Raw genomic sequence first — 71633 nt, 5'->3', positions numbered from 1 at the left:
AGCATTAAGAGATGGGGACACCAGACTAGATAAAGTGAGCAAAGGTGGGAGCCCAGAAGCAGGACTAAGACTCCAGAAGTTGAGATATTGCTGAGAAGGAATAGGGACTTCAGAAACAGAAATGGGGGCATGGGCACAAGGATCCTACAGGGAGGAAAGGCTGAAGAGAGAAGACTGGATGCCCTGGGGTCAAGGTGGCAGCTACCTTTCTGGCAGCAAGGATCCCTTCCCAAACCACTTATACCCCTTCCCCCTAGAGTCCCTTTTCCATTTACCCCCCATTATCTCAATCTTCCTAGTTTTTCCTCAGTACCTTCCCTGAAGGGCTCTGGTTTCTAGGCCAGCTTCCTCGCAGTTGCCCACCCTCAGAGCAGAAGGTTGGGGAGGAGGGTCTGCTCCTGCGCCTGTGCCATCTGCCTCACCTGCTCCCTGGGAATCCTGGAGGCCGCAGGTTAGTTCTTTGCTGTGTCAGGTCCTGGGCAGCCTAGAGCTTCCTGGGTAGAGCCAGTCCCTGTTGGCTCAGAACAGCTCACAGGAAAGTGTGTCCTGGTGAACTGGGAAGCAATGACAGCCCACCCTAGGCTACTCTGGTGGACCTTCAGAGTCCCCAGGGTCTGACACATACGAGGTGCTCTGCCCGTGGATGGCAGATGGCTCTGGCTCAGGATCTCATGCATGTGGCTTCTGGCTTCCTCCGCAGAGTGGAAACAATAAATGTCCCTTTCATGAAGCCTGCGGTGCTGGAAGCCAAGCGTAGGCTCCAGCTACACTGTGGTCATTAAAGATACCCAGGCTGCTTCTCCTCTCCAGAGCTCTTTTGGGATCTATCAGGAAATGCCCAGGGCATTTCAGGTGTGCCCCCAAGTCCAACTCTTACAGATTCTATTTTAAAAGAAGCAAGGCATCCACTTTCCCTCTCTGGGCCTCGGCTTCTCCATCTGCAAATGGGGATAATGAAAGAATCTCTATCTGAAAATTGGAAGATGATAAATAAAGAGTGGCCAAAATGAAGAACAACCTCAGCAGTAACGTGACTGTTATTTGGGAGGTACTTGGTGCTTGCTATCTTCGAGATAGGGTTTCTCTGTAGCTTTGGAGCCTGTCCTGGAACTAGCTCTTGTAGAACGGTCTGGCCTCAAACTCACAGAGATCTGCCTGTCTCTGCCTCCCGAGTGCTGGGTGTGCCACCACCGCCTGGCTGTGCTTGCTATCTTAAGCACTTGACATGACTTATCTCAATTGATCCTCACCCCCAGCACGCCAAAGTAACCAATGGCTGTGCCAAGGCACAAGACAGTGTTTTTCTGAAATACTCCATATATGGAAAATTTCAGTAACTGTGTTATGCCATAACAGCAGAAACAAATGCTGGCAAGATGGCTCAACTAGTAAGGGGGCTTGCAGCCAAGCCTGGCAACCTGAGTTTGACCCCTGGGGCCCACATGGTCTAAGGACAAAACTGACTTCCTCAGGTTGTCCTCTGAAACACACTGTACACAAATGCACAGAATAAACATTTGATTTTATTTAAAATATTTCTATTGTTTTAAAGTGTGTGTGCCTGCTGAGGTCAGAGGCATCAGATCCCCTGCAGCTAAAGCCACAGGCGGTGATGAGGTGCCTGGCATCTTTACTCACAGAACTCAGGAGGCAGAGGCATGTGGAACTCTATGAGTTTGAGGCCAGCCTGGTCTACAGAGTGAGTTCCAGAACAACTGGAGTTTTTATTTCTGTGAAGAGATGCCACGACCACGGCAACTCTTCTAAAGGAAACATTTTACTGAGGTGGTTCCCTTACAGTTCTGTCCATTATCATGGCGGGGAGCATGGTGCCATGCAGACAGCCGTGGTGCTGGGGCTGAGAGTACAAAGGCGACAGTCACATTGGGGGAAGCTTGAGAAAAAGACCTCAAAACCTGCCCCCACAGTGACACACTCCAACAGAAGGTGTGGCCTAGATTAAAGGTGTGTTCTCCAACCATACTCCCTCCAGCAAGACCACACCTCCTAATAGTGCCACTCCCTGAGTTTATGAGATTCTGGGGGCCAATTACATTCAAACTACAACAGACCCCATCTCAAACAAACAAAAAGATTTATCCTTTCATTAGTTTTAATTATGCATGCTTGTGTGGGTATATGCATATGAGTGCCAAGGCCAGTGGAGGCCCAGGGCAGTAGATTCCTTGAGAAGGATCTACTTCTCAGGTGGTTGTAATCAGAACGGAATGTGGGTCCTTCGCAACTAAAGTGCTAAGCCAATGGCTTATGCTTGATCTTTAGATCTCAAGGGCAAGGCGACCACAGGCTTTGGAAGGTTGTGTTCTAACTTGCACATACCTTGTGGCCTTTTCACACTCTTACACACACATTTACTCATGCACAACATACATGCACAATCCATATACATCAAACACGCATCATGCACTTACATTGCACATATATATTATGCACACACACATCCTATACACATCAAGGCCTACAGATACTGATTTACACGTATATCATACACACACAATATACATACATCATACATACACCAAGGCCCACAGATATCCATCTGCCCATCTACACATACATCATGCATATACAGTATACATATATCATACACATACACACACATCATACATACACCAAGGCCCACAGATATCCATCTGCCCATCTACACATACATCATGCATATACATTATACATATATCATACACATACACACACATCATACACACACCAAAGCCCACAGATATCCATCTGCCCATCTACACATACATCATGCATATACAATATACATATATCATACACATACACACACATCATACACACACCAAGGCCCACAGATACCTCTCTACTTTCACACTCTGTGACATGAGAAAATTAACCCCTTGTTTGCAGTAGCCACTGAGGTTAAGTTGCTTGAGGGCCAGGACAGTCCCTAGGGAGGACCTTTAAGAGAACTGTGACTCAGTTTCCTATTCTTTGAAGTGGAAACAGTCATTATATGGCTACTTTTGTGTGTTGGGTGAGGATCTCTGAGACAAGCCGTGTCAAGTATATGTACTTACGCTTCCTAAGGGGAGTGCCTGCCTGCCGAGTATTAGCTGTGTCAGCATTGCGTGGTCCTTTCCCATTCCAAGCACTGCCTTTTTCATTTCATGTGTGTATGTATGTTTGCATGTGTGTGGATGTATGCATGCGCCTGCATATGCAGGCGGAGAGCGGTTCATGTTTGGAATCAGCTTCAATGAGGCAAGATCTGTTGGTCAAAGCCACAGCTTGCTAATGTAATATGGCCAGGCCAGTCACTGTACCCAGCTCACCTGGGAATCCCCCTGTCTGTCTCTGCCTTCCCAGGCTGGAATGATAGAAAGCCATACCCACTTCACATCTGTGGGTTCTAGGGATCTAAACTTTGGTCCTCACACTTGGGGCAGGGCAAGTGCTTTGCTAACATCTCCTCACCTCCATCCTGCTTCCGGGACTGTATGCAGAACCCAGGTTAACTCAGCCAGGATGCTGCCATGTCTCTGATGAAAGTCTCGCCATCACCCCACTTACTAAAGAGGGAACTGCAGATTGGCAAGAAAAACGAATGCCCTTCCAACCTAAGCTCCCTCCTCATGTTGCCCGTTTGACCCCCAGCTCTCTGTAGTCTAGAGAATACCATTCTATCTCTTCCCAAGTCTAATGCTTTCAACTATTGAGTCATCAGAAAACAAGTGTCAAACTGGCCTAGATAGAGATTTGATTGATTGATTGATGATTGACTGACCTTCAGCACCGAGGATCAAATTCAGGGCCTTGTACATGCTCACACAGGGTCTCCCACTGCCTCTCATCCACAGCTGCAATTGAACTCCCATTGTCCAGAAAGACACAGTTAATTCCAGAACCGTCTGGCTATTTCAGACTCTCCGTGCCTTATTACTTTATTTTAATTACACAAATGGTCAGTGCATAGCTACAAATAAGGCTGCTTGGGGAACATGGAGCCAGGACAAGGCATTCCCATCAGCCTGGCATCTTCTGAGAATCAATCTTGGTCACTCTTTTACCTTACTCAAGGATGCAGGGACAGTTGGTCAAGTCTAGAGGCAGAGGCAGGCAGATCTCTGTGAGCTCAAGGCCAGCCTGGTCTACAGAGTGAGTTCCAGGACAGGCTCCAAAGCTAGAGAGGGGGGGGGGGAGGCATGGCGGCCTGCTTCCTTCAGACAAAGTCTTGTGGAAATCAGACACTGGGGGTTCATTCTTTGCTCCAGACACAAAAAGAGCTGGGTGCCCCATGGCTCCCATTCTCAGAGCAAGCAAGAAGGATGGAAAAGCAACCATTTTCTTTTTTTTCCCCAGACTAACTACACTGAATAAATATCACCCTGGGGCATTCAGGGACAGGGAATCCATTTTTTTTTTCCTTTTCTTTTTTGAGACAGGGTCTCATTATACAGCTCTGGCTGTCCTGAAACTGCTTTGTAGACCAGGCTGGCTTCAGACTTGCAGAGATCCACCTGCTTCCGCTTCCCAAGTGTGGGGATTAAAGGCGTGCACCGCTACACCTGGCTAGAACCACTTTCTTTTAAAAACAAGCCATTCTATTATTTTATCTATTTGTATGAATGTTTTGTTTGTATGCATGAACATGCATCACATGCATGCTTGATGCCTGCTAAGGTCAGAAGAGGGTGTTGCATGCCCTGGAACTGGAGTTATAGCTATTGTGAGTCTTAGGTGGCAGGGATCAAACCCAGGTCCTCTGCAAGAGCAACAAGTGCTCTTAACCACTGTGCCATCTCTCCAGCCCCTCTGAAGCTGCTTGTTGGGAGCAGGTGAACTGTTAATCCAGGAGCCAGTTGGTGGTGATTTTGGCAATGAGGCCCAGGCCTTGCATCTGTTTGGCAAGTTCTCTACCACTAAGCTGTCTCTCTAGCCTCTTTTTCGTATGTATGTATGTATGTATGTATGTATGTATGTATGTATGTATGTATGTATTTTTAAGACAAGGCCTTGCTACATTCCCCAGGCTGTACTTGAACTGATGTATATTGCCCAGATAAACCTTAATTTTCAATCCTCCTGTCTCACTCAATCTCTGGAGTAGTTGGGAAATCCACGGCTGTGCCCCCAGGCCAGGCTTCAACAGTGATTTTGATGGACAGCTATAGGCTGAGGGTGGAGCCTACCAGGTTCTATCTGAGGAAGGTCACCTCTGAAGGTGCAGAGAAAGGAGCAGAAGGCAGAGGAATTCATTATCTGCCCCCAGACTGTCCAGATCTTCCTGGATCTTTCACCTGAAGATGGCAGAAGGCTCCTGTCTCTCCATGTTCCCAGCACACTAACCAGACTGCAGTGTCATCCGAGAGAGCAGCTGAAAAAGCATTGGACAGACCCTGAGGAGGATGAATGAACATCCAGGAATGCAAGGAAGACAAACCCACAGGTAGGAGAGACTGGGTTAGACTTCAGCACCCTCAGGCACAGCTCTCAACCGGACAAACACTAGGTCACCCAGAAAAGGCTTAATGACTTCAGCTCTGAGCACCTGATACACCAGGTCTGTCTGGTCCTCAATAGAACTGCAAGGTGTGCCAAAAGGGAGGGGAAAAACCCAGAGCAATGCTGTATGAGGAGACCAAGCTACAATGGGACTCTGACTCAGATATGATAGATGCTGGAGACAGCAGATGGAATTCAGTCATGGTGGACACGGGAAGGATCTACTAGAGGACATGGAGTGGGTACGTGGTGGAAGCAGAAATGTCCAGTTCACTGACAGAAGCTGCAGGAAGGTTAGGAGGTCTCTGCCGCATCACAGGCAGAGCGGCTTTGATGAGCAGAAGACCCTGCGCCAGGGTAGCGGGGGTAGCGGAAGCTGGGGTGTCAAGCGCTGTCAACACAAATAATCACAGGAGGGGTTAAAGGGGAAACGAGGGGACAGCAGGGGACCTGGGTGCAAAGGGGTGAGTTCTGAAGGCTCAGCAGAGCAGTGCAGGAACATCAGAGGTGGTAGATGACGGATGGAGCTGAAGAGGTTCAATGCCAGGCACAGTGCACACGCCTGTAATCCCAACACTTAGGAGACAGAGGCAGGAGGATCAGGAAATCAGAACCAGCCTGACTTACACAGGGTGTTAGAAGCCAGCCTGGGCTGCGTGAGCCAAAAAGAGAAAATGGGCAGGACAGTGATGGTGCCACTCCCAGCTCCCAGGAGGCAGAAGCAGGTGGATCTCTGAGAGTTCGAGGCCAGCCTGGTCTACAGAGTGAGTTCCAGAACAGCTAGGGCTATCCAGAGAAACCCTATCTTGAAAAGCCAAACAAACAAACAAATAAATGAATAGATAAAAATAAAATAAAACAAGAAAGAAAGAAAATGGAGCTGAGGTAGGGAGAACTGGAGACACAGCTCAGTTGGTGAAGCGCTAGTCTAGCATGCACGGAATCCCATCCCAGGTCCCATTCCAGCACCACACGGACCACCTGTCACTAGGGAAGTAGGGACGGGAGGATCAAAAGTTCAAGGCTACACGGTGAGTTTGAGAATAGCCCTGGCTACACGGAAGTGGAAAGGAAGGAAGGAAGGAAGCCATCCCAGGTCCCATTCCAGCACCACACGGACCACCTGTCACTAGGGAAGTAGGGACGGGAGGATCAAAAGTTCAAGGCTACACGGTGAGTTTGAGAATAGCCCTGGCTACACGGAAGTGGAAAGGAAGGAAGGAAGGAAGGAAAGAAGGAAGGAAGGAAGGAAGGAAGGAAGGAAGGAAGGAAGGAAGGAAGGAAAGATAAGAGCCCAAATAATAATGAAATGATGATACAGATTTAATGAGACAGCAAAGCACAAATCTTGGAAACTCAGAGGAACAACAACAAAATTCAAAGAATGATTACATGCCTTTAATTCCAGCACTCTGGAGGCAGGAGCAGGTCGATCTCTCTGTATTCGAGGCCAGCCTGGTCTACATAGTCTACATAGCACGTTCCAGGGCTTCATAGAGAGAATCTGTCTCAAAAAAGTCAAAGAGGCTGGGTGGTGGTGCTTGAGAGGCAGAGGCAGGTGGATCTCCTTGAGTTCAAGGCCAGCCTGGTCTACAGAGCAAGTTCCCAGGATTGGCTCCAAAGGCTGCACAGAGAAAACCTGTCTCAAAAACAAAACAAAACAAACAAACAAAACCCAAAGGAGAGGAAGGAAGACAGAGGCTAAGCAGCTGATCTGGAAGAGGTGTCCTCAGCACGTGTGCTACTTCTGAGTACCGTTCAGTGTGGTTACGATCCTGAGAGGAGAGGCAAGCAATTCAACCCCTGACAATACTGTGTGGGATGCTTACCTTGTTGCCTTGGCAACCCTAACCTAGCTGATCCCACTCACTCACCTGTGTGGGAGGAACCTGCATCAAAGCTGAATTTCTAATTAAACACTACCAGGTTTAACCAGGCCCCCCAGTCAGGAGGATCATGGGAGGACAGTTTTGTCCTTCCTGTCCCTCAGGGCCCAGAATGATGCCTGGGAGACAGCTGCTGCTCAGCCTGACTGGCTGTGGCTTTCACCACACAGTGACCCATGGCTGCAGCGAGAAGCCGATCTCCTCCCCAAGACCTTGCCTGTCATTTCACTAGCCTGTCATTTCACTAGCAGTGGGATTCAGTGATGAACCTTTGGGTGCAGTTTCGCTAACTCAGGTGAATGAATCCGTCGTGAAATATTAGCAAATCCAAATTTATCTACTAGAAAAGGGATAGATGATGCTTGATGAGCATTGGGAGGGCTTAGTTAGGAATGCAAGGCTGGTTTAACACTTGAAAAGCAACTTCATTGTCGGTCACACATTCCAGGGAAAAGCAAGATGCCAAGATGCGTCATGTGATGACCTCTCTGCATGGAGGTCAAAAAGCGTTTGAAAAATTCGACAAAGATTTGTGATAAAACTCTTGGCAGACTATAAACAACAGGGAACGTCTTATCTGATGAAAGGTACATACAGGCAACGTACAGCAGGCATAATTAATGGTGAATTATTGAGAGCTGTCCTCTGAGATCACGAACAAGCCCGGCTGCCCACTCTTCCCACTTTTAATCGACCATGTACCTGAGGGCTTGGCTGGTGTGAAGAGAGCGGTGCCAGAAGGATGCAGGGACACCGGGACTGCGAGTGTGGAGTGGTCGGCTCTGTCTAATCACTACCAACTGCGAAAAGAAGCATCGCTGCTGCAAGCGGAGAAAGACAAAAGCTTAGGGGGCAGTTTATTAGCGCGTCTATTTAACAAAACAGTCCTAGCCAGGTCTCCGCTAGCAGCCAGCCTCTGTGTGGGCTCTACGGGTTCAAAACTCCCTTCTTGAGCTTGCAGGCATTCGCTCACTCTGACTTTTACAATCATTATGCCTGTTAGTGCTGACTTTCTTAAATTAAAAATTGGATGTGGGGGAGACAGCAGGGATAAGAGAAGTGGGGTGCTCAGCTCTAAAGGGGACTTCTGCATCCTACCATCTCCCCGCTAGACTCAGGGGTCTGGGTAAAAGAATGAGTGTAAGGATTGTAAAAGCCGGAGCAAGTGAATGTCTGTAGACAAACAGTATTTCCTGGGCACGACAGGACACTTACACACATGAACTCAGTGGCTGGCACCGAATGCGCAAGACTTGCACAAATCAAGCCAACTGAGAGTCCAGCATGGATGGGGGAGGGGCTCATGAAGTCGCATCCTATCTCTGAGGAGCTGTTGGCCCTTGATGGCTGCAGTGCCACAGCAGGGGTTGGCGGGAGGCAAGAGCACATGAATTTGGAGGGGAACAGTAGTGGCGGGGAGGGGGGTTTGAATAGGGAAGGCCCTCATAGGCTCATAGATTGGAATGCCCCTTGGCAGGGATTAGGGGTGTGGTCTTGTTAGAGCTGGTGTGGCCTTGTGGAAGAAAATAATGTCACTAGGGTTTTAAAGGCTCAGGTCAGGCCCAGTGCTAGTCTTGCTCCCTGCTGCCTGCCAATCCAGATGTAGAACTCCAGCACTGTGTCTGGTGTCTGCATGCACGCTGCCATGCTTCCCGCCATGATGACAATGGACTGAACCTCTGAACTGTAAGCCAGCCCAATTAACTGTTTTCCTTTGTAAGAGCTGCCTGGTAGCCAGGCGGTGATGGTGCATGCCTTTAATCGCAGCACTCGGGAGGCCGAGGCAGGTGGATCTCTGTGAGTTCGAGGCCAGCCTGGTCTACAAGAGCTAGTTCCAGGACAGGCTCCAAAGCGACAGAGAAACCTTGTCTCAAAAAACAAAACAAAAGCAAAACAAAACAAAAGAAAAAAGAAAAAAAAAACAAAACCCAAAGAAGTGGAGAGCAACGGAGAAAGACACCTCAAGGGTCTGTCTTTACACACACAAACATGCATGCATGCACACACGTGTGCGCACATACAAAGAGGTGGAAAGCAACTGAGGAAGATATCCCAAGTGTCTGTCTTCACACACACACAAACACGCATGTGCGGACACATACAATGTGTGTGCCTGTGCACATCGCTGTCCCACATATAAACAACAAAAGCTCACAGCTCACAACTAAGCCAAACACCTATGCCTCTTTAGATCCCTCACGGTGCCAAATGAGCTCTGGATCACGAGTGTGACCCAGATCTGAGAAAGGGAACCACAGTGAACAGGTTTGACCTCCTCCCATCACAGGGCACATCTCCACTGAAGTGGGGACAGAACTCAGGCCCTCTTCATGACTGAAAAGGAGGCAGGCTAGGGAGGAATCTTTAAAACATGTATCTAAAACCTGAATGTGGTGGTACACGCCAGTAGTCCTAATGTGGGGAGGTGGAGGCAGGAGGACCTAGAGTTCAAGGTCATCCTCAACTACAGAAGGAGATTGAGGCCAGCCTGAGCTACCTGAGACACTGTCTCTAAAACAACCCCAAATCACAAACCAAACAGCTACAAAAACCAACCAACCAACCAACCAACCAACCAACCAACCAACCAACCAAAACCCCAAACCCAAACCAAAAAAACAAAACCAGCCCCAAATGACCTAGCTGTCCTGAGCACACAGCCCTTTCCGTTGTCACCCACTTTATTATGAGAGTGGATGTGACTGTTTGCAGAGTTCCCTCTTGTCCTGGCTGGTCTCTCCCAGGGGCTGGCTGCTGGGATGGGGGTCCAGATGCAGGGATGGGGTCTGGCTGCTGGGACGGGGTCTGGTTGCTGGGACAGAGCACTGGCTGCTCATGGGGCACTGGCAGCTGGGATGGGGGTCCGGCTGCTGGGATGGGGATAGCTGAGTGCTGTGTTCAGATTTGCTCCTTCTGTTCTAACAGGACGCCCACCATGGTGGTCAGAAGTCATTACTTATTCCTTACTGACAGCTGCCACTTCCCATGGTTTATGTCACCTCATGAGCCGGGTGGGGAGGGGTGGTTATTGCCACCTGCTCTGAGAGGGGCCAAGGTGGAAGGAGGGGCAGCAGGGTGGTCACACTGAGGCCCTTGCTGTGTGTGACACAATACCTGACAGAGTGACTTAGGGAAGGAAAGGCTTATTGTGGCTCACAGTCTGAAGGGGACAGTCCATCATGGTGGGGAGGGTGTGGACGCCGGAGCACGAGGCAGCTGGTCACACCACTTCTGTACTTCGTGCTGATATGCAGCTTGCGGTCTCCTTTTCTTTCAGTCTGGGCCCGCAGCCTGTAACATGGTGCCACCCACATTCAGAATGGGTCTTCCCACTGCAAGTAAACCTCTCTGGAAATGCCCTCTCCCACACGTGCCCAGAGGTGTGTTTCCAAACTCAAGTTATGATGACAACGAAGATGACCCTCACAAGGAGTGAGGCAGGGTTCCAAGCCAAGTAAGCCCACTCATTCACACCCTGCATCCTGCTGCTTCAGGTGGACTGACCTGCTAGGCCCCTCCAGAACCACCTTAGGCTTCCCTCACCCACAGGCTCTTTTCTGGCTGCATCAAATGGTCGGCAATGCTCTGATGGCTGAGCCCTGGTTCTGCCCCTTGCATACCATGACAAGCTCTCCTCAAAGGGAATCATGCACTGGAGCCTCCTACTGGTAAATATGGAACTTTCTGCTAAGTGAGGTAGGATTACTGGTTTTGCATAGACCCTGTATCTAGGTTAGAGCACCTGGGGAGTACAGGGGTTTGGCTAACAGGTCCCCTGGAAGAGATAACAGGAGCCCCATGCTCCACCGTGGAGAAGAGCATGTCCTCTCCTGGCCCAGTAGCATTCATTCCTCTCAGGCTGCTGCTGGTGGTCACACTACCACTTGGGTTTCAGCCGGGTTAAACCATGTGCATGCCACAGTGGTGAGACACAGCTTGGCTTCTAAGGAGCCATTGTAGAACAGTCAGTGCACAGCATGCTTCAAGCATGTTCCTACACTTAGTGCTTGCACATCTGTTTGTGTAGTTATGTGTGCATATCAGGTTGTTTCTGTTTATGTGCTTATAGATGGGTCTATGTTATAGGCGCACGTGTGTATCAGTTTTGATCCACCAACATCCATCCACCTCATGGCCACAGCACTAACTCAGGCCTGCACACAGCCTGGTGTTCACACCTATTGTCTAAAGGCCCACCTCGGCTTCCTGTGCTCAGAGTTATCCTGCTTGGGGTTTAACAGCAAAAAGAATGCACACACACACACACACACACACAGAGAATGTGGCCAAGTGGGGCTCACACACTTGTCCAACGACCACCCCAAGTCAGGCATGGTGGCACATACCTTTAGTCCCAGCACTTGGGAGGCAGAGGCAGGTAGAGGCCAGTTTCAGGACAGCCAGAGTTACATAAGCAGTCTCAAATCCCCTTCCCTCCCAAATAGGAATTTAAGAAGGCCACACAATACTGTCTGACTGCACTGAGCAAGGATGGTGCAGAACAGTACCACTGACTTTGGTCCACGAATGACTGCAAAGGTATTGCTTTGGGGTCCCAAATACACCTTAGTGATGTGAGTGCAAAGGACTGATGTGCCTTTGGACCTGCCCATGGCTGCTGCTCAGCTCCTCAGCTACCTCTCTGGGCTACTGTCCAGAGACTACCAGCTCTGTGAGGGGCAGTCTTGGCCCTACTGCAGAAGACCCGGCTGACAGCAGTGACTGCACCTGCTCCTCTACCTTGCAGGCCTGGGCCCAGTGTAGAGGGTGAGCACCCCCTTAGAGAAGTTGGAGGAAGGTTCAGGACCAAAAAAAATAAAATAAAATAAAAAAAAGCCCAAGATAACCACTGCTTGAAGTCATCCGGGACGTCTTCCGCTTCCTCTCGCACGCACCCTGGCCCGGCAGCCCCCTGCGGAATTGTCAGGCCACTTTCGGGCCATTAATCCGGGTCCTTCAGGAGCAGTTACATTAGCCCATCCTAAACCCCAGCTGGGCCCTGGAGGGCCAGGGAAACAGCAGTGCAGGAGCCAGCTGGAGCCGGGGCTCCAGGGTGTGCAGTACCCCTTGGTCTGGGCACTGTAGTATACCATCTGTGCTCCTGTGGGGCTGTAGGATAGATACATGCGTGGTCCCCACATGAGAGGGCCCACTAATGGATAAGACTGCCTCCTGCTCCAGAGGCCAGGGGCAGGGAAGGAGGTGATCCCATGGAGGATGGAGAACTCCTTACTCCAGTACCAATTTGGGTGGGGCTAGGTCAGTTCAGCAGGGGTCCAGCTGAATCCAGTCTGTGAGCAGAGCCAGTGTGGGTGTGGGGTGAGTCCTCTGAAGACAGAACAGGCTCTGCTCTCGGTGATGACCATGCAGCTTTCTTAATGGAACACAACCGCTGAACTTGGTACATTTCAAGCACTTTAGCCTTCCAGGACAGCAGACTGCTGATGGAACCCATCTTCAGAGGGCGGGCGCCATGTTAATGAGAGGCCAAATTTCATATGCTTGCAAACTTTCCCCCCTGCGGCCTGCAGCTCCGCACACCCCACCCCCCAACAGAGGACTGCATCAGAGGGAAAGAGAGATTTCCATAATTTATAGTACGGCATTTCACTGGGGACAAACGCTAATCTGTACTTACCGATACATTTAAGAAAATGCATCCTCCCGCAAGCCTGCGCCATTTACGACTCTTGGCACAAACCGCAATGCTCAGTCTTCAATTAAGGGACACCTTAGGGTTCATTATCACACAATTGCTCCCTGTGAACCATGCCAAATGCTGTTTTGGCACTGAGCTTGGAAGATGAATTAGAAGGAAGTCTTCCCTGTAATGCCCTCTCCAACTCCCATTACCGTCATCAGCGCTGATGCCCTCCTGGCCGGCCCTCCCCCTCCCCGAGTGGCTTTCACTATTCAATTTCTCAACGTCAAACTCGATTCTCTAGAGGTGTAGTTAAAGATGCCACATCTCCTTTTTGTCTTCCGGCTCTCAACAGGCCTCAGTGTGGCCCAGATGGGACACTCTCCCCACCCCCTTTTGGGCTTTCACTCCTGTGTGGTGTGTACGCGTGTGCGCATGCACCCCCCCCACACACACACACCAAGAGGGTTCTGAGCAAGGACTAGTGGGCCTGTTGTCTATACTATCCCACAGCACAGGGGTACAAGGTGGAGGTTGAACCAAGCAGATTCTCTGTCAAGAAACTCAATTTCAAGCCAGTTGCCTCTAAAAGGTGACAGAAAACAGCCAGCAAAGTGGCCTTTGCCCCATCAGGTCCTGTGGTCATCAGGCCTGCAGGGTACTGGGGGGTGCATAGTCCCCTTAGATTTTCTTGAACAAATGCCTGCATCTGTTGCTATCTCAGGTCCTAACAAACCAGAGTCCCACCTGAGCCTGAGAGAATAAACACCTCCCAGCACAGCATAGCTGAGTGGGTCACAGGTACAGGCGTGCACAGGAGCAGGGTCCGTGTGTATTTAGGTGAGTGCATGACCAGGGTCAGAGGCTTAGGATGGGGCACAGACCCACTGGCGTTTCTTGACACCATACCTTCCCAGGCCCAGGCAGGACTGGTCTGCTCTGACAGGGAAGACTTGTCCTCACTGTGGTCCTTAGGTCAGAAGGCCTCGTGTAAAGTTACACCTAAAAAACCAGTTTTGTTTCAGAAGTGACCAGGGGCTGTGCACTAACAGGTCAGGCTCATGCAGGGCAAGGTGACCTCAGCTAGGAAGTGCAAGAGCCAGGGGCCAGCAAACAAAACAGACTGAGAACACTTTGCCCACAAGATATCTTGTGGAAATTTTATTATATAGAGTGTAAAATGAATTGTCAGTCAAATAAAATGAACACCTTAAAAAACAAACAAACATGCATAACATTTCCAACTGCCTTTTTTTTTTTTAATAGTTAGACATTTCAAGCATGGTAAGGAAACAAGAGAACTGGAAACTGTAACTAGAGCACATTTCAGACGGAATGTTCCTCGGGGTCAATTCAAAATGCAAGAAAAAAATAGCTTCAATTCAGTTTTTTTTCTTTAAAAATACATGTTATCTGTACAAGATACACTACAGTAAACATTGGAAATCATATTATCCCTTTTATTAAATCAAAATTATTTAACTCATACTGTGGTTAATACTAGATTTATTTATTTATCTAGTTAATTTGACAAATATTAAGAAAATATTTAAAAGAAAAAAGCAAAAAAACACCTTGGAATTAAAAAATAGCTACTACATTTTTATATGGTTTAATGTCCACAGTGTTTGTTAAAAGTTATATTGAATTTCTTTTTAATATTAAAAATAACAGTATTTATATTTCTGAGAATAGAGAAAGGCTTTTTGTTTTTAAAACCAGCTTGGAGGTCTTAGACACACAACTGCACCGGGTAATAGAGATGGGCAGCTTACACGAAGGTGGACTGTGTCTGTCTTTGCATTACCCTCAGAACGCTAGAAACGACACAACCCACAAACGCCCCTCCCGCAACAAGGACCCGTCTCAGTTCAGAATTCACATCATTAATTACAATACATAATAGTTCAGTTTAAAAAAAAACGCAATAAAACTGGACAGCCAAGATACAAGAAATTGGAGGTGAAACACTTAATGAATTTACATTTACGAATATTTAAATACTGCTTAAAATTTTTTTAAAGAATTTGTTACATTACCACCTAAGACTTCCAAGCCATTTTTCTGTTGCAACAGAAAACAGAAACAAACAAACAAAAAAACCTGTAAATAAAAAGACAACAATAAAAACAAACCCATTATCTGATGAAACGTCAGGACTCTGAGGAGGTCCGGGCACCTGAGCTTGCAGGTTTGGCTCCAGAACCCCAGAGCTTACACATTGGAGTAACAAAGAAATCATGACACAGAAATTACCAGCAATGTTTAGTAACTAATTTTCCCGATTTTTAGAAAATCTCTGTTAATCTAAATATAGTGTTTCACAGAACAAACAAAGGTTCTTCATTGAAAGGTCTGCAAATCTAAAAATCTCTGTAACAAACAGGTTTCTCTCACACTGATTTCGGGGAAGAGCCGCTGCAGACGCCCATCTACTGCTCCTGTGGGGGGAGGGAGAGGGTCAGCCCCGAGCCCAGCACCCAGCCACCTGCTGCTGGAGTCTGAGCACCCCGGGGGGTCTAGGATTAGGACATGGGGGAGGGCTTCTCCTGGGTTACCAGCCCCATCACCAACTTCCTACAAGGCCTGACTGGCATCAGGTCCCCAGAAAGGAGTCCCGAGGGAGTACTGGGTGGCGGAGGACTGGAGAGTCCTCCAAGCTTGTGCACATAAAGAAATCAAGTTGGTCCTGTACCCACCTGGCCCCAGGAGAGTGTGGACCTATTACCACTGCTGTGCAAACAAAGGCCCTGGAGTTCACTGCAGACCCAGGGAAAATCCGACACTTATTTAGTTGGGCTAGAGAAGGGGCAGCACTTGAGCAAGCACAAGGCTGGGACAGAGGGAGACAGAGGAGAATCCCACAGGCCTGTGTGCTCACCCTGGGACTACTAGGCAAGCACAAAGGCTGGGTGGCATCATGGCGCTGGGGACTGGCTACAGACCTGGCTGTGGGCCTGAGCCTGCCCTAAACTCTGCCCGTAGATGGCGGCCTGCTGCCTGTAGTATTCCGCCCAGGCCATCGAGTAGTCTGGTGGGGAGCTGGCCTGAGGGGCAGCACTGGTGGTATGACCTGGATGACAAAGAGGAGACAGAGTTACAGAAAGGGAGGAAATGGGAGGCCCTTCTGCTCAGGCTGTGAGGCATCTGTCTCCCTGGACCTCTGCTGCCATTTGGTGCCATATGAAGTGCTGTGTGGGCCTTCTGCGCTAGGCTCTGCCACAGCTCCCCTAGAAGCTACACATCTACAGGACTCCCACACACCAACTGCCTGCCCAGCAACTCTGGGTGCCACAGAGGGGAGAGACTGCAGGGTGGTTCTCAGACGGGGTGGGTGGGGTTGGTGTTAAACAGGCCCTGGGTAATTGGAAATGCAGGTTAGTAAATTGTGAAGGCACCTGAACTCCTCCAGGTCCCTAGTGAGGAGACCACCCGACACTGTCTGTCAAGTCACCAGAGGAGCTAGTGGCCCAGAGAGGACTGCCCTCAAGGCCAGGCAGCTTCTGACAGCTTTACCTGGACCTTCCCATTGGTGAGACTGTTCTAGGTGCAAGATGCTGTCATGGGAGCCCTTTGGCAGACCCAGAACTGGTTTAGATTAGAATAAGCCCAGACCCTTTGCTACTGACAATTACTCAGGGGACATTTTGGTGTTGGCATCCCTCAAGCCTGACTTGGTTCCTAGTATTATAAAGAGAATGGACTTTCACAGGAAAAATAAGCCACCAGCATCCAGTCAAGTGGCAGCTCCCCCCCTGCACTGTGTCCTCTTGCTTGCCCTAAAATGCCCGCTCCCCCACCCCAGTGAGGATAATGCAATCAGCAGCCCCTGGCCATCTCCCTTCCCCTAACAGGGTGCAGAGGAGGTGACAGGACGACAAAGCCCACAGTGGGCAGTGTGGTGGCTGACTCACTCTTTTTGTAATAGTCCTCCCAGGCCTTGCTGTAGTCGGGCTGGCTGCTCTGTGGCTGGCTCTGCTGGCCTGTGCAGAGAAGAGAACAGTCAGGCCTTGCTCATGGACTCCCATCCTGGCTCACTTGGGCCCCAGCTGTGAAGGCACAGTATTCACTGAGCAAGGCTGCAACCAAGGTCATTAGGAGGCAGAGCTGGAAGTCAGTCTTCTTAGATTTTCTGGACCTAGTCCCTAATGGACAGTGTTCAAATGGTGCTGAAACCTCATCAGGCCCCTCATGCGCCACCACTATCCCTCTGGACAAGAAAGGTGAGGGGGGTGGGAATCCCCTGTGACATGAAGGCCCAGGTCTGGGGTTTGAAGTCAGAAACACACTGTGCATGTGCTAGTGGCAGAAATAACAGCACCCAGCTGGGATCTTGCCTAGCCTTTCTTTCTGCAAGGAAACAGCACAGAGCCCTAGGCACCTCTTTTTCCACTATTGGCAGGGGAGGCAGGAATGAGGACACACCCAGTGTCAAGGCAAGGTAGCATTAGGCCTTGGGGCAGTGAGGCCAGGAACAGCACACGTGGTGATGAAGGGCAGTCTAAGGGACGTGAAGAATGTGCCGCTCACACAGCTCAGCAGTTATCTGTTATTTTTTGCCAAGCCAATTAGCTGAAGAGCAGCTGCAGGGGAAAAGGACAGTTGCTGAACTGCAGGGGAACAGCTTCTGTCTTCTTTCCTGAAACATAGGGGTGTGCACAGGACTGCTTCCAACCTGTTTCCACAGGCAGAGTTCAGCCAGACAGGTGGAAGCTGCCAGCCTTTCTTTCTTCCTCCTGTTTGCCACCCACACCAAGGCCAATCAACTGGGCTTCATGTTCTGCTGAACCCTCACCCTAGTGCTCCTTTTGGGGGCACAGGGAAAAGCAGCTTTCCTCAGGGCTTCTACTGGGAACAACGGGGCAAATGAGACCACAATTTTGTCATCCTCTCGGCTTGAGGGAATGCACAGAGCAGAACGGTATCTGACAGGCCAGCACCGCGAGAACCAGCTCCACAAGTCGAGCAGACAGGAGAGTGCTGGAGAAGGTGAGAACTAGGAACCCAGTGCTACCAGCTCAGCAGAGGAAGCATGGTTAGTGCGACAGAGGGTGGACGCCATTAGGGGCCTTGCTGACAGGGAAGCAACTGTCATAGTTTGACACTTGTGCCATCATGTTTGGGAAAGTCAGAGCAGAGCTGGGTGTGGAGATGTGTGTGTGTGTGTGGGGGGGGGGCTGAAGACTGCACAGCCCCTCTCTTTTCAGTAGTGCCCTGGCCAGGTAGCCCTTAGCAGAGACAATTCTGTTAGTCTCCCCAGAAGTCCAAGGGACAGAAAAAGCCCCTCTAAGTCACTGATGAGAAACGAGGTCACCGTGACACAAAAAGACTGCGCGAGAGGGGTGCTCAGCAGGGGAGGGGGCTGTGGAGAGCAGAGCCCAGGGAAGCTCCAGCTGCAGCTCAGCCCTCAGAAGGAAAGGAGACTCTTATCACACCTAACCACACCCAGTCACTTCCAGCCCCACCCCACGCTCTGAGGGGGTCCCATGAGCCAGGGAAAGTAGTCTCAGCTTCCTGGGCATTCCCACATGCTGGGGCTCCTGGGGCCCCATCTCTGGGGAGGAACTAAACCAAGATGTAGCAGAATACCTCCTGCCCCTCAGTTCCCTGGATCTGTGAGCCTCAGGCAGGCCACCTGGCGCATACCCTCACCCTCTTGAATCACTTACTTGGGACTTGTGTGGGCTGCTGCCAAGCCTGGTAAGTGCTGCCCCAGCCCTGGGTCAGAAAAGCTGGAGGGCCACTGTGGATGACAGAAGAGTCCTTCGTGACAGCACGGGTCACATGCCCTCCCCCTGCTTTCCAATCATCCTTCTCTGTTTGATGCCCTCCCCCTCCTACTGGCAGAAGGACAGGTAATCACCTACCTCACAGGGGTGCTGTGGGGGTTCCCGTTAACTTTAGCAGCCATGTTGGGGAAGCCCCTGGGAGGAAAGGCGCTGTAGGGAAGGAGGAGAACGGTTGATGTGCAGGAAAGGCTGCCCTTTCAAACCCCTCCCCTCCGTCCACACACCCCAAGCTCTGAGGCTCTACCCTGACTGCTCAGTTATCCACAGAAAGGAGAGGAAAACACAGTGCTGCCGTCCCTGCCCAGGACTTAGACAAGCACTTCTGAGAAGCAGGACAGGTAATAAACCATCAACCAAGACAGAGGCAGAGGACTCACTTTTGATGTGGCGCAGCTGGTGGCTGGCTGAAGGGGCTCTGTCCAAAGGCTGCAGGGGCTCCGAGGCTGGCACCCTGTGTGGGCACAGAGGAGCTCTCACCCCTGTCACCGTGTTACCATGCCCTCCGCCCAGGGAAGCCCACTATGGGAGGCAAGTCAAGTGAAGGAGACAATTCTGCGCTCATACTAGCTTCCTTCCCCCAGCAGACAGTGTCTGCAGTGGTGGCTCTGCCCCTCAAGTGACCAAGACCACCACACAGCCAGTTGCCACCACGATTGCCCTGGCATGTCACCCTGGGGGAGGACCAACCTGCTTGACTCTCCCGTCAATTTAGGCTGGCCCAGGGCTCTTTCTGCCATTCTACGTCCCCATTGAGGTGAGCAGTGGCCCATCTGTCCTCCATCAACACTCCCTTTCTTTATCTGCTTTGAGGTGCCTGAAACTAAAGCCAGAGTCAATGAAATCTGCCTGCAGGGCTGGTGGCCAGGGTGACGCCTGAGGGAGCCTGGGGGCAGTGCTGGGGGAAGGCTGCTGTCCGGCTGCTCATCTATGCCTGCGGGGACACGCTTGGAGGTCTGACTGCCGGAGCCATGGCCAGTCACTTGCCACAGGCTTCTTTCACTGCATCTGGGCCTGGCATTCCCTGAGCCTTGGACTTTCCCTTAGGCAGAGGAGGAGAGGCTGCCCCCATATGATGCAAGGAAGGAAAGGCGCAGGAAGCACAAGGTTCTGGGGGAAAACAGGTACCTTGGACATCCAAAAGCAAATCCAGCTAGTATAAGCCAGGTGGGGAAAGGCCCGTGTACGTACGCCAACTTTCTCATCTATGAGATGCCTGGCCACCTCGATCTGCTGAGGAGCACCCCGGATGGTAAATATCCGCAGGTTGGGGTCGGTGTTAGGAGGGGGGTTCCGCTGAAGCTCCACGTGTGCACCTGACTGCTGGTTGATGCTTTTGATGTTCTCGCCCCCTGCAGGCAGGAGATACAGTTGATTGGACCAGAGGTGGCCCTGAGTCTGTGTTGCCTATGTTTAGGGGAGGCTGGAAGGTACATGTTAACTCTTGCCCACAGCCAGCCACTTTTTTCTGCTTACTGCACACAAGGGCCCTGACAAAATCTAGAGCTTCTTGTTTGCAACACTAGCTACCTGGAGTGAAGATCACCATTTGGAACTGGACTGAGGCCTGAGGTCATAGGAAGGTCTGGGCCCAAGGCCCTTGGATCTGCTGGTCACTGAACTCATTCCTGCCTTGAAGTCCACCCAGAGAAGGCTGATCCTTCTCACTGTGAGATCAGAGACCTGATGGCCCTACCATACACAATGGAGCCTTCAGCCTGGGTAGGAGCTGCCCTCCCTGACAGGTCAAATGGGCGGCTACAGGCCCCAACAATGCCTGGAGCCCATTCTGGCCTTTAATATCACACCCTGTTCCCTCTCAGGTCCCTCTGCCTTGGTGGGGGGATGGGTCCAGACAGAAGCAGTACAGAGAGGGAGGAGGCGGGGCACAGCCTGGATGGAGCAGGATGATGGAAATATAGTTGTTCTCTCTGAAAACCAGCAAGACTCGGTCTTTTAGTGAAATGTGCGTAACAAAAACTCCACCAGCCAGTGAACAATGACCCAATTCTTCTGAAGTTTCACAAAACTTACAGATCTACTCCATCAACTTTGTGGGAGTAGAGTATAGACAGAATACACGGAAAACCTGGAGCACAAGTTTTACAAAATCGAAGAAGATAAAATGTTGAAGGTCTGGTGTAAGAAGAGCAGGGAGGCCATGAGCTAGTGCTGGGCTGCCCCTACCCATTTCCAATCAGACTCAGCATGAAATGACTGACTGACCGCAGCATACCCCAAAGCCTGCTGCACACACGCCAACCTTTCCTCAGCACATGCAGGTTCCCCTACACACACCACCAAAGTGAGGCAGATGGAGAACAGTGGGAACAAGTTTGTCTTATTCCATCTGGAAGGGTCATGAAACAAAAATAGCGAGCCTTCCTGAAGCAGGGTGGGCAGTCAGCCTCACTGAGTACAGACTGGAGGATGATAGGTGAGTGTTTGCTACAGTGCAGCTCCAGGACCCTTTGCTCAGAGGCCATGGCCTTCATCATCTCTGCCCCTTAAAGAGTGAGCAGCTTGCTCCCAATCAGTTTTGTAGATTCAACGAGGAACAAAGAAGAAACAGAGACCGTGACCACAGGCACCTGCATCAGTCCAATCTCAGACGGCCCCAGCCAGAAGGCAAGAACAAGTGTGCCTGAGACTGAGGACTGGCAGGCCGCCTTGCAGCAGAGCCCCCAGCAGCCCACCTTAGCCGGGACCTCCGGAGCATGCTAATTGGGCATGGAGGCACTGCAAAACTGCATGGGGCCAGAAGGAGTTAATTTAAGTTCATCTTCCTTCAAAATGAGGTCACTAGTTTGGCACATGGTGGCTGTCTTGGACTCATTCAGCAGCCTGCTCCATTCTTCCACCTGATGGGGGGCAGAAGTGACCCACCAGCGGCCCGGCTGGATGTGAAATCGTAAAGCAATTAATCAAAGCTGCTAAAAGGCCTGGCTGACAAGAGCAGGGCTGGCCAGACTATCTGTCAATGTTGCTGTGTTTATCATGGAAATCCAGCAGGGGCCCGGGAGGCTGTCCAAGGGCAGAAGCTGGGAGAGCTCTCTCTGCTTTAGCCACATGCTTTTCCCAAGAAAAGGAAACTGCTCACACGAGACATCCTTGCCACAGTCACCCTAGTTTATGGGTCCCACAGTGTGGGGGAACACAGGAGCAGGGTGTCAGCCACCACTTCCCTGTTGTCACTGTCCTCTAGAAACTACTTGGGTGGCTCCATGGAGGACGGACATGATACCACATACATGCACACAGATGGGGTGCTTCTGCCAGGGTTTGCTCAGACACTCAAATGAGAGTTATCACTCACAAGATGGTTTCAAAAGGCCAGACACACAGAACTGATCCCTTATCTATAGGTATCAGGTGAATTGAATCTCTTAGTATTGTCAACGGGTTCGATGGGCTGCGGGAATGTCTACCATTCTAAGTAGCCAGCAGGATCAATGACACACTTGGCAGCATGTACCAGAAAACAAAAACAAACTGCTCCATTAGTCACCATGCTACAATTCCAGCATCTAGAGCAGAGGTCCTCAACTTGTTGGTCACGACCCCTACAGGAGTGATAGCAAATATTCTCCATACCAGATATTCACATTATGACTCATAACAGGAGCTATGGCATAGCAATGAAATCATTTTATGGTTGGGGTCACCATAACAAGAGGAAATTAAAGGGCCACAGTGCTAGGAAGACTGAGAAGCACCGACCTAGAGGCTGGGACAGACAGGAGGGTCATAATGTAGAGGTAGCCTGGTCTCAAACCAAAACCCTTCTTCTATTCTTCTATTCCTACCACCCAATAATCTGAAAGATGTGGCTACAGGAGAGTAATACCTTGAACGAGCACCAATACTTCCCCAAGGAGCGGTAACTACAGATCCTGGGGCTCTCTTGTGGTAATACCCACTTCAGCTCCCAAGGTCACATGGATGGGGCTAAGATCTGCGGGTGGGTACAGCCCAAGTCACATTCCCTATAACAAGAAATCTTAGGGACTCTGTGGAGAAGTCATTTTCTCCCCATGTTGTCAAATGAATAGTGAAGGAAAACAAAAGCCAATGTCAACACAAGCCCTGCTGGTAGCAAAGTTCAGCTCAGCGATCCCAGGGATGCCGGCCAAGTCTTTGTGGCCTGTGGCCTATGCTGCCTGCTCCCTCCTAGCTGGCAGGAAGGAACTAGGTGTTCCACCCAATGTTACAATTACCCCCAAATGTCTAGGAGCAACTAGCAAGTCAATCTCTACTCTCCTCACAGGGTGTTGGCATTACTCAAAGGCTCCTATGCTGTCCACAAAGACCAAGTGGGCAAATCCAGTGGGAAAGTTTAACGTTCATGTCAGAGAGCACTCTGCAGAAGGCATGAGTGATGACCTCACATGGCTAAGTTCATTCCAGTCTACAGACAAGAGCCTGAGGCCCACACCTCCCAATTCCTAACAGCCGAACAGATTCAGGTGGTAGGTTTGATTTCCTGCCTGCCCACACCCAAACAGGTGTGTTGCCTCTATCATAACAAGCCAAGTCAGGGACCCCAGAGGATGAAATAAATATAGGCCTGAGAGTTGGCTTCTCCTCCCTTGAGCAGCTATAGGGGACAGAAACCCCAACAGTTGCCTCTTACCTTTGCCTATTACAAGGCCACACTTATCAGCTGGCACTGTATATGTAATTTCCTGGACACTACCAGGAGTGCCCACACTCCAGTCCCCACGGCCACGACCTCTTCCTCTAGCTACCGCCAGGCCTCCAAGGCCATCTCTTTCCTGGTAAGGAAGAAAGGTAACAGTGAGGATATCTGCCACTGAATCAGAGCATCTCAGCCCCTCTGAGATGGTTTAACAACAGAACACACCAGCACCACACACTGGACCCTCAATGTTTTAGACTTGGAAGCTCCAATTCAGAACAGACTTAATTAGCATTTTGTTATAAAAAGTTACCTGTGATGCTGGGCGATGGTGGCGCACGCCTTTAATCCCAGCACTCGGGAGGCAGAGGCAGGCAGATTTCTGTGAGTTCGAGACCAGCCTGGTCTACAGAGCTAGTGCCAGGACAGGCCCCAAAGCCACAGAGAAACCCTGTCTTGAAAAACAAAACAAAACAAAACAAAAAAAATAAAAATAAAAAAAAAAATAAAAAAGATACCTGTGGATGCACACAACATCCAAACACCTGCTTAAAACCAGAAGCCAGAAACTCTGTGCAGAAGCCTGGGATCATCTACATTACAAGGCCCTCAAGATTAGGCTTTACTTGAATTGAGGCTAACTCACGCTGGGTCTGTCAGCAGAAGGTAGATGTGGAAGAGCTACCACAAGTAGCATTTGAGAGTGGCAGGAGGGGCAGTGCGTGACTCTACTTCTCCACAAGGGCCAGCAGAAAGGACAAAAGGACTTAAGGAAAAAGTTCTCGGTATGGTGAGATGGTCCTGAGCTTGATCCTGAAACCCACCTGGTGGAAGGGGAGACCCGAATCCTGCCAGTTGTCTTTCAACTTCCACAAATAGGTTATGGCATGTGAACGTGCACATACAATGAGTAAACATAAATATAATTTTAAAAAAAGGTGGTCTTGCTACCAAGAATGTGTAGGAAGACCCTCAAGAGAGCGATTTGGTTGCAGATGTCCAAACCCCCAGAGAATTAGGGGGAGAGAGCTGAGGCAGGAGAAGTATGAGTTGGAAAGCTAGCCGTCTTTACGACTGAGGGATAGAAAGCTGGGCAGTGGTGGTGCACACCTTTAATCCCAGCACTCGGGAGGAAGAGGCAGGCGGAGTTCGAGGCCAGCTTGGTCTACAGAGCAAGTCCCAGGACAGGCTCCAAAGCAACAGAGTAACCCTGTCTTGAAAAACCAAAGAGACAGGGCTGGAGAGATGGCTCAGAGGTTAAGAGCATTGCCTGCTCTACCAAAGGTCCTGAGTTCAATTCCCAGCAACCACATGGTGGCTCACAACCATCTGTAATGAGGTCTGGTGCCCTCTTCTGGCCTGCAGGCATACACACAGACAGAATATTGTATACATAATAAATAAATTTTTTTTTTTAAAAAGGGAAAGACTGCTGACCAGAGAGCATGCTTTTCTATTAAAAAAAAAAAAAAAAAAGAAAAATCAAAGAGACTGAGGGACAGAGGGACCTAGAAAGGCTGGCCCAAGGTTGGGCGTGTCCAGGAATCATTAGAGTGACTGCACTCTAAGGCAGCAGGCCTCACTCTGGGGTGTGGAGTGAACCTGCAGTCATGGTAAGCAGGCTGGCATAGTGAAGAAGTGCCTGTTGACCATGAGAACTAACTGCACAGTACCTAGAAGCTGGGAGCCTAACAAGTACACAGTTCTCTGAGGGTTTCCCATGAGACTGGCATGGACAGCCAGCTTTTCCAAGGTGGATGTGAGAACAAGGTGGCTCTGTAGCTTTCAAACTTATACAGAAAAGGTGTTAACTAAGTTCAACCCCAACAAACCACCTGGGCTCTGATTAAAACCCAAGCCACACAAAGGTGAATCAGGGACTGAACAGGAGGCACACATTTACAACCGGAAAGCAGCCCTTCACTCTAAGACTGCTGGCGAGAGCCACTCCAGGCACATCTCCTGGTGAAAACCCTGGTCTGGTGCTGCCAAAATAGGAAGAATCCCTGCAGGCACCTCAGAACTTGTCAGAGGTCACAAGCTAACGAAGAAGTAGATAAAATGATTCCCAACAGGCTGCTCAGACCCCTGACTCTAGTTATTGGTTGGTAGCCTTCACTCCTGCAGGCCTGGAAGGTGTGCTAACACTACTGACATGTGTAAATGTCACAAGCCCTCAGATTAATAGTCGCTAACACACACACAAACTCACCTAAAGGCAAGCTTGGAACCAAGTATAAGAGCAGGACTAGGGGAACACACCTCCAATCCCAATACTTGAGAGGCTGAGACAGAAGGATCATCATAAAATTGAGGCCCGTCGCAGGGAACCCTGACTGCTCTTTGGACTGGAGAGGGAGGAGGAGGGGGAGAAAAATGGGAGGAGGTGGAAAATTTTAAGTAAAAACAAACAAACAAATAAATAAATAAAGGAAAAAAATTGAGGCCCGTCTGCGCTACAGGGTCAGGGCCTGCATCAAAATGCCTACCAAGACATCAACAGCAAACCCCAGGTGTAAGACATGGGCCATCAGGGACAGAATAGGTTCTGCTGTGCTTCCTGGATTCATTCCATGTTGATTTTATAACAAATATTCCTGACTGTTGGAAACAGGCACTGTGCTGTGACGCCATCATCTGTCTACAAAGCTCACACTTCAGAACCACATAGCTGGGGATGGAGAAATGCTCAGTGGCAAAGAGCACTTGCAGAGGACTCAGGTTCGGTTCTCGCACCCATGTCAGATGGCTTAACCGTAATTCCAGTTCCAGAAGATCCGATATCCTCTTCCAGCCTCCATGGGTACTATACACATGTGGTACACACACATGCAAGCAAGCACTCATACACATGAAGTAAATATGATTACTCAAACAAAACAAAAAGTTAAATAAAAAAAACTCAAAAGCTTTACATAAGTTTGCAATTTTGTATAATTATAGCTTGGGTGCATATGACCTATGTGCCACAGATGGGACATAGCTGCTTGTATAAAGAAAACCTAGAGTATGTGAAATGTTTTGCTCTAACAACCAAATCTAACAACTAAACTTGATACTTAGGACATACATGATGAAGTCTCCAGAAAATCGACTGTCACATGCATGTTATACCATGTATGTATCACACACACACACACACACACACACACACACACACACACACTCACTCTCTCCTGTATTAATAAATGTGTAGTGAAAAACCTAGATTCTGGGCAATCAAGGCAGGGGGTAACAAACAAGTAAGGAAAAGCACACAGGCAGGAAGAGGCAGATGTGAAAAATGTCTAGCGGTCAGAGTACCATGGTGCACTATATTTCTGGGTCGGCTCTGAGACACAGAATGCTAAACCCACCTGTGCTGTTAGAATGAGTTCATTGATGATGTGCGCTGCATGCTGACACCGATCTGGAGGGCCCATGACCTGTGCTGCTCTTTCTGGACTAATCCCGTCGTCTGTGGAATCAGATCAGAGAGGGTAAGGAAAAGCCTGAGATCAAACAACAAATAAAGTCTTGTCTCACAGTCTAAACCCTCAGAGCAGTGTGATGAGGACTGTGTACAAGTGTGCCTTTTTATATGTGTCAGAATAATCACTGTGCAAGTACAGACCCAGCACTTGGGAGGCTAAGGCAGGACAATAATGAGCTCAAGGCCAGCCTAAGCAACACAGTAAGATCTTCGTCCCTTCCATGAAAGGTGTTTATCCTTCATTGTGGTATTAAATTATGTCTGATTGTATAAGATCAAAACAGTGTATTTTGTAAAGAAATCTTCACTTAGCAAAATTATCAACTGGAAAAGCCATGCTGAAGTCTTCATGTATTTGATGTGTGTGGAGGTGGGTTAGCTAGAAACCACAGGCCAGAAAGATCAAACCAGCACACAACTAAAAAGACACAATGACTAGGGAGGAAATGGAGATTGTCAAAGAGAAAGAAAAAAAACACACATGGCTAACACAGCCCACTGGTAGATCTAACACCATACCAACCTGGTTTGAACTGGATCCTCACGCCAGCATCATTCTGGATCTTTTTGATCATTTCTCCATTTCTTCCTATGACAATCCCAACAGCAAACCTAGGCACAGACACCTAGACAGACAGACAAACCCATCAAAGCTTCTTCACATGTGACTTTGTAAAGATTTAATTTTTAAAAGTTTATTTATTCTTATCTATGCACATTGATGTTTTTTGTTTGCTTGTTTTCGAGACAGGGTTTCTGTTGTTTGGAGCCTGTCCTGGATCTAGCTCTTGTAGACCAGGCTGGCCTCGAACTCACAGAGATCCACCTGCCTCTGCCTCTCAAGTGCTGGGATTAAAGGCGTGCGCCACCATCGCCCTGGCGTGCTTTCTTGCTTTGCCTGAATGTTTATTTGTGTGAAAGTGTCAGATCTCGGAGTCAGAGACAGCTATTAGCTGTCACGTAGGTGCTGAAAATTTTACTGGGTCCTCTGGAAGAGCAGTTAGCCTATCTCTCCTGGCCAATTAAAAAAAATTTTAATTGTGCGTGCGTGTCTTGTATGCACATGAGTACAGGTGCCTACAGAGGCTATGTAGAGCTAGAGTTACAGGTGGCTCTGAACTGCTGTGAGTGTTGGGATCTGAATTCATGTCTTCTGCAAAGAACAGCCATAGCTTTTAACTGCTGAACTACCTCTGCAGCACCTGGCCTTTCTTTTTAAAGCAAAAAATTAAAATAATATAAAGCTCCTACAGAGAAAAGACTTAAATAACATTTTATCTCCCAAATTCCACGGAACTACATACAAATATATCACATTGGCTATACCTGTGGCCTTTTACAGTCTTTTGTTCATCTGTAAAACTGTAGTAAAGTCACAGGCTGCAGCATCTGCCACGCAGTCACTCAAGTGTGGTGTCCAATGGCCTCAGATACAGTCATGATGCTGTGGAGTGAGCAGCAGCACCACCTAGACCCAGTGCCTATCGGTCACCACAGAAACTCTGTACCACTGAACAACGCCATTTGCTTCTATTGTGCTTTCTGCCTGACTCCACCTTGCCCAGCGTGGCCACTGTGAATCTGGCTCACCGCACTAAGCATGATGTTTGCACGCAGAAGCATAAATGCAAATTGTAGATCAGATTTCTGACACTATTTCATCTCACCAATAAAACAAGATTCCAAGTTTTTGTTTATTTGTTTTGGTTTCTTGAGACAGGGTTTCTCTGTGTTGCAGCCCTAACTGTCCTGGGTAGTTTTTTTTAGACCAGGCTGGCCTTGAATTCACAGCCTCCCAAGTGCTGGAATTAAAGGCGTGTGCCACCACTGCCACCACAAGATTCCAAGTTTGATATAATCATGATCTATCACTGTGAAAACTTGGATTTGGCCCCTATCTGGACATCAAGTTAACCTTTAAAGCAAAATTGTAAAAAGCAGAGGAGGGACCTGCTCTGTAAGGCAGTTGGCTTTTCATGTTTGTTTCCCCTTCATATCTGTGAGCAGTGTGTAGACTCTTAAGTTTTCAGGATGAAAAAACCAACATAACCAGTTTGAGGCTAAGGAGCTGAGAAGTGTGACCAGAGATTTTAGCGGCACTCTTTTTTGAGACAGGATCATATCATTATGTAGCCCTGGCTGGCCTGGGCTTGTTATGTAAACCAGGCTGGCTTTAAACTCAACCTTGTTTGCCCACTGGCCTGTGGGTCCAGCTCACCTCTATACTACCTCCTCCTGCTCGGGAGGTGAAATCGCCACGCACACCCCGGAAGTCAGCCTGGTCTTTCTCTCGGATGATCTCTAGGACCATTTCTCTTGCTTGCTGCACAAACAAAAACAAAAAGCACCAATGGGGAAAAATCCTGGAAAAGGACAGCACCAGGCAGAAAGCCAGGATCAGGGTCAATGAGATCCAAGACTGTGAAGGTGTTCAGCTGCTGACAAGGATGAGAGTCTTAGGGCACACTGTTGTCTACTCTAAGGTTCAAACTGTAAGAGTCGCCCACTTACTTGCAGGTGGGTAGAAAACTTTCCAGTGGCCCCAAATGTATTTTAGCAGAGGCTCCCTTGAGCCAGAGAACAGGCAGGAACAGGCAGCACAGACCACAGAGACAGCTCCTGGCCCTCAGAACTCTTAGATGTTTTAGTGCTAGGGGTGGAACCTAGGACCATGCACAATCCTAGGTATGTGGTATATGACTGCGTCACACCCCAGGCCAGCTGAACTGCAGCAGTTATCAAACTCTGATTAAGATGGCCTCACAGACTTGAAAGCACGAGGCAGATCTCACTGTCCTGTTTTTCATAAGAAGTGAACTTAGTGCTTGCTTACCCTGCCTAGGACTTCAGGTTTCAATGCCTTGGACTGTAGCCAAACAAAAGGAAAAGAAGTGAAGACCTTAAAATCACAATTATTTCCCTGCAAACTTATGAATAAAGGTCAATAAAATAGGGGTATTTTCCTGAAGACACTTTTCAAGAAGCTGGGATGTATGTGTTTGTGGAGTGGTTCTACACTCCACAAAGATCCAGGCTCAACCCCAGCACTGAGTAAACTGTGACACAGTGGCTGGATACACCAGCTCACACCTGGAAATTTAACTGGTAAAAGACAAGAAGCAAATCCGATTGTGTACCTATTTTGTGTTGGCAGGAGGTGGCCAGAGGACCATCTCAGGTATTGCTTCTCTGGAGCTGTACACCTTGATTGATTTTTAAGAGAGGGGCTTTCACTGGCCCCAATGTCTCCATAGGCTGGCTGACCAGAGAGTTCCCAGGATCTACCTGCTCTTTACTTCCCTAAACTGAGATTACCTGGTAATCTTATTTTAAAGAAAGTTGGAAGCCTGGGGGAAGAAAGGGCACGGAAGCAGCTGGCCTGAAGGGAGGGAGGAGCTATATAGTACTGATATCCCTCCACCTAGCTCTCACCAGGACTACCCTGGTACAGTGAGAACAGCTGAAGGGAGAGGGAAGAGGGGAGTGAAACTGAGAGACTGGCCAACCTCACTGGGTCAGAGTCCACAACCCCCTGCTCCCCCACCCCAGACAGGGTTTCTTTGGGTAGCCCTGGCTGCTCTGGAGGCTCAGAGATCTGCTTGCCTCTGCCTTTTGAGTGCTTTAATGGCATGCACTACCCAGTCCCAATGCTCTTAAATAAGCATAGCAGGTTAGATGCAGTAAGAAGACAGGCTGCGGATGTCAGAACACTAGAATTTCACTGACAATACACACCCATAGACACTTAACATTTCTGTACCAGCAAGATGGAGTGTGCAGCCACAGGCTGAACTCTGCTTCCTCAGCACAGGAAGCTGTGTTGAGGTAAACATGCCTGGCACTAGTTTTCATCTGCACCTCCAGCTGGTCTGGATTTAAGCTGCCCACAGCACAGCGATGCTAACTATATACTTAATCATCCTCAATGCAAAAAACTAGTGTGTGCACTGTCCCAGGCAGGGGCCTGTCATGTGGCCACACATCTGGCCAGTGGCCTTGGCACTGGGCATAGCTGGAGATTACATCCCCATCACATTTCCCCAAAGAGGTACCACCAGCAGTCAACAACTACCTGGGTGGTGGTGGTGATTAATGACCCTTTCTCAAGGGTCACCTAAGACCATCAGAAAACAGTTATTTACATTATAATTCATAACAGCAGCAAAATTACAGTTATAAAGTAAAAATGAGAATAATTTTATGGCTGGGGGTTACCACAACATGAGGAACTGTGTTAAAGGATCACAGTATTAGGAAGGTTGAGAAGCACTGGGCCAGACAAATCTAACCCACAAGTTCCTTCCTACCTGTACTTTAAATGGATCTCCAGTGATGCGGAGAGGCTTGTCTGCTCCTGTGGGCAGTGGGCCATCCTGGATCATGACCATTTTCACACCTGTCCGCTCCTGTTGGGGGACATGCAACCACACAGCCTTCAACGTCATGAGAGAAAATGCACAATGCCTCAGAAAGCAGAATTGGGTCAGTTGATTCTAAGTCCATGTCTCATCTCCCAAAGGTAGAGTCTTCTCACCTGGGAATGTTGACAAATAATGCCCACGTGCCCATCCTCTTTACTCATGTCTGGAGTACCTCAACTCTAGGGAGCTGTTCCCATTGAGTGCTACACACTAAGCTATGTGTTCTGCTTATCATTGGCTGATGACAACCTGTGCCCACCATGCAATCAAGTGCTGCTGCCTTCTGGGCACAGGTGAGATGGGCTCTCAAACCACTCAAGGCTAATTGGCTGATATGTGGGTTCTGTGATAACAAATCCTAAGCTTTTACAATTTACCCTATGTTGTAGGAGGTCTTCTATAAATCTGAGGCTTGGTGGTATGACAAACAAGCCATCATATCCCAGAGTTCTGAACTCTGCTTAACACTCAGTATAACATGCATTCAAGTGAGCATCAAACCTTTCTTGGCTCAGTGTGGCTGCCTTAGCTGGAGATGTTCAATTTCAAACATTCTTGACTGCTGAGAGCTGTCTCTTCATGGCGACTCACGGAAGTCAAGGAATAGTAGCCCCCAGCTCTGACTACAGTAACATGGTCACTCTCCTTTCTATAGACAAGGGCCCTGAGCACATCAAAGTAAATGAGCACTTTGGGCTTTTATTGTTGTTGTTTTTAGGTCCCTCCATGTAGCCCAGAGAGGTTGAACTCACAGAGATCTGCCTGCTCTGATGTCCTGAAGTGCTGCAGGGATGCTGGGGAAAGGCATGTGCCATGGCTGGACTTCCCTAGTTGTTTGCTCAATGTTCTGAAATAGGCTCTTACTATGCATAGCCCAAGACAGCTTCTGACATATATTCTTCCCACTCTAGTCTCCAGGCCTGTGCCACCATACCTAGTTATAAACGGACCCCTCCCCCAAGCCAGGGTCTCATGGAGCCAAAGAAGCCCCTAGACTCATTATGTAACCTAGGCTGGTCTTGAACTCCTGATCTTCCTGGCCTAGGCCCCTCAGGTGCTGAAATTCCAGATATGTGCCCCTAGTCCATCTAAACAAGCATATTTAAACGCACAGAATCAATGTTAACAAGGAGCAGATTTTAGAAGCCCCGACTCCAGGCTCTCCCACGGTGTCTTTCCTGCCCTATGTGAGGAGAGGTTTGGAAGGGAGCCAGGTCAGTTCAGCTCAGCACCACATGGTGCTCACGTACCTGCAATTGCTTGATAGTTTCCCCTCCTTTGCCGATGACCAGACCCACTTTAGATGCAGGGATGAGAAGCTCTTGGATTGTGCTGTTGCCATCTATGTCATTGTGAAAGCCGGGTCCATTCCGACAGCGGTCCACAATCTGCCCCAGGAGCCGTTTGGCTTGTCTTTGGGAAGGAGAAAAATCACAAGAGACCCAGCATTAAATGGATGTTTAAGGTCTTCTGGGAAGTGAAATGGTGCCGGGGAAAATGCGAAGGAGTCAAGGCAGCCCTCCATCCAGCTCCAGCTCCTGCCTCACAACCTGGGAGGTCTGAACCATTCGCCATGCTACAGAACTGTAATTCAAAAGCAGCACACACCACACCACATCACTACAGTTTCCAGGTGGAATCTAAAGAACAGGCCACTGACAGACCCCAGCCCCTACATGTCTGCCCTCTGCTCCTGCTTGCGTCGTCACAATGCCATGCCTCCTACTTTGAATATCAGCAGCTTTGGTGGCAGAAACCTCCTCTTTATTTCTCTGCCCATCTCTCTGTTCCCTAATCCAGCATAATCCTCACAGAAAACCACTCAGCACGCTTGTTAACGAGGGTGGGAGAGAGAAGGAGCGATGAGAAAGACAGAAGAAAGCAAGGGTTAGTAACCACGCTTGTGCTCCTCAATTCCAATGTCTCCCTGTGGTCAGCAACACTGCTTTAGGACTTCCAGTTAGGCCCACAACATCGCCAGTGGTTTCAGGGCACAAGGGGCAGTGTCCTGCTGCAGCTGTATTCCAGGGAACACCTGACTGGTCCATCCCAGTAGAAACTTTGTGCTTCACCCCACTATCTGTCTGCATTTCTGTGATGTGGCAACAGTACAACCCAGTCTATCCATGTCGTATGCTGGGCCAATTTCCTTTTCTGCACCAGAATCTTCCCTGGCTGTTATTTGCAGAATTTATTCTTTAAATCAGCACCATCTATTTTTTGGTCCCTCTGACAGATTCAGCAACCAGACAGGCTGGCTGTATTGGAGAAAGAGATTCCTCCTGAAGCCTCAACTCCTCTGGCAGACATAAGTAGGACCGCTTAGAAGAGTAGGATGGACATGCAGTCTTTTGCAGTCTTGAGCCTTTGTGTGAAGAATCGTCTTGTGGGCCCTCAGCTGCAGCAGCTTTTTAGTATTTTGCTAGTGTACTAGATTAACCTGTGCTGGGGAAAAAAACGCTGCGACTCCAGCAACACCATCCAGCTTGCCCTATAATGCACACCTGCCAGTGATATTTATTCTGGTTCACTGCTTGCAATGTTAGAGCAGAACAAGAGAATTTAAACCCATCTAGGCTCCCTGAGAAATGGAAACAATAAAACAACCTTACCTATTGAGCCAGACATAATCTCAGCTCCCCCATCCCCTAGTGAAACACTACTGTAGAGACTGAAAGAGGAATGAGAACTACTCCAGCCCGCACAGTCCTCCTCCCCAGGAGGTGCTTGGGTTTATGAGCCTGTGTTTGGTACAGGGCCCTGAGCAAGCATGTACCAGGACAGGAAATCAAGGCAAATTATCAGGGCTCTTGCCAAGGGGCCTTCAAAGCCAAGGCACCTGCTGGTTGGTTCACAAGGCTCTGTGAGTGAAGCAAAGGCCACAAAGAGTGGATTCACTTGGTTCACAAATATCAGAAAGGCAAGCAAATCAATTTGTCCAGGAAAAAGGCCTGGTGCCCAGTTCTCTGTTGCTCACAGTGATCCAGTCCCTTCACCCAGGTCTGTTCCAGTATGGGAGGTGTTAACAAGGAGATGGTTGGCCAGGGTGAGTGTCCACTCCCGAGTCCCTGGTTCATGGCGGAGCCATGACAGCTGGGAAGGTCTAAGTTTGTGTGTCTGAGGTAAGAGAAGAGCTCTCCTGGTGTGGGTCTGAGGTAAGAGAAGAGCTCTCCTGGTGTGGCAACCTCCCAGGCCTTTCCCCTACTAGGGGTGTGCTGTGGGGCGGATTCAGCACAGACCAACAGTCTGCAGCAACAGTTTGCCCTTCCATTTCTCCTCACTTGGGGAAGGAGGAAGAAGAGTAAAAGGAAAAAGTAAATAAAACAAACTTACTCAATACTTTCTGGGGTTCCGGTAAGTACACAGGGCCTCTCTGGAATCCCAGAACTCTCTATAAGAAGAATCAAGAAGATGAGATGTGTTGGTGGGCATCAGGCAACCGTGTGCCTTTGCCTCTGTGTGTAGACTGTCTCTCTGGGGCTGGTTCCTACACCACCCCCACAGAAGCATAGTCTCCCAAAAAGACCAGTTTACTTTGCTGGGGGAGAGAACTGTAGTTCTCAACATAGAGACTGAGTCCCATGGGGGAGTCAGAAGGACACAGCAGAGCTCCGAGAGTTGGTCCTAAATGCCAAGCTCCACTCACTCTGACCTGCCCAGAGGCTCTGCATCACCTCAGTCACTTCATCATGCTTTCCTCGCTCTGTCTGCAGAGCAGTCTCATGGCCACAGGTCTGGAGATTGCGCTGAATACTAATAAGGACATCAGGTATATCAGTTATTGTATCCATATCCCAAGAGATTGGCAGTAGAAATAAAGCACGGGTCCTGCTGGACCATTTGACACGAGAGGAAAACCTTTGCTCCCAATACCCACATGACGTTTTAGACTAACCCTAAAAACTCCTTATAAAAATCCTTCCTCAAAAAGCTGAAAGAGAGAACCGGGGATGCAGTGTTTCCTAGTCTATGTGAGGCTCTGTTTTCACTCCCCAGCACTGCAAAAACGAGCAAACAAAATTCTCAAGACAAATAGCTAACAGCAATTACAGCCTTCAGACATGGCAGTGAGTATCTTATATATAAACAACAAACATCTTCTACTGGAATGTCTCCAGACTCTTCCTCTCAAATGGAAAGAAGACACATCAGATGACATAATAAAACTACAAATAAAAACTTGTTCTTCAATCTGTGTCTTTCAACATCACATGATCAACAATGACCGTGTTGGGAGAGGTCGTGAAAGGTGTCTGACATACACTCAGTCAGCTAGGACCCCTACTGTCCTCTCTCCACAAAGTGGAAGGGTGGTTGTACAGGGAAGCTGGGTGCAGGCCCCACTCACTATGCCTGGCATCACATTCTGGTGCAGAAAACATAGTTGCTAGCCCAGCTGGCAGGTGTCAGAAGAGGCCATGATGGCCAGAGTTGATTGTTGTCCTAGAAGGCAGGCATGAACCTCCTATCTCCAGGCTGGCTTCTGTTCTGGTGCTCCAGTGCATAAGTGCAAAACAGACAGCAACCACACATACTTACCCTAGCGTCTATCAAAAAAGTAAAGACACTGAATCTGGAAAATCTGTGACACTGATTTCTACTAAACAAATCTATGAGAAAAAGCAGTCCTTACCTGAGGCAATTTGAATTTTGCAACCAGATTCCGCTTGAATTCGTGAAATCTGCTCACCTCCCCTGCCAATAACTGCAACAAAATGAGCAGGGTCAGAATGTAACCCCCTTTCCACACTTAATCATGCATGGATAAGTTTAATTAACCCAGCAAACATTTATGCTCTGCTCATAGTTCACTACGAGCTGACCTGTGGAGCCCATCTCAACTCCTAGGCATCAAAGCAACAGAAGCTGCATGTGACACCAGCAGACAACCGTACTTTAGCTGAGGTGAGCATAGCTAGGGGTGGCCAGGCACAAATGCTCTGACTCTATTGACCCCAATGCCTGCCACACTCCCAATAGCATTCTTCCACAGGTGACATGCTCCTAAGAGGTTGTAACAGACCAAGACTAAGGGAAAAAACAAAGCAGATACTTACTAAATCCAACCATTTTATCAGGTACTTTGAATTCTTCTGTTATTACTGCCCTAAAAACAAACAATGTTTTTAAAGAATAAGTCAGAATTCAAATTTGCAACCACCTTAGATCCCCAAGATTAAAAGCTTACAACAAATCATGCTGATTTTGCCCTTTCAGGAACACGGAGAGTATCATTTCCAAGTCCCTTTGGTCAAGCACGCCAGGAGAACACCCAAGTCTCCCCCTCTGGTCAGAGGAGAAACATCCAGATTCTTAAACCAACTCTTTCCCTAGCTGCCTGTTCTACATACAGGTGTGATATCATGGCGGGGCCTACCAGATGGGCTGTCAACCCCAGGACAGATCTGCTAGGATTTAGAAAGAGGTTCAGACACCTACTAGGGGGTGTTCTCCATATAAAAACAGGGCCAACTTTTTGGATCTCTCGATCTTTTTGTTTCCTGGCCTCCCTCCAATATACCTATATCTTCTAAGGTAGTATGTGCCCAAGAAAACCAGCATCCCACAGAGCCTAATCAGTGCTGGCCAGGCCAGTATAATCGCTTCCCTCATGCTGTGAGAGACTCTTGTTAAATATGATCCTGTCCATCAGGTGCCTTCAAAAAAAACAAAAAAAGACTCCACTGGCTCTTTCAAATAAACTTTGAAATGTAGCATGTAGTGTATTGAGGACAATATCCAATTGCCCAGCACCCTGGAAAGCAATTAAATCTAAACATTTACCTTAGGGGATGCTAAATACAAGTAGTTTTAAAAAGCACACATTTTTAAGCATCTTCCACACAGCTAGATTTTTAGTTATCAGAGAAAGGATCAGATACAGTGCATGTTTTCAGGGGAGTGCAGCACTTAGAAATCCAACAGCATAATCAGCACTGCCACCACATCACTGGGACAGGGACAGGAACCATCCTCAGCCTGTGTACAAGGGGATCTTTCCCCATCTCTCTCTGTCTTGGGCAATACAGGCATGCTTCAGCCTATCCTAATGGGTCCAATTCCTTGCATCCAAAAGCCCTCAAGACCTAACAACTCCCCAAAGAGGCTAGGTCTGTCAGGATGTGCATCAGCACAGCTGTCAGGGCCAGGGCATCTGCCTGTTTATGGAGCACAAGCTGTCCACAGGAACCGACTAGACTGCCATCTACACGAGCACAGTGGGTGATGTCGGGACTGGGTCAGCCCTGTATGGGATGCTTGCCTAGCATGCTTGCTGGCAGCCTTACACACATCCCCAGCCCTGAGAACAAAACCAATCCCAACAAGATCCCTTAAACAACATACACAGTGGAGAATACCACAGAGCTGGGCAATTCCTCAGTCCTCGCAAATAACTCTGGCAATCAGTCTCAATCTCTAACTCCCCTCTAATCGCCCTCTATGTACCTCTGGCTGGCCTGGGAACTTCCTATGTAGACCAGACTAGTCTTGGAATCAAAGACATCCCTCTATGCCTCACGAGTGCAGGCATAGTCATATGACACCATACCCAGCTCAAAGGTTCTCTTCTGAAGGCAAGGCTGAAACTGGTCTAAGGCACTAAGAATAGGCACTCTGGAAAATTAACATGCTAATTACAGTTTAACAGGAAATGCTTATCAGCATTTCATACTAACAACCTCACATAAGTAATTTTAACTCATTAATAAACAAAACAATGCAAACAAAAAAAAAAAAGGAGTCTAAACCTTCCATTTAACTGACTCTTGGTAATGTTTAGAATCCCCAGCATTCATGTAGAACACGGAGGGCAGAACTGTGTCCCTGGCAGTGCAGATTAAGGGCATAACCTACAGTTACAGTCTGTAGAGGAGAAGCAGCACAGTTTCCTGGGCACGTTCCCCCTTCCTGTAGGTGATGCTACAACCAGATACTCTTATCTCACAGATGGGCCCTTTTATAGCCAAGGTCTTTTAATCTAAATCCTCAATTTACTGGAAGGCTATGGGGGAAGAGAGGGAGAGAAGAAACTAGGCACTAAATCCAAGATTTTCCAGCAATCCCAATCCCAGGCAATCCTGCTTCTGAAGCCCCACACTCTCTTTGCTGAGAACTGCATTCTTCTGTGAAGAGGCTGAGATCCCCAGGCACTGGCAGATTCACAGAACCAGCGGGACAATGCACTCCCTCCTTTCAAATGTAATCTACAGTGGAAGAGAGCAACTCCACCATTGTGAAAGTCTCTTGAGGCCCAACAGGGGCTGGCTTAGTGCCTCAGTCAGTCTGCTCCTCTGTTTTGGAGAGGGCTGGCAAAAACCATGGGTCTTAAGGAAATCTAGCCCCTGGCTTCCCACACTCCCAACCTCTGACTTGCTAACACTCCAGTGCAGATGGTGGATCAATAAACAATTAGAAATGATCAATAAATAATAAAACATAACCCACTGCTTACCTTTGATGTACCAAGGCCCCTAACTGGTTACCTACTGTGGCAAAGAGAAAAAGAAAAGAAAAATCAAAGCATTAGTACGGATAAACTAACTTCATCCTTACCCGCATTCTTACTGTTCAGGGGGTGGGAGGGAGGCAGAAAGAAAGCAAACAGTAATTTAGGCTCAGTGGCTGAAATGAATGCGTTATGTGATATGAAACAGGAGGGGACGTCTTGTTCAACAGTCTCTAACCCAGTGTCCAGCTGAACGAAGGATAAGAAATTGATCTGTGTGTCCACATGCTGAGAGGCCTAGGAAGGAAGCCTGTCTGTCTAAATCCTGCTCGCTCCCTACCGCTTGGCATCCAAACCCAACATAGATACTCCAGGTCTTCCTGCTCTTTTAAAAGCAAATGAGAAGATTTATCTCCTTGGAAGCACTGCTGAGGGCTGCTCCATGGCAGCTGTAGTCACTAAGAACACGCACATATGTCCCCGTTCTGTCACCTCCCACCCCACCTAGAACAGCACCAGAAAGGACCAGGTTCCTCCCTCCTGCTGCAGCTTCTCTAGTCCATTTCACAGAGCTGAGTGCCAACAGGCTCTCACTGTTAGAACTGACTCTGCAAACCACATTCCCAGAGTGGCTCTGCCAAGCTCCCTGGTCTAGTTTCTGTCTCTCAGCTATTGATGCGCCCCTCCTTCACCAGCCATCAGCAGAAATGGTTCTGTGCTATTTCTCTTCTGGAAAACGCAGTTTAAGAAATACAGCCAGCAGACAAAGGGAGACTATAAACCCAAGAACTGAATGGACCTTTCGAGATGCTAAAAGAGCATTCAAAAATATGTCTCTGGGGAAAGCATCAATCACACCAACGTCTGGAAAAGTGAGAAGGCTTAAGAAGGCCAACTGCTGTCTCCTGTCCAGTTTCCCCTGCCATCCTCTGGACAGTTAGAGGCCCATAAAGAGACAAACAAAAGCAAACCAGATCACGACATCCTAAAAGGAGAGAAAGCAGAGAAACAACATAGCAAAAGTAAACTACTGAGTTCATTGAAGCTATTGATCCAGAAAAAAAATACCATATTCCATCTGGATCAATATAGCAAGATGACAGTCTGCAACCAAAGCACAGACACTGCACACTGTTAGTCGCTTATCTCAGGGGAAGAGAGTTGTTTTTAACTGACTCCTAAAACTTTCTTTATCCTTACCCAGTGCTCGATTTTCATTCACATGAAAACTGGACACTCTCCAGCTTAGGAGAGGAATCCCCATCATCGGCTTTGCCCAAAATCTGTCCACCACCAAAATACCAAAGAGCGAGGGTAGAGGCTCTTGGGGCTGCACAGCTGCTCTAGCCCTGTAACTTCAGCACTCAAGAGGCTGAGCCAGCCTTAGTCACACACACACAGATTTCAAGAACAGCCTCCTCGATTTCCATCAGAATTCCTCTACTAGAGGATGAAGAGTCCACTGAATACAGGAAGAACTAAACACCCGCAAGTGAATGCAGTCCTCAGTGAAAGCTGCATGAAGACTGTGGGTCCCTGGCTCAGAGAAACCACAGGAACACAGCAAAGGGCAAGCTGGCCACAAAAGAACCCTGTGAGACTCACCGGAACACTCCAGAGCTTCTGTTCAAACACCATTCAACAGTCTGTGCTCACGGCAACAGAAATTCCTTTTTGTTGGCAAAGGGACATGTCACTAGCCATGCAATTGGCATCATTCTGTTTCCTTGACACTGGGAGGAGCTCCCAAACACTGGAACCAAACCTGCACACACCACCACTCCCAAATACACAGGCTTCAAGGGCCACAGCAAAGGACAAGACCAGACTTCATCAAGTCAGTATTTGGCCTCAGGCAGGCTGAGAAGCCCAAATTCTCTTCCCTTTCCATGCAAGGACAACGTGTGGCTACACATGTGTGGTTCCATGCCATCTATCTTATTGGGTGCCTAAAAATGGAACCAACAGTAAGAAAGGACATTGAGTACTGTACATGCAGTTAACATGTTCCTCTTGGGTCTCCTCTGTCCCCCTGAGGATCACACTAAGGAGGCATCTCACTCCCCGAGTCCCCTCAATTCCAGCACACCTGCACACACAGGGTGGTCCTCACGGACCCCACACCCAACAATGGAAACTGCCCTGGACGCGGAGGGAGAATGAACTTCTCAGCTATGAGGCAGATGACAATAAGAAATTATTTCTGAAGAGTAACACTGCCAATTTCAGCACTAACCTTAAAAGGTACCTTGTTTTTGTCCCTTGCAAAGAAATGCTAGGAAAGTATCCCTGGCCAACTAACCAACTTTATAACAAGCAGCAACTTGAATAATCATCTGTTCCTGCCCACAGACACCAGGTACTTGGGCAGATACCAGCGTGCGGCTCCAGAGAGAAAAATGGCAGGATTTTATGCTCAGCAAAAACAAAACCAATTTCCTCTTCAGATTTTTGTTTTTAGTCTGCTGTATTTGTGTCCAAGAGCACCTTTCCATGTAGTGTAGGCTTCATGGAGGTTCAGGTCACTGGTGCACACTCCAGGTTAACAGGCCTCCAAGCTCCCAAAAGTGCTGGGACTGCACACTGCACACTTTATATATCGTTACGCTGTCATGATCTCACACAAGTGCTGTACCCACTGAGCCACCTCCCCAGCCCTCCTCTTGGTTTGTTAACATTCCTTTCCATGTTCTGCCCCCCTCCCCCTGTTGTTTCTTCTAACCATAACTGGCCTTTTCCTCATCTCAGTTAAGGATAGTGATACCCAGGTGGCTGAGGGGGACACAAAGGCTTCCTGTGTCCTAGATAGCAACTCCTGTCCCAAACCACAGAGCACTTCTTTGCTGAGCCCAGCTGAAAGGCTGTTTAAAAGGTGCTGAGGATGGAACCCCGACTCTCCTGCATACTAGGCTAGTATATAACCACTGAGTTGCTCCTCATCCTGTAATATTATTTGTTATTCCTCACCTGCAACTATTAAACACATTCAGGTGCTTAAGAGTCCATTGTACACTAACTCAATGGGAGGGTCAAAGATGAATAAGAACCTGTATCCCTCCGCAGTAAACCTTAAAGCCAAGGCCTGACCCATGACGCAACAGAGTAACAGTGAGTGAAGACAGTGGTCTGAGGCTATGGACATAACACTAAGAGTAACAGTGAGTGAACGATAGTGGTCTGATGTTGAAGGGAGCTACAGGCTGTGTTCCTGCCACCTGGCTCCCGGCTGCCTGGCTAGCTTATGCCCTGAAATAACAACACACAAACTGTATTCTTTTAAACACTGTTTGGCCCATTAGCTCTAGCCCTTACTGGCTAATTCTCATATCCCAATCAACCCATCTCTAATAATCTGTGTAGCAGTCTTACTGGGAAAGATTCAGCATGTCTGACCTTCTGCATGGCATCTGTCTGAGGCGTCTTACCTCTCTTCCTCCCAGCATTCTGTTCTGTTTACTCCACCCACCCATGTTCTAACCTATCAGGGCCAAGCAGTTTCTTTATTAATTAACCAATGACCTTCTTCCATCAGTCTGAGGCTATGGACATAGCACTAAGAGTAACAGTGAGTGAATGATAGTGGTCTGAGGCTGTCGACATAGCACTGAGCTTTCCTCCCATGATTAATATGGGCGCCCAGCTTTCTTAAAAACCAATTTATCACACAGTGAGGGTTTACATTTCATCCTTTAGTCAATTATGTATGCATGTTAATGTGTATAATGACTAGTTCTGATGGAAACAGGATTTAACTCACTCACAAGTGATAGTTTGTTTTTGTTTTTCAAGACAAGGTCTCTCTCTATAGCTTTGGAGCCTGTAATGGAACTTGCTCTTGTTAGATCAGGCTGGCCCTGAACTCATAGAGATCCCCCTCCTGCCTCTGCCTCCTGAGTCCTGAGTCCTGGGATTAAAGGTGTGCGCCGCCACTGCCCGGCGAGTGATAGTTTTAAAGTAAAAGCATTTCCTTTCTTTTTTGTGGCAGTGCTGGAGATTGTACTTAGGGCCTCAGCCTAGCTCTACCACTGAGCTACAGTCTCAACCCTTAAAAAGGTCTTGTTACAGTCCTCACGGATAGTCTCATGACAGAGCTGTCATCGACTGCAACCCATCCAGCCCCTCTACACTAGGGCTAAGCCTAGATGAAGACTATTTCTAGAAGAAAGTCACATCAACCTTGCAATATAACACCAAGTAGGAAAGCACCAACCGAGGCAGGGGGGACTAGATGAAGGCAGAGCAGAGAAGCAGCAGTTGAGCAGGCTGCTGCAGAAGCAGAGGCTGACAGCCAGGCAAGGGCAATCTGGGGCTTAGAAGAGAACCCTAACAGGCCGGACAGCTCTGGGAGCTGCCCACCTCAGCACATGCAAACGATTGACAGGAAAGCACTGCAACTGAGAGCAGAGATTTCCAAAGTGATGGAATGTCAAAGGGGTATCTCAAAGATGGAGAACATGTGGGTAACAGTCTTCAGAGTGAAGGGTTTGAGAGTTTGGGACCACGGTTCATCAAGATGACTTGTCTATCAAAGTCTGATGACTTGAATTTGATCCATGAGCCCTCATGTAAATGTAGAGCCCTCTGATCTCTGTGCACACCACAAGTACACAACACATAGAGTAAAAGAGTGACGAGTGGTGCTGGCGAGATGGCTCAGAGGTTAAGTACATCGACCTCTGCTCGTCCAGAGGATTGAGTTCTATTCCCAGCAACCACAAGGTGGCTCACAGCCACCTGTAGTGGGATCTGATGCCTTCTTTTGACACATAGGTGTACATGCAGATAGAGCAATAATATACATTAAATAAATAAATCTTAAAAAAAGAAAGTGATGAGTGTGTGACTGACTGAGCTACATGATGAACCCAATTCCTGTTCCTGCCTCAAAAAGACTAAGAGGCCAGGGAAGAACACTGAGGTAGGCCTGGTGAGTTGAGCTGCTATCCTGCAGGACTAAGTGGGCTTAAGAGGCCATCTCAAGGGATGGAGATGGCTCAGAGATTAAGAGCACTGGCTGCTCTTATAAAAGACCTGGGTTCAATCCCAGCACCCACTCACAACTGTCTGTAACTCAGTTCTAGGGGATCTAACACCACCACACACTCACAAATATGCAAGTAAAACACCAATATATATAAAATTTTAAAAGTCATTAAAAAACAAAGAAGTCATCTGAGGGAGTGCTTACAACTGCCATTCCCTACAATGTACTGACCTGGTCCTTTCCATACAGAACACTTCTGACTGTATGGCCCTGTATATGCTTAATTCTCTCTCCTTCTACACAGGACACAGCTCCCCAGATCTGACCTAATGACCTTATTCCTAGTCACTGGGAAGTGAGAAGATGAGGTTGAGGCCAAGACTAGGCCCAATTTTCAGGGTTCTTGCTCAGCTCATCAGAAAACCCAAATTCCAAACTTAGAGAGCAATGAAGAAAAATAAACAATGTTCCTAAGCCATTTAACAAAGAGGATTATTTGATCAAACTGTAATGCATAGTGCAGACCACCCGAGGGTAATGTCTTGTTCCTCAAGTATAGTCGGTTGTGAGGAGGCAAATGTGCAGAGGTATGGGAGACCTAGCAGATGCAGCTGCACTCTCCCTGATACTTCTGTACTAAGAAATCAACCATGAAGGGGAAGGCGAAGGGGAAGGGAGCTAGCTATACTGGTGAGTTGTCTGTCCTTAAGGACCTACTCACCAACAGCAGACACAGAAAAGTGTGTATTTCAGAAGGAGGCAAGAAGGCAGACATGGTAGCACATGTCTGTAGTCCCTGGGAAGTAGAGACAGTGGGGTTAGGAAGAACTTCATCCACCTCCAAGTTGCTATATAACCCAAGATGAAGTCCTTATTAACACGGCAATTTGAAGGCCAGCCTATGCTATCCTCTACCATGCCAAATGTGCGGCATGGTAGCACTTGCCTTTTGATCTCAGCACCCAGGAGGCAAAGAAAGGTGGATCTGAGTTCTGGGCTAGTCTGTTCTTCAAAGTGAGTTCCAGGATAACCAGGGAGACAAAGTGAGACTATCTCAAAAACCAAACAAATAAAAGAAGTGAAAATACATACATTATAGTAAGGACTTGGGATTTTATGTGAGTCTGGTCTTCCCTTGAGATTCTGTCTCCAGCACCCATATCTGCTTGTTATGCTGTACTTTTTAATTGATAAATTCAGAATGTTCACTGATTTCTTTCAAACAGGAGAAAAATATCCTAAAAGTGCCAGAGGGTTTTACTAGCAAATATTTAGAAATCCCCTATGCAAAAGACCACATGGCTCAACTTTTCGCACTTCGATTCCACAGCTGAATTGCTAGACAGGACTGGGCAAACTGTAAAGTGATTGATCACGATTTCTGGGAATACTGGGCTAGAGTGTTCCATTAAGAAGATCTGTGCTCAGAGTCAGACGACTCCATTTTATTGTTGTATTGCCGTCCCACAGGAGCAAACAAAGCACAAAACCCTGGAAAAGGAAGGTTTCTCCGAGCCACTCTCCTCACTTGGGCAAAACTGCCCTTAACACACTCAGCCACACCAGGTCTAAGAAATCACTCTACAAAAACAGAGAGAACATAGGGCACACTTAGCAGCAGCGATTTAAAAGGTTACCTGCATTCTGACAACCCTGAGGTGAACTTCTGTGTGAGATCACAAACAGCTTGTTTTGTTTGTTTTGTTTTATGAGACAGGGTTTCTCTGTGTAGCCCTGGCTGTCCTGGATCTCAGTCTGTAGACCAGGTTGGCCTTGAACTCCCAGAGATGCTCCTTCCTCGGTCACCCCAAGTACTGGGATTAAAGGCGTGTGCTATCACTGCCCATCTTTTGTTTTTGTTTCTTTTAATATATTTTGTATGCATGCATGCACAGATGCATTGTGGAGTTCAGAGGACAAATTATGGCAATCAATTCTCTCTTTCCATGGATTGAACTCAGGTCATCAGGTGCTGAGCTATAACTATCTCCATAGCCCATGAATTGTTTTGTTTGTTTGTTTTGTTTTTAAATTGGCAAGAGATTTCACTCTCAAAAGAGTCTGGAGCCAGAAAAGTTAGCCTCAAAAGACAGGCTGGCATCAAACTCACAGAGATCCACCTGCCTCTGCCTCCCAAGTGCTGAGATTAAAGGTGTGCACCACCACTGCTAGGTGAAACCCTGTCTTAAACAAACAAACAAACAAACAAACAAACACTTAAGTCAGGCTTAGCGGCTCAATGCATTTAATACCAACACTCAATATGCAGAGGCAAGTACATCTCTGAATTTAAGGCCAGCTTGGTCTGCATAGTGAGTTCCAGACCAGCCAGAGTGATGTACAAAGAGCCTGTCTCAAAACAAACAAAAAACACACACTTTTGAAAAGGAGATTACACAACACAATATTCTAAATATTTGGTGGGCTTTTCCCTCTTAACAACACACCACAGAAGCATCCATACACAATTGGCTATGTACGCAGATCAACAGAAAAGCAAACAGAACAGACAGTCCCACCAGCTATATGCAAACCCATGAGTAATTCTGTGCACTTCACCACCCTCACAGTGTGCTCCGCAGAAGAAAGGACAAAGCAAGTGTGAACTCTGTGACCAACAGAAGGGTGGAACACTGGTGACAGACACTCTGAGTTGGAAATATAAACCAACAGATGGATGCTTCTAGAAAGAGTCTGTCACACATGACGATATCTGGGGACTATGGGGAAGATGATGGCTCGGAGAAGGGTGAGGAAGATGGACGGAAATATGGTTAAAGTATGTAAAATGCATACCTAAAAATATCACCATGGATCCTAGTAAGTACATGCTGATTAAAAAAAAAATCAACAACAACCACACACCAGAAACAAATGGGAGTGGTAAAAAGCTGGCAGAGACTGGAAAGGTCACTAATATGCCCTTTCTTAGAGGTCAACTCAACTACAGCTTCCCCAGGACTTGCACCAAATCTTAGTATTTCACAAAAGTAGTAACTTCAATTCCTATGCAAGTGCCAGAGGAACTGAGAACTAAATCAAACACAATTCTCAAATGGGTCAAATTACTTCCAAGTGGACGCTGAGGCTAAGTCTTTACTGTGGAGCCCAGCTGAAAAGATTCCTGTATTATCAAGGCAAATAGGAACTCAAATGCCAGCCAATTGCTAAGAAAAATCACCCTAACTACTTGCTCTTCACCGCTCCTCTAGGAATGTGATGCTGGAGAACTGCTCAGAAACAGCTGACACAGACGCAAAATCACTGGCAGGTTCACTGCCATCAAAGAGGTGAGCCGTTTACAGCAACTTACCTCCATCATCCAGGGGCCGCTTCTGTACTCCATATCCTTACACCGAGGGGTCCACCAGGGGTGTGGAATTATTCAAGTGAGGAATTGAATCAATTTTAGCAGCAATCTACAGAGAGAAATCAAATTTAAATACTTTGTAGCAAGTCCTAGTCGTATTCTGGGAGGGAAGATGGTGTCTTCTTTCAGGGGATGTGACCCCATTTCTCCCATCTGGACCATTCTCTCTGGTAGGCCAAACATTTTACCTGTTGAATTTTCTTTGGTTTTGTCACTTTAGAAATTAATTCCCCATATGTTGTCTTTTAAAAATTTAATTCAGGGGGAGAGGAGGTGTATGTGGAGGACAACCTATGGCAGTTGGTTTTCTTGTTCTACCACTTGAGGTCCACAGTTCAGACTCACATTGCCTTTATCTGCTAAGCCATCTCACCACCCCCTAAGAAAACCACAGCTTTTAGCCACCTTAATATATGTATGCCACATCTTTCAGAGTTTTTTGTTTTAGACAAGATCCTACTCCATCCTCTCAAACTAAGGGCAGTCCTCTGCCTCAGCCACCTGACCGCTGCTATTGTAAGCATGAATGTCACACCTGGCACTGGGCCATCTTAATTTTAAAAGCAGCCTCAAACATTCATAGCACATAGTAAAAATGAAACAAAGAGGATTAGCAAGATAGCTCAGAAGGTAAAGAGCTTGCCACCCAAGCCTGACAATGTAATTTGACCCCAGAAGCCACACGACCATGGAAAGGGAAAACATTTCATAAGCTGTCCTCTGACTTCCACATGTACACACATACCACACACATACACAAAATTGTTTTGATTTTATGTTTATGGGTGTTTTTGCCTACACTTGTATCTATGTACCATGAGTGCCTGGTGCCCTCAGATGCCATAAGAGGGTGTTAGATCCCCTGGAACTGAAGTTGCAGATGGTTGTGAGGAGCAATGTGGGTACTGGGAATGAACCTGGATCAGCTGGAAGAGCAGCCAATGCTCTTAACAGTCAAGCCATCTCTCTGCATAGTAACTTTTTAAAATGACCCCAGGGATTGGAGAGGAACTCAATCAAGAGCTTCCTGTGCTTGCACAAAGTTTGGTTGCCCACTTTTGGGTCTATATCCAAAGAATGCTCAATTGTGCCACAAGAACATTTGCTCAACTATGTTAATAGCAGCACTGTTTATCATAGCTAGAACCTGGAAACAACCTAAGTACCCCTCGACCAAAGAATGAATAAAGAAAATGTGGTACATTTACACAACGGAGTACTACACAGCTGAAAAGAATGACATCTTGAAATTTGCAGGCAAATGGATGGAGCTAGAAAACATCATTCTGAATGAGGGAACCCAGACCCAGAAAGACAATTATCACATGTACTCACTCATAAATGGTTTTTAAACATAAAGCAAAGAAAATCAGCCTACAAATCACAATCCCAGAGGACCTAGACAACAATGAGGACCTTAAGAGAGACATGCATAGATCTAATCTACACGGGAAATAGAAAAAGACAAGATCTCCTGAGTAAATTGGGAGCATGGGGACCATGGGAGAGGGCTGAAGGGGAGGGGAGCAGAGAAAAATGTAGAGCTCAATAAAAATGAATAAGAAAGGAAGGAAGGAAGGAAGGAAGGAAGGAAGGAAGGAAGGAAGGAAGGAAGGAAGGAAGGAAGTCTGGTTGCCAGCATTCATGGCAGGTGGCTTACAATGATTTGTAACTCTAACTCCAGGAAATCTGACCCTCTTCTGGCTTTGGTGGACACACAGTTATAAACAAATCTTTTAAAACATTAATTTAAAAATGACTCCCAGTCATGTGGCAATGGTACACACCTTTAATCCCAGCACTTGGGAGGCAGAGGCAGGTAGCTCTCTGTGAGTTCAAGGCCAGACTGGTCTACAAAGTGAGTTCCAGAACAACCAGGGCTACACAGAGAAATTTTGTCTCGAAAAACAACAAAAAAAGAAAACACAAACCCCACCCCAGTGTTAACATTTCCTTTAATAATGCCATACCTACTCAAATAAGGGCACACCCTCAATCCTTCTAATCCTTTCAAATAGTGCCAGCTACTCCGTTTGTGACCAAGCATTCAAATATATGAGCCTTTTGGGGGCCATTCTCATTCAGAGCACCATCTCAGTGGTAATTTCCCAAATTATAGAAAACCAAAACAATCATAAATTTAGAAAAAATGCAAAAACCTCCATTACAATTTAGAAGGATGTTTGTTGATTCAATAAAATGAGCAATAGGAAACCATAGTGACAATCATTCCAGCCACTTGTAAGACCAATAGATAAGGAAGGAAGCTGGGCGTCATAGTACACACCTGCAGTCTCAGCACTCAGGAGGTAGGAGGGTGGTCAAATGTGAGTTTAGCCTGGGCTGTATTGTGAGTTCCAGGCCAGCCTGGATTATATGAGACCCTGACTCAAAAAGCAATAGCCAGGTGTGGTGGTAAACACCTGCAGTTGGAGGCCAAGGCAGACTTTGTCTCAAGCCACCAAAAATCTGGAAACCAGAGGCATCTTCCAAAGGGAAAGGAAATAGCCTGCCTAAGGTCCAGGCTTATGGTTGGATCCTGTCTGTATTCAGGGTGCATACTATTTGGACCCCTTTACCTCTTTTGGGTTATTAATTTATTTGTCTGTTTGTTTTATTTATTTTGGTTCTGAGGCAGGGTTTCTCTGTGTAGCCCTGGCTGTCCTGGATCTCACTATATAGATCAGTCTGGCCTTGAACTCACAGAGAGCTACCTGCCTCCCAAGTGCTGGGATTAAAGGTGTGTACCATTGCCACATGACTGGGAGTCATTTTTTTAAAAAATATTTATTTTATTATGTATGCAATATTCTGTCTGTGTGTATGCCTGCAGGCCAGAAGAGGGCACCAGACCCCATTACAGATGGTTGTGAGCCACCATATGGTTGCTGGGAATTGAACTCAGGACCTTTGGTAGAGCAGGCAATGCTCTTAACCTCTGAGCCATCTCTCCAGCCCCCTGGGAGTCATTTTTAAATTAATGTTTTAAAAGATTTGTTTTTATTATATGACTGTGTGTCCACCAAAGCCAAAAGAGGGTCAGATTTCCTGGAGTTAGAGTTACAGATCATTGTAAGCCACCTGCCATGAACAAACTGGCTTTGAGTTTTTAAAAGCCCATGCTATGCCCAATGTCTGTCTGTCTGTCTGTCTGTCTGTCTGTCTGTCTGTCTGTCTGTCTGTCTATCTCTCTGCCTATGGATCAAGATATAGCTCTGAAGCATTTCTCCAGCATCATGATGCCATGTTCCCCACCATGATGATAATGGAGTAAACTGCTGAAACTATAAGCAAGCGACCATTTAAATACCTTCCTTTGCCGGGCGGTGGTGGTGACACCTTTAATCCCAGCACTTGGGAGGCAGAGGCAGGCAGATCTCTGAGTTCAAGCCCAGCCTGGTCTACAAGAGCTAGTTCCAGGACAGGCTCCAAAGCTACAGAGAAACCCTGTCTGGGGGGGGGGGGAAGCTTTCCTTTAAAGAGTTGCCTTGGTGAGGGTGCCTCTTCACAGGAACAAATAACAAATGACTAAGACAATATTATGTATTTAGCATATAATAGTATGGGATAACAGTTAAATAGACTAGAGCCAAGTATGGCATTCCTGTTTGTAATCCCAGCACTAGGAAGGCTGAAGTAGGACTGCCAGGAGTTCCAGGCTAGCCTGAGTTACATTGTGAGACATTGTCTCAAAACAAACAAGCAAGCAGGTAAACAAAAGCAGGTTGGAAAGATGGCACATCAGTTAAAGAGCTCTTATGGAGGACCTGAGTTTGGTTCCCAGCACCTATGGTGGGTGGCTTACAATTACCTGGGGATCTGACACCTCTGGCCTCCAAGGACACCTGTATGCATGTACACAAACCCACACACAGATACAAATGCATATACATAATAAAAATAAATTGTTTCACAACAAAAATGCAAGAAAGCAAATGAACAACAACAAAAAAAACCCACCATAGGTCAAAGTAGGAATATTGCAAATTTAAGGCCAACCTGGACTATATAAGGCAGATATTAACTCAGTCGAGCCCGGAGCTTTGCAAATACAAGGCAAGTGCTCTACCACTGCACTACACCCCCAGCTCTAACGAGAACTTGCCTCAAAAACACCCCCAAACAAATTTACAAAACAAGACCCACTGTTGCTATAGGATATCCTTCTGTATGCTGTGAATATGTGCTGCTGTCATTGGTTGATAATAAAGCTATCTGGCCAATGGCGAGACAGAATAAGGTAGGCTATACAATCAAACTGAAGACGAAGATGAAGAAAGGAAGAAGCAAAGAGTCTGGACAGATGCTGTGATCTGCCCAAGAAGCAAAACGTGAAAGACCCGATAAGCCATGGGTCACATGGTGAAGCATAAAATAATAGAAATGGGTTAATTTAAATGTAAGAGCTAGCTAGTAATAAGCCTAAACCATTGGCCAGCATTTATAATTAATATAAGCCTCCGAGTGGTAATTTGGGAAGCAACTGCCAGGTATAATTGGGCAAATGGGACAGAAAGTTCTGCTACTGGTTACATATGGCACCAAAACACTCAGTGAAAATTTCCTCATATAAGCCCCGGAAAAAGCTTTAAAAAACAAAAAACCCAAAAAGAACAACAACAACAAAAAAAACCCAAACAAACAAAAAAGCAAAACAACACAACAACAAAGGATTCTAAACACACAAAAGAACAGAGGCAAGCACAGCTTCTTGGTAGCAACATTTTCTTGGGCAGGTTCTTTTTGCTAGTGGTAATCAGAGACATGGCTCCTTTAAGATGAGGCTTCCTGGTTTGCACTGGTGGCATGGCCCCAACAGCTTCCCAGAGTTGAGGCAGTAAGCATGACTCTCGCTGGTATCTCTGCCATGAAACAGTCTCTTAGGAAGTCTAATGGGGCAGGGCCAGTCACCAAAGCAGGCTTTGGTCCTAGCCACGCCCCCTTGGCAATTTAAAGACTCACATGGTCAGAAGAGGATTACAGATGCATGGTAAAGACAGATTCAGAAGGAGAAAACCTCTAAATGGGTACAGTGTGCTTAAAAATGCGCATAGGCTTGAGAAAGAGAAGAGAAATATATATAACCTAAGATTAAAAATATAGATTTAAAACAATAAAGTCCTTAGAGAGGGGAGTAGAGTAATATAAAGGAAATGAGTTATATAAGGGAAATGAGTTATATAAGGGAAAGTTATATAAAGGAAATGAGTTATACACAGTCTGGGCTGTGTATGTTGATGTATTTTCTTTAGATTTTTTTTGGCTACTAATGAGCTAACTGCTGAGAGACATTTGATTATATAAGGTACTGAATTAAATCGATCTATATATTTTAAAAATATCTTGATTCCAAAACTTAAGTAAAAAGGTATGTCACTTTGGAGAAGAGGTTGTGTTTTTGTTTCCACAGGAAATAAGAGGCTGATTAAAAAAAAAAAAAGAGGCTATGATTTCATTCTGGGTTAAGGAAAATAAGGTTTGATTGAAGAAAATCCCTTGAAATCCTAACTATTGACATGGGAAAATAAACCTAAAGTAACAAGACACATGATGTATATTTTACCTGCTCAGACATAAAACAATAAATTATCTTTGATTAGATTATATACAATGCAGTTTATATTTATACAGCTATATATTTTACCTTTAAGTTTATATATTTTCAGAACAAGGGGATGAGACACCAATAAAGACAGATGGACTAGATTATCCAATGTCTCAGAATGCCTGTCGCAGTTCCCTCTGAGTTCTACATCCAAAACAGCTTCAAGGCTGCTGGCTGAGATGGACCAGCTGAACAAAATACCCCAGTCAGAATTTGACTATAATTCTAAATTTTCACAGGGTCCCCTTTAGATTGCCAATACCACCCCAATCAGCAGGAAGTAGTTTAGAAAACTACACCCAAATTCCCAAAATATTGTTTATGAATGTTTGCTCTCATTTAAGGGGGTTGGCTATAAATTGTTAACTGTTAGTCAATCTTTTTTAAAGAAGAAAAGAGGATATGATATACATATTATTACAATTTATTACTTTGATTGAAAAAGGATAGATTATTGAATCTACTTTAATTAAAAAAATAACTGTTAACCTCAAAGTATTTTACATTGGTATGGATTTTAGTTTACTGATCCAAATTAAAAGTCTAATACTGTATGTATATTTCTACTCTCGTTTAAGGTATTATGTTTATGCAGCTCATTTAAAAATGTAATGTATAGGGCTGGAGAGATGGCCCAGTGGCTAAGAGAATTAACTGTTTTTCCAGAGGACCTGGGTTCAATTCCCAGCACACACATGACAACTACAACTGTCCGTAATTCCAGTGCCAGGGGACCCAACACCCATGGCAAAATACCAACACACATAAAAAAAATAAATAAATTTTTAAAAAGTAATGTATAATTAAAAACAAAGATTAATAGTCATCTATAATAGGCAAACTTACAGATGTATTAGTTAGATTTTCTAGGTATACAAAGATATATTTCAATTAGATAGGTAATCGCCAACCACTTCAAAGACCTACAGAATATGACATTTAAGATGTTTTAAGAACTTAGATTTTTCTCAACAGTGAGCCATGTCTGTGTATAGCAGTACCAATTATTTCAAAGAGGATGATGGGCATAAAAGAAGCTCCTTATGGAGTTTGCTTTCAATGTGGCAAGGCTAGCCATTTGGGCAAGAAACTGCTCTTGCCTGGACTGCTTGACAGTATGCTGTATAAACTGGACATGCAGGACCCACAAGAAAGTGACCACTAAACTTTGCCAAAACAAGATGGGGTGCTCCTTCAGGTTTCTGTTCACAGAAGAAACTGCCAGACATTCTTCCAAACAGAGGAAAGCTACTGATGAACTTTGCCAATATATGTGGCACAGTTCTTCAAACTTCCTGCTTTGCTAAAAAGTCTGCCAGATAGTCTAGGCCTGTAGGCTAAAGATGGATGCCCCAACTTCACAGAAGAACTCTTGGTGACTATCCAGGTAGTCAGATGTCTCTGCCATTTATAGAATTTTGGAAGGTTCTTGCAAAGCACTCCCTGTTTATTCAGGTATTATATCCTTCTTGGATCTTTAATGTAATTGAAGACTAGATGGTTATGGTTTTCCTTAGTTATGATAAAAGATAAATCAGGTATGAAACTTTAGATTCACCAAGATTAGATAATCAAGTATTTTCTGATTTTGTCAAATACAAATAGACTAGATATTGTAACTATAATTCTTACTTGTAAAGTGTTTTGTCATATGTAATTTTACTATGTTAAAGTTAAAACATTCCTTTTTGATTAGACAGAAAGGGGGAAATGTTGTAGGATGTCCTTCTGTATGCTGTGAATGTGTTGCTGTCACTGGTTGATAAAAAAGCTGTTTGGCCAATGGCAAGACGGAATAAGGTCAGGCTGTATAAATAATCAAATTGAAGATGGAGATGAAGGGCAGTCAGCACAGACGCTGTGAGCCACCCAAAATGCGAGATGTGAAAGAAACAGTAAGCCATGGGTCACATGGAAAAGCATAAAATAATAGAAATGAGTTAATTTAAATGTAAGAGCTAGCCAGTAATAAGTTTGAGCCATTGGCCAAGCATTTATAATTAATATAAGCCTCTGAGTAGTAGTTTGGGAAGCCACTGCTGGGTATAATCAGGTGGACAGGACAGAAATCTCTGCCACTGGCTACATACTGTAGTTCTAAAGCAGTCTAAATTTGAATCCTGGTGATACAAATGTTTGTTACAGTATATCACTTATATTATACTGTACACTTTTTTGTTACAGCATGAAGAAACAATGTTTTTCTTTATCATACAAATGTGACCTGGGTGACACAAAACTTTAATCCCAGTACTTGGGAGGCAGAGGCAAGCAAGGCAGATTTTCTACAAATCGGAAGCCAGGCTGGTCTACAGATCAAGTTCCAGAACAGCTAGCTACACAGAGAAACCCTGTCTTGAAAAACCAGAAAGAAAACAAAACCAAAAACCAATGCAACCCTGTTTCAAGAAATGGTTTCGGTATATAATAAAACAACAAGAAACAGTCTGAACATTTTTTATTTATTCCTTCCAACCATCCTCTAGGGCAGTGGTTCTCAACTTTCCTAATGTTTTCCTTTAACACAGTTCCTCATATTATGGTAACCTCATCCATAAAATTATTTTCATTGTTACTTCGTAACTGTTATTGTGCTATTATTGTGAACCAGAATGTAAGTATCTGTGCTTTCGGACTGTCATAGGTGACCCATGGGAAAGGGTTGTTCCTCCCCAAGGGGGTTGCAACCCACAGGTTGAGAACCACTGCTCTAGGGGTTGGCATTATTTTTATACACTTTCAGAAAAGCTGAGTGATCTGTCTAATGCCACCCACCTCAGAAGTAGCAGAAAACAGCATTTAAACTTCTTTGACTCTTCAGCAAGGTTCCTAGCTACTAGGCAACCTCCAGTACAGCATTCAAGGTATGCATGCCATCCTAGCTGACTGTCTATGCAGCAGCTGCTCAGAAATCTGCTCTGGGAAAGTGAGGTATAGGCAGCCCTCTATTTAGACTGTGCAGGCTGAAGTCACAGGAAACGGGATAGTCCACAAAATGCAGTCCTCTAGTCCTTACCTCCAGCCCTGACCTAAAGGGGACTCTGCTGGTGAAATTCTATTAAGTAATTTTTCTCTTTGGAGGGACAAGGGCTATATTTTAAACAATGATGGACAAGTAAAAAAGCAGCATTGGTACCAGGAATCAGTCAGGAATCCTGGCTTTGCGCCTGAAGATGGTTCAGCAGGTAAGAGTGCTCAGCTTTGTAGGCATGAGGACCAGGCTTTAAATCCCCAGCCGTTATGTAAAAAGTTGGGTATAGCCACGAATACCTGCAACTCTAATGTTGAAGGAAGAAGAGACAAAAAGATTGCTGGGGTTTACTAGCTAAAGGTTCATTGAGAGGCAGGATTTGCAGTGACAGAGCAGAACACCCAACAGCCCTCTCCCATCTAGCTTCTGCAAGAACACACATTCGAATACACAGCTCACAGAGTCCATCCAGTATGCATGACTGTGAGTAAGGTGGCAAGATTCTATTTCTTGGGCTGTTCTGGGAGGTGCAGGACCCATGCTTTAAAAAAAAAAAAAAAAAAAAAAAAAAAAAAAAAAAAAAAAAAAAAAAACAACCACACACACTGTTCTTAGTTCTCTCATATGCATAGCAAAGTCTTCCCTTTTATTATTTCAAGGCCTCAATGGGCTCAATGGGTACAGTGCTTGACACGGAAGCCTGGGGAGTTGAGTTTGGATCCCCCCCATATCCACATAAAAAAGCTAGACAAGCATGGTGACCCACCTGCAATCTCGTCCACTTAGGTGGCAGAGGCAAGAGAGTTGCTGGGACAAGCTGCCTACACTAGCTCTGTGAGCTTGGTTTCAGTGAGAGACTTTCTCAGTTAATTAAATGGAAAGCAAATGAGGAAGAGGAAGACACAGATGTCAACCTCTGGCCTCAAAGCATACTTGCAGAGTGTATCCACACATGCAACAAGAATGTGAATGCTGCTGGGTGGTAGTGGCTCATACCTTTAATCCCAGCACTTGGGAAGTAAAGTCAGGTGGATCTCTGAGTTCAAGGCCAGCCTGGTCTAGAGAGTGAGTTCTAGGACAGAACTATACAGAGAAACCCTGTCTTAAGAAACAAAACCAGAATATGTATGTATACAACACACATGACCAAAAAAAGGAAAAGAAAATATTTTAAACTGGAATCACACAAGGTAGCTCATGACTATAGTGCTGGCACTCGGGCAGCTGAAGCAGAAGGACTGCCACAAGTTCCAGGTCAGCCTGGAATGCAGCATGAGACACTGTGTCAAAACAAACAAAAATATTTTAAATCGAATGTGGTTGTCATGAACCTATAATCTCAGCACCTGGGATACAGAGGCAGGAGGACTTCAAATTAGTGGCCAGCTTAGGTTAGTGTTCTGTCATTGGGGAGTTCAATGCAAAAGGATTATCCCACCTGGGCTCCTTGACTGTTTACACCTCATTATGGAGGGCTGGAAAGCCATGAGACTCTCAGTATCCATCCACTTCCCAACACCTCCCTCTGTTTGTAACACTGCCGGAACTACAGGAAGTCTTGGGGAAAGGTCAGACTATACAATGGGCCAGGGACTGCATCTATGGGGGAGGGGGGGCTCACTACTGCTGGATAGTTGCTTTTCAAGTATGACCTACTTAGGGGAAGAACCCTCACTTATGCTCTGTGAAGTCCGATAAATTCATTGGTTCCATGGTGTAACTATGCAGTTTGTTGTTGCGACCTTAGGAGAAGGGGCAGACATTGCTCCCCTGGAAAGAATTCCAGCAACACACAGCGAGACCCTAAACCCCAAAATAAAACAAAATAAAAATAGTAAGCAATGTACTGAGACTTCACAAACACTGCAGAAGTCATGAAGGAGTCACAGTAAATTACTGTTACTAGGACACTGGCACTTGCTATTCACGGTACACTCAAGATTGAGATGACAGGCTCAACACCATGAAGGCTCATCTTGCAAACCCAAACAGGAAACTAGATTCTACCAATTCACCCTTATAGACAGGCAGAACAGCTAAATTCTAGGCAGTGTCCCACACAATATGTTTTTCCCATGACCTGTGTGGTCTTCAACAGCCTTAGTAACCATGCCTGGGGGAATACGAACCTGGACTGGCATATTCTGCTCCCTCTACCAGCAGGAGACTGTGGCCAGGACCTAGAGCCACAAACCACAGGGCCAAGTCCTGGTCCTGCATTCCATGCCCAAGAACATCACAGAGAAACGTGACACATCAGAATCAGATTCCCTACACACTGAGGATGTATGCAGCACTTCATTCCATTGTAAGATCTTCAGGGACCTTCTGAAGAACTTACTGTGAGGGGGTTACCTGGGGATAACAATGTGACAAATACAAAGTACTCAGAACAGCCTGGGACACAGTACTAGAAACCAGAAATGGCCACTTGAAGCTTTTGTGGAAGTGTTAACAGCAACAAAGAAAATTCAGAGCCTACAGCACAGAGATCCTAAATCAACACTGGGCTAGGGTGTGGCTTGGAAGCAGAACCTGCACACAGCATTTAACAAGCCTAGATGGAGTTCAAGCCAGACCTAAAAGAAACAATGTTTTTATGCCTAGGAACTCCTATTCAGGAACATTTCCCATCTCTTCAGTATCAACTATTTTTTTAAGGATTTATTTATTTATTATGTACACAGTGTTCTGTCTGCATATATAGCTGCAGGGCAGAAGAGGGCACCAGATCTCATTATGGATGTTTGCGAGCCACCATGTGGTTGCTGGGAATTGAACTTGTCCTCTGGAAGAACAGCAGTGCTCTTAACCTGAGCCATCTCTCCAGCCCATTATCAACTATTTTTAAGAAAATTAATGCCATCAAGAATTTCCACTTCACAGATGAAAACCTGACACTTAAATAAGAGTTAAATAAGCCAGGCATGGTAGCATATGCTTGTAACCCAGGTACTGTGAAAGCTGAGACACTGGCTGACCAGTGAGATATCACCCAAGAGGAAACAAAAAGACCTTGTCAAAGTCTCCTTGTTGCTGAGTGGGATGGTCTACTTCCGCAGCAAGATCAGAGTCAGATTACTACCACCCACTGGGGGACCTTAATACCATCAAATGAACTGCCATGTAAGAACTCTGGTCTGGCCCCTACACATTAAGCAAAAGAATTCTGACATGAGATGTCAGCTCCCAGCTCTTCCTAACCATTCACTGCATTCACAGGGGCAGGCTGAAACTCTCCTACATCTGCAGCACTTCAGGAACTCACAGTAGCACAAGCTCAGTGAGGTGGTTAAACTGCCTCCTAGGGGTGCTCTGGAGGAACAGGCCTGCCCAGCCATTGTGGTCCCCTGGAGCATCTGCTAACTGGGTGCTCTGTAAAATATTTCTGCGGAGTTCTGCTGTCAGGAGTCTCAAAAGGGTCCATGTTCTGCCAGAGTTAAAGTAGACCTTGCCTGATGCTGGGCACGTGTTTAATAAACACCTGCGGAAGGCAAAGCAGACATGGAGAAGTCCACTTGAGAGGATCGTGTTGAGACACTGGGCTGACAAGTGGGGCTGAGGATGGCATGCCCCTTGGCGTTCTTCCTCTGCATCTGCTCCAGGTCAGAGAGCTGCAGTCACCTCACTGAGGGGAAAAATGATCCAAGGAACTAGACAGAAGAATCAAATCCTGCTTAAAATTCAAGAGCCAGCCCCAAGAGCCACATCATATAAAGTATTCGTTACTTGTGTGCATGTGCCTGTGTGAGGCCAGAAGCTGGCACTGGATGTCTTCCTCAGTCATCCGCCCCATTTTTTTTTTTTAAGATAGGGTCTCTCACTGAACCTGGAATTCATCAATTCAGCTAGGCGGGCTCTTTTAGAGCAGAGTCTCATGCAGCCCAGGCCAGTTAAGTCACTAAATGTAGCTCTCACTCGATTCTTCGTCTACCTCACAAGTGATGGAGCTAAGGTGTGTACAAGACCAGTGAGTTTCTCCTGCCTCTACTGCCCCAGGCAGATTAGGGATTAGTTACAAACCACTGCAGCTAGGAATCTGAACTCAGGTCCTCATGAGTGTGTGGCAAGGTATTTTACCATCTGGGCTATCTTCCAAGACCCCGATACTTTTTTTGAGAAAAAACTGTTCTATCTCCTTTGGTTTATTTTCAAACATGAGATAAGAATCCTAGCGTCTGCCCTGTATCTTATACCACAGGAAAACGAAAGTAGCCACAAGTGTATGTGATTTATCTTCCCACTAGCCCAGCCCCGGAAAGGGGTCTTGGACATGGCAACTCCTCAGCTCTTCATATTATGGCAAGTGACTTGCAACTACCTATTCTCACAGTACTACTGCAGTTTGTGCCTGCAGAACAGACTGGCTGTTCTTCCCAGTATCTTGTAAGACTCCAAATGCAGCTGACTATGGTAATGTACATCTTAGCTCCATTACTTGTGAGGTGGACCAAGGATCAAGAGTTTGAGGAGGGCGGTGGTGGCGCAGGCCTTTAATCCCAGCACTTGGGAGGCAGAGGCAGGTGGATCTCAATGAGTCCGAGGCCAGTCTGGTCTACAAGAGCCAGTTCTAGGACAGGTCCAAAGCTACAGAGAAACCCTGTCTCAAAAAAAGTAGTCTTCCCCCCAAAAGGAGGAAGAGTTTGAAGGCTACATTTAGTGACTGTGAACTGGCCTGGGCCACATGAGACTCTACTTAAAAAGAACAAAATTGTTCTTTTCAATTGGGATGATCCACAGGTGAAACAGAATAAGAAGGCAAGTGGGGTATGGTATACACCTTTAATCCTAGCACTTGGGAGGTAGAGGCAGGTAGAGCTCTGATTACAAGGCAAGCCTAGTCTACACAGATTTCAAAACAGTCAGAGCTACATACAGAGACCCTGTCTCAAAAAAATAAAGAAAAGCAAGGCAGAAGAGTGTGAACAAACACCTATTATAATATGGTAGAAAGCAAAGAGACCACTCTAAACATGGCCATTTTTTCTAGCGGCAGCTGGATGGAGTTCTGCATGTTCATGGATGTGAAGGGGCTGCTGAGATTTACCTAGAGCAACATTTTCTAGAGTATGATCCAAAGAATTGACTTGTTTCCATCAAGTACCAACCCTCTCTACCCTGGTTGGTAGGAATTACTGCAGAGACACAGAGGAAGTCCTGCAACACAGAGGTGGCATGTAATCAATGTACCTGCCCCACAAGTTCTTTTCCATCAAAGTCCTAGTAACAGTGTGGAACTCAAACATGACAGCCAAGGGCCAGCAGCTACTTATAAGATACCTGGGTTTCTTGATGGGCTCCCAGTTTGGAAAAGGATGGGAGAAAAACTGTCAGTCAGGAACCTCTACAGGCAGTGTAACACAGCAGCAAGGCGGCAAGACTTCTGTGCCAGACATTGAAAGTATTCAGCTTTGCTGGACAAGCCAGATGCCTAGATCTGTATGTGAAACCGCGCTAGCTTCTAAGTATTGCAGCATGGGTGAGACAAGATACAGCTGTGGGTTTCTAGGGGTCTTCTCCAGCCCACGAGGCACTAGCTGGAGAGCTGTGGTCATGGTATTTACTACATAGCTGGGACTTCAGAAAACAGCAAAATTTGGTAACACAAGTGGGCTATGAAACCTAAAGATAATGATTTCAAACACTCCTTGTTATTTGTGTAAATTCCACTGGAAGTGAGAAAATTCCACTGGAAGTGAGAAAAATCTATTGTGTACTACGGAACGCAGTTAGCTTACTATCTACTTTTCAATACCAAGTAAGTTTCCAACTTCTACGAGCACAGTGGTTCTCAACCTTCCTAATGAGCTTGCCATACAATGCTCAATCATAAAATTATTTTGTTGCTACGTCCTAAGTGTAGCCTTGCTACTATTATGAACCTAATGTAGATACTACCTGATATGCGACCCTCAAAGGAGTCAAGACTCACAGGTTAGAACTGCTGCACTAACACAGGGCAGCCACCAAGCAAAACTCTTATTGTCTCAACAAGGGTTCAGCACTGCCCCACCAGAGCAAAGTCTCAGGAGCAGGTCAGGGATTCCCTCAGGCATCTGGGAAAGATGAAAGGAGTATACAGACACAAGGCACTGATTTCAGCAAAACACAATTTCATTCTGTTCAGCACTCAGCAGCTCAAGTAAGCCAGGAACCAGACCCACATATTAAACGAGCAAAGGCATGAGCTGTCAAGGTGCATCCAATATCCAGGGAATGGAGCTTTTGCTATTAGCAGACACATTCTGTTCTCTTAAAGGAAATCTGCTGCTTCTGCCAATATTGTTGTATTGAAGCTCCACATTAGCCCAGGGAAAAGGACACTTAGCCCAAGCAGTCTACTCTCAGTCTCAAAAGTAGGAAATGGCAGCACCACAAGGCGGCTGAACTTCTGAGGACACACACTAATCAATATTTCCCCCACAAAGATGCCAGTAATGATTAGATTTCCAGGCCTACAAACTTCCTAAAAGATTATCGTCTATTGACTTAAAATTACATTGTGTGGTTGCACACGTGCCATGGGGCCCATGTGAAGGTCACAGGTTTTATGGAAGTTACTTCTCTCTGTGCCACATGGGTCCTGAAATAGACTCAAGTCCTCGGGTTTGGTGGCAAATCCCTTAATCCATTAAGCTATTTTGCTAACCTTCTCAATTTTATAATGGCTTGGTCACTTTTATTTGGGTGCAAGGCATGGTGCCCATCTTCTTGAAGAACTATCTATACTGCACTTTGAGTACATACACTAACTATGAAGCTGGGTAATGCATATTATAGGCCCTTGATGGTGTCTAATTCCATAATTCCAGCTCTTTAGGAAACTAAGCATGAGGCTATTCTGAACGCCACAGTAAAACCCTGCCTCAACAAAATCACCTCCACAACAGGAACTTAAAAGCCCTAAAGAACACTGACTTCGGCAAAGGAACCTATCTTCAGGAAAGCTAGTGGGAGGCTATTGGTAGTTTGCACACCGTGATGGCATATGACCCTGTTAACAGGTTACTGTCTTCACTGGATGACTGATGCTAACAGACTTTCTGGAAACTTTTTTCTTTGTAGACAGATTCTCATGTAGCCCAGGCTGGACTCCCTATATAGCTGATGACAACCTTGAGCTTCCTAATCATCCTGCCTCCATTTGTCAAGTGCTGGGATAATGATGTGTGCCGCCATGCTTAGTTTATATGGACTGGGGACTGAACCCAGTATATACAACACGCCCACCAGGCAACCATTCTACCAACTAAGCTATATTTTTAATCATCCCCAGAAAGACTTTTAAAAGCAAAACAGGCAAGTATCCACTGGTCCCTCTTGTAACCAATGCCAGGGCACAGGGCAGGATGTGACTCTGGAAGACGGCTTTTGGCTCTGATCCACACCCCTGGCATCTCTAAACTAGCTGAAGAAACGTTTGAATTTGCTAAGCAGTCAATGACTTGAAGAACTAGTCATGACGCTCTACGAATATCTTAGACTATCAGTAGTTCAAATCAGATCCTTTCCCACTGCCCTTCAGAACACACAATAATCCACTGGACCCCCACTCTGAAAATATTTGTAAACTGTATATGTATCTTTAGAGAGTCCCTTTGAATTGAAGCACACTAACAGCAACATCTACGGTGTTATGAGCACGGAGACACCCATATAAAGATACTTCAAGACACCAGGAAAGAAGCTCAGCAGCTTAAATGACAGAGCTAAGCAACAGCTTTAACAGACTGGATTCCAGCAGGGTCACTTCTTATTACTAGAGTTTGTTACGTTAATTGAACACAAGACAACTCATTACTCTGAAAAACTAAAGGCCTTACTGTTATTGATATTTATGAGATCAATCAAGAAGGGAGAAAGCTCTATGCTTATTAAAATATAAAATATGGAGAGAAGGCTCAGCGGCTAAGAGCACTGAGTGCTCACCCAGAGGACCTGGGTTCAAATCCCAGCATCGCATCCACATGACAGCTCACAACTGTCTGTAACTCCAGTTCCAGGGAACCCAACACCCATGACAAAACACCAATGAACATAAAATAAAAATAAATAAGTTAAACAAAACAAATAAAAAAACGAAGAAATATAGTTTAGGAGGCATACCTGTGATCCCAGCTATGTGGGTGGCTGAGGCAGAAGCCTGGGTGCAAAGCCAACCTGGGCATCTTAATGAAACCTCATCATTTTTTCATTGTATGTTGAAAGGCTTGCTATCATATCCCTGGTTCAAGTCCCAGTACAAACAGGACAAAACAAAATCTTATTCCCACTTACTGGGCTGAGGGAGGCATCTCATCTTGGCAGCACTCTCTGTATGTAATAGAGACACGGAACCCTGACTATCCAGATACTCAAACAGAATCTCCCTTGCTAAGCTTTATCATATGCATATAATGCAGATGTTTTAAAAGATAATTTTACTTTATGTGTGTAGGTGTTTAGCCTGCATGCATACATGTGTGTGCACAACCTGTGTGCAGTACCAGAAGAGGGCGTCAGATCCCCTGGAACTGGAGCTACCAATTTGTTAGCCACTGTGTGGGTGCTGGGAATACAATCCAGGTCCTCTCCAAGAGTGGAGTTCTACAATGCAGATTTCTAATGTTCCAGCTTTATCCAATGTAATCTACTAAAATAACCCCCAAATTACCACCAACCCCTATTTTGTTTGTGTGTGTGTGTGTGTGTGTGTGTGTGTGTGTGTGTGTGTGGAGGGAGACAGGATCTCATATAGCTCTGTAAACCAGGTTGGCCTTGAACTCAGAGATCCACCTGCCTCTGCCTCTGAGTGTTGGCATTAAAGGCGTGCACTACTATGCCAGGCTCTCTCTCTTTTTAAAATCCCTTTCAAATATTCAAAGGTTGCACGGCCTTCCAGCTGTTGTCACTTAGAAGCAACTCACGCACGGCATTGGGCTCCAGACATTGGTGTACTTCAGAAGTAAAAACAGTGCTGATCGTTTTCCCTCATCAGCGCTCCACACTAAGGCAGCACTTACCAGAAGGCACCCCTTTGAGCAAGTTAAGGGATGCATAGTCTTAGCAATGCTTAAAAATTCATTTTACCACTTTGGAGGCAGAGACAGGCAGATCTCTGAGTTCGAGGCCAGCCTGTCTACAGAGCAAGTTCCAGGACAGCCAGGGCTAAACAGAGAAACCGCCTCAAAAAAAAAAAAAAAATCATTCTTATGTTCAACTACAGGGCCACAGCAAAAGACCTGAGCTTTCTAAAGCAGTGATTAATTGGTAGGGGTCACAGAAAACCAACACTCTGGCATAGAGGGAAATCCAGTAGATATTACCAACTAGTACAAAACAGGGTTCAGGACCCTGTCTGGCAGAAGAAAACACTAGAAAGTGCCAGTGAGCAGAGTGGTGGCCGGAGAGCTGGGTGGAATGTTCATCCATTGTAACTGGTGAGTAACTCTAAAGAAGACAGACGGATGCTCGCTACTGTACTGGTTGGCCTAGAGAATATTTTGGGTGAGCCCAACATTTGGGAAGTGTTAGGCTCCAAGATAATGTCTACAGAACCATGAGTACTATGCAAACTCTATGGGAGACTGGTAGGGTTCCCTCGCAGGACTACTAGGAGGTGCTAAAAAGGCCCCATTTTTACGTGCACAGGTGAGGACTTCCTAAGAAGGAGCCCTGTGGCATTCTGCTAGGAATCAACCCGTCATGAGTTACAGCCCAGCTTTCAAAGAACCAGCGAGCTTACAAAGTCAGAGAAGATAAACATCACTGAACAGAGGGAAGTTTGAGCGTCAGGGTAACTTGTCACTAAGTTTCAGGCAAGATACAAGGACAATTCTGTTCTAGGCACTATGCCAGGAGCTAGAGAGGTCCCACACTCATTCTCCAGGGAAGCTCAAGTCCTCTAAATGACCAGTTTCACTGACAAAACGCACGATATTGCCAGATGGTAAAGTTTCACGCTCGGAGCGAGTCCATCCCACACTTTTCCCAGCAGAGGAGGGCTAATCGGCAGAAGGAACTCTTGGGGACCACCCACTTAACACCTCCCCTCTCCTTTCTGCAAAAAAATAAAATAAAATAAGCCTCTTAAGCATAAAATGTTCTCGAATTTCCTCCAATCCGCTTGAAATGCAGCAGCAAGGGGAAGATGAAGTTTTCCACGGCTGCAGGAGCTACGTCTAGGGCGTGAGATGGATGCCCGGGGTCTAAAGCCGAGTGCCCACCAGGAGCTGCTGGGATTTGAACCCCGGCTGGCAGACCTGTGGGTGCAACCGGGCGAGCAAGCGCCAGGAGCTCTCGACTAAGGTTTCCTCCGGGCCTGGGGCGCCTGAGGGAACCGCCCGGGCCTCACGCGTCCCAGGCGCCCACCCTAGGCGTCGGCGAGGCGGTCTCCCGCCCCCAGCCCGGGGCCTCCCGCGCCCGTACCTGCCGGACCCGGTGCAGGGCATCCACGAAGCCCTCAGCCTTCATGCCCACCGGAGCGTTCTGCCCCTGCACCAATTCCGCCATGGCCGACCCCACCGCCGCCGCCGTCGCTCCGCTCCCCCGGTCCGGCCTCCCGCTCCGCTCCGGGACCCGTAGCCGGAAAGGGAAAGTCGCCCCACTTCCGGCGGAAGGGAAGCGAAGGGAAGGCACTGCCCGCTCAGTGAGAGATAGATTGGGGAAAAGCCGCGTCTGTGAGGCGGGGTCTCAAGGCACGTGACCGCTGTCCGGCCGGAAGTGGGGGCGTGGTCGTTGCGCGAGGGGGCCTGCCCAGCGCACGAGGCGGTTGTCCGTCAAGAAGGCCGGGTCGCGACCCCGCCCTCCAAAGGGGGTCCTGGGTCCCCCGGCTTTGGGTGGCTGTGTGACGGCTGCTGGGACGCAGGTGCGGCCGCCAAGTTCCCGCTGTCAAATTTTGGCACCTGATGGAAGAGAGACGTGGCTCTCCCAACACCTCATCCAAGCATCGAGGTGCACTACTCCCCCGCGCCCAGTAGCCGTGGTGTGCTGCATTGACTAGGATCGAGCACCTTTACGTGGAACTAGGAAGCTCAGTAGGCCAGAATGGCAGTGTTCTGCCTTTGCCCCTGGACTGGCCATCCGTTTGCCAGGAATGGGTTTGCGGACACCGCTCAAGAAGGCCACCTTGGCTGGAAAGCCAGCCTGGTGTCCTCTTTCACATTCTTTCACTAGGGGAACAGGAAATACCGTAGGACCATCATTGCCTCCGGGCCTGCTGAGACAAGAGGCCTTCACGAATGTCTGCAGTCTTGGGGAAAACGTAGTGACAGTGATTTCTCAAGGCAAGGAATCTTACTTTGGAACACCATTCTTCTGCCTTCAATCCTGTTGAAACAACAACAACAACAACAAAAAAATCACAGCTCACTTGCCAACACGTTTGGGAGGCGGATTAGCACAGGAGGATCAGGAGTTCAAGGTCATCTTGAGTTAGTGAGGTTTAGGCCACCCTGGGCTAGATACTTGAGACTCTGTTTCCCTCCCTCCTTCCCTTCTTTCCTTCATTTCTGTGTGTGCAGGTATGAATGTGTTGCCACATGCATGTGGAGTCAGGGGACAACTTGCTGGAGTTGGATCTCTCCTTCTACCATGTGGGCCCAGGAATCAAACTCAAGCCTTTAGGCTTGGCTGCAAGCCCTTATACTCACTGAGCCATCTCACCACCCTAGAGGCTCTTGTGTTGACCTGTATTCCTAGAGTTTGGCACATAGGAGGGGCTTAGGAAAATCATTTTGAATTGAATAATGTTGAAGCTGAATAATTCCTAAATTATGGCAAAATAAAATAACCAAGTTGCAAAATTGAAATTGATCACTTTTAGAGAGATCGTTTCAAGACATGGAGGGAAGCATGCATGAGCAGTGTGGCCACTGCAGAGTACTCACCACTTGGAAGCAGGAGCCAGCACTCTGGATGGTTGAAGGTGTTCACTGTTTCACAGAGTTTTAGCCTCACAGGCAGGCATGGTTCTGCTTGACGTCCTATCAGTGAGGCGCCTGTTTACTGTTTATACCTCTGAGGAAGGAATGTCCACTCTTCCACACTCCCTCTGGCTCTCTGTGTAAGCAGAAGTGGGGTAAAGACACTAACTGCCAGAAGGATTGCATTGCAAAGGTCACAGACCACTGAACTAGGATGACCAGGTTCTGGTTCACCCTCTGGTTCACTCTGGTTGAGTAACTCTCTAGTCTGGTCAATTTTCTCCGGGGTGACAGAAGGGGAAATGACTCTTACCTGGTCAGGCCACTGTGGAATGTTCCACTATCCTGGACTTCACTATCTAACACTTATTATAAACCCCCTGTTGCACTTGCTTGACTTTGTATTTGTTCAATGAACACATGAAAAGAATTTTGTCCAAAGAGGACAGGGAAAGAGTCTTCGACATTATCTGCAGAAGCCGAGCGGCTGCTGCAGTAGAATCCCAGCACTTTAGAGGCAGAGGCAGGAGGATGAGTTTAGGTCACTCTTCGATATACAGTGAGGTAGGTCCAGCTTGTGCTAGATCCTGTCTCAAAAGAACAAACAGAATCCATACACACTGTGGTTGTAGATGACTTTGCCTCTAAGACTGTCATTAACTATTTCTTTGGCTGGAGAGTCAGCTCAGCCAGGAAAGTAAATGCTTGCTGCTCAAGCATGCGGTCCCAACAGGCCTCCAGAAACTACGTGGTTCTGGACATGGAGTTAGAGCTCATCTATTAAGAGCTTTAGCTCTTGCTAAGGACCCAAGTTTGGTTCCAAACACCTACATCGGGTGGCTCTCAACTTTCTGAAAGTCCTGCTGCAAATGATATGACACTCTCTTCTGTCCCACATGAGCACCACACAAATGTGACACATACACACAAATAAAAAATCATTTTTTTTTAAAGTAAAAGGCTGGGCGTGACAGTGCATGCCTGTAATTCGGGCGCTGGAAGGAATTCGGGCTAGAATGTGGAGTCTGAATGAGGAATGTTCCCATAGGCTCACATCTTTGAATGTTTGGTTCCCAGTTGGTGGACTCTTCAGGAAGGATTAGGGGTATGGTTTTGTTGGAAGAAGTGCATCACTGGGGTGAGCTCTGAAGTTTCAAAAGCTCATTACTGGGCCCTTCTGCTTGCAGATCTGGGTGTAGAACTCTCAGCTACTGCTCCAGCATCATGCCCACCTGCATGCTACCATGCTCTGCACCATGGTGAAAATGGGCTAACTTCCCGAAACTATAAGCAAGCCCCCAATTAAATTTTTTCTTTTATAAGAGTTGCTGTGGTCATGAAGTCTCTTCACAGCAACAGAACAGTGACCAAGACCTGGAGACAGGAGGGTCTTCCTAGACAAAGTGGGGAGCATCAGTTCCAGTGAGATGTCCTATCTCTGGAACTGAAGTTGAGGGTGATTGTGAGCCACCATGTGGTTGCTGAGAACTGAACCCAGATCCTCTGCGGAAGTAGTGAGGGCTTCTAATAGATGAGCCATCTCTCCAGCCCCTTCCCAGCTCCGTCTTTAAGAGATGAGTCTCTCATCTTGGAGACAGTTTCTAATGGATACTCATGTCTCTGATCTTAACTGTGTCCCCAACCAAGGCTCTGGCAGGTATGTAGAGTGCTTTTGGGAAGCTCCAGGACTGGTGACCAGGGTTCACATGGGTCAGGTCATCTGACCATGCTGCAGAATGTGGAACATGTGATTACGGCCCTGTGTATTGCCAGGTTTAAGTTCCGTGGTCACCGTGGTATCTCAAAGTAGAGGGGATTCACCTAGTGTAGTGCAGATGGTCTTGAGAACATGGTGCCTGGGAAGCAGCTCATCCCTGGTGGCCGTGGGGGACAAATCTATCCCTAGCTGAGGTCTCCTCCACAGATAGCAAGCCCGGCAGTCCTGTGCTGAGTCTGTGCTTTACCTATCGTGGTTCACTAATAACTTTCATCTCCAGCCTGCTAAATGGAAAACAGAGTCTCCTGTAGCCAAGGCTGGCCTTAAACTCTCTGTGTAGCCATGGGTAACCCTGAACATCTGTCCCTCTTGCCTTTGCCTCCCCAGTGTTAAGATCACAGGTGGTAATTACAATTCTGGACATCTAACCTGGGCATTGTGTGTGCTGACTGAGCTATGTCCCCAGCTCCAATACTTGCTATTATCAGAATTTAATGTTTTTAATGTAATGAAAATATGCTTAAAATTGAGTTTTATGTTGTGTATAGTATGTATAACATATAATTTGTTGTTTTAATAATTTTCTTTCACTCACAGTTCAGGGACATTAAGAACATTCATGGTGCTGGGCAGTGGTGGCACACACCTTTAATCTCAGCACTAGGGAAACAGAGGCAGGTGGATCTCTGTGAGTTCCAGGCCAGCCTAGTCTATTAAGAGCTAGTTCTAGAACATCTTTGGCTACATGAAGAAATTCTGTCTTAAAACTCCCCGCCCCCAAAAAGAACATTCAAGGTGTTGTCAGCCACCACCTCCACCTACCTCTAGAATTCTGCATCTCAGAAAACAGACACTGTATCTAGCAATGACTAGCTGCCTACTCTTCACCCAGAGCCACGGCTCTCCTGCTTACTTTATGAATTTCACCACTTTGGGCCATCAGACAAAGTCAAGATCATAGTTGCTAGTACCCAAACTTCTGCCTCCCAATTGCTAGGATTAAAGGTGACTCCTGAGACTGTAGAGATGGCTCAGTGGTTAAAGCATTTGTTGCTCTTGCAGAGGACCCAGGTTAGATTCCCAGCACCAATTTGAAAAACTGTAGTTCTAAGGGGTCTCACACCCTCTTCTGACCTCCGAAGGCATCAAGCACACATATGGTACACATACATAGATGCACACAAAGCAATCCATATACAAAATAATGCTCCCTTTTTTGAATTGCTAAGGTGAAAGGAGACTGCCATCAAACTAGCCCTTGTTTTTTCAAGACCTGGTATGACTATGTAGCTCAGACTGGCCTGAACTCACTATCTCCATGCCCCCACTGAGTTCTGGAATTACAGATACCTACAAATATGACCAGCAAATTTATTTATTTCCTTTTGTAAATATGTGTATGTGTGTGGTGCTTGTGTGTGTATACATTTGTAGGTGTGTGGGAACTGATGTATGCGTGTGCATGTGGAGGTTCTAAGCAGACTTCAAGTGTCATTTTATGGCTTTGAGAGAGGATTTTTTGATACAGGGTTTCTCTGTGTAGTCCTGGCTGTCCTGGAACTCGCACTGTAACCAGGCTGGTCTCGAACTCACAGAGATCTGCCTGCCTCTTTGGTGTGGCATTAAAGGTGTGCACCACCAGCAGCAACACCCCTTCTCCATTTTCTTAACTGAGGCAGAGTTGCTAGCTGACCTCAGAACTGGACGATTCCTGCTAGTCTAGTTACCAGTTTGCCCAGGAACCCCCTGTATACCTTCTGAATACAGAGACAAGTGGGCCGCCAAGCCTGCCGGGTCTTTACCTGGATACCGGGCATAAAGGCTTTTCCAAACTTAGGTCTCAGGTTTTCCTAGCAAGGACTTTACTTACAGAACCATCTCCCCAGCCCCTTTATTTATTTACTTTTGGTTAAGACTGAATAGTAATCCATCTATAGGCATTTAACATCTGTTTCCATTCATTGGCTGGTGGGCACTTGGATGGCTTCAGTTTGGGCTGCTGTGGATGTCACTACAATGAACACAGATTGCAGAATATGCTGGAGGCGTTTTTTTCTATAGAACTGGATTTTGATTCATGCTCTCTCACAGATATACTAATCTCCAGAAAGATGAGCTATGCTTATAATCCCACCACTGGGGAAGCTGAAGCAGGAGGATTGCTGTGAGTTCCAGGTCATCCTGGGGCCATAGTGTGAGACCCTGTCTCAAGAAACCCCCTAAGCACTAGCTCTTTCTTTCTGCCCCAGCCAGGGCTCCTGGTGCGTCTGCATTCTTTTCCGATTCCACACTGACTTACTGACCCAC

At 46.8% G+C, this 71633-nt stretch overlaps 1 protein-coding gene and 1 long non-coding RNA gene across 5 annotated transcripts; both read right to left on the bottom strand.

The window, feature by feature from the left end:
• Positions 1 to 14140: 14140 nt before the first annotated feature.
• On the bottom strand, positions 14141 to 66288 carry Fubp3 (far upstream element binding protein 3). Of its 4 annotated transcripts, none has more exons than XR_007594152.1 (18): positions 66114 to 66288; positions 47074 to 47179; positions 38783 to 38816; positions 36387 to 36436; positions 35963 to 36034; positions 34663 to 34720; positions 32580 to 32742; positions 31216 to 31314; positions 29127 to 29231; positions 27432 to 27534; positions 26793 to 26893; positions 23431 to 23572; positions 19926 to 20149; positions 19178 to 19251; positions 18879 to 18950; positions 16926 to 16994; positions 15893 to 16084; positions 14141 to 15452 (listed from the first exon to the last, which is right to left on the bottom strand). XR_007594152.1 is itself a non-coding variant. In XM_050155393.1 (18 exons), the coding sequence occupies exons 4-18, from the start codon at positions 36397 to 36399 to the stop codon at positions 15355 to 15357; spliced, it is 1521 nt and encodes a 506-aa protein (XP_050011350.1). In that variant the 5' UTR covers positions 36400 to 36436; positions 38783 to 38816; positions 47074 to 47179; positions 66114 to 66287; the 3' UTR covers positions 14141 to 15354. The 4 variants fall into 4 exon arrangements, 3 of the variants coding, with proteins under 3 accessions (XP_050011350.1, XP_050011346.1, XP_050011347.1); XM_050155393.1 differs by having other exon boundaries at positions 15957 to 16084; positions 66114 to 66287; XM_050155389.1 differs by lacking the exon at positions 14141 to 15452 and adding an exon at positions 18681 to 18754 and having other exon boundaries at positions 15459 to 16084; positions 66114 to 66287.
• A 177-nt stretch (positions 66289 to 66465) lies between these two features.
• LOC126509472 (uncharacterized) lies at positions 66466 to 67722 on the bottom strand. The gene is made up of 3 exons (XR_007594155.1): positions 67574 to 67722; positions 66985 to 67013; positions 66466 to 66589 (listed from the first exon to the last, which is right to left on the bottom strand). It is a non-coding gene; the product is annotated as an uncharacterized lncRNA (long non-coding RNA).
• Between the last annotated feature and the right edge of the window lie 3911 nt (positions 67723 to 71633).

The sequence above is a fragment of the Alexandromys fortis genome, unplaced genomic scaffold (genome assembly GCF_014885135.2).
Source record: "Alexandromys fortis isolate MF-2015 unplaced genomic scaffold, M_Fortis_MF-2015_v1.1 scaffold_72, whole genome shotgun sequence".
Classification (NCBI taxonomy): Eukaryota; Metazoa; Chordata; class Mammalia; order Rodentia; family Cricetidae; genus Alexandromys; species Alexandromys fortis.
Note: the sequence above shows the minus strand (reverse complement) of the source record. Positions and strands in the feature narration are given on the sequence as shown.

Excerpts from the sequence above, each read along its gene's own strand:
- Fubp3 (XM_050155389.1), bottom strand. Across the intron at positions 34,721-35,962 it reads CAAAATTCAAATTGCCTCAG|AGAGTTCTGGGATTCCAGAG; the intron begins GTAAGGACTGCT and ends TTCTTCTTATAG. Across the intron at positions 23,573-26,792 it reads AACTCATTCTAACAGCACAG|GAAAGAGATGGCCTTGGAGG; the intron begins GTGGGTTTAGCA and ends CTTCCTTACCAG.